This window comes from Mercenaria mercenaria, chromosome 2 (genome assembly GCF_021730395.1).
Source record: "Mercenaria mercenaria strain notata chromosome 2, MADL_Memer_1, whole genome shotgun sequence".
In the NCBI taxonomy this organism is placed as follows: Eukaryota; Metazoa; Mollusca; class Bivalvia; order Venerida; family Veneridae; genus Mercenaria; species Mercenaria mercenaria.
Window position 1 is genome coordinate 104957727 of NC_069362.1, and position 72089 is coordinate 105029815.

At 35.3% G+C, this 72089-nt stretch overlaps 1 protein-coding gene and 1 long non-coding RNA gene across 3 annotated transcripts; one reads left to right on the forward strand and one right to left on the reverse strand.

Annotated features, from left to right (window-relative positions):
• Window positions 1-1895: 1895 nt before the first annotated feature.
• Window positions 1896-23127, forward strand: LOC123564790 (uncharacterized). Its single transcript, XR_006689036.2, has 5 exons — window positions 1896-3636; window positions 4581-4740; window positions 16778-16898; window positions 18895-19096; window positions 22637-23127. It is a non-coding gene; the product is annotated as an uncharacterized LOC123564790 (long non-coding RNA).
• A 1844-nt stretch (window positions 23128-24971) lies between these two features.
• Window positions 24972-35418, reverse strand: LOC123564791 (zinc finger and SCAN domain-containing protein 2-like). Of its 2 annotated transcripts, XM_045358615.2 has the most exons (6): window positions 35310-35418; window positions 31104-31262; window positions 29448-29556; window positions 28627-28707; window positions 26349-27050; window positions 24972-26073 (listed from the first exon to the last, which is right to left on the reverse strand). In XM_045358615.2, exons 3-6 carry the CDS (start codon window positions 29551-29553, stop codon window positions 25232-25234), a joined length of 1731 nt encoding a protein of 576 aa, XP_045214550.2. In that variant the 5' UTR covers window positions 29554-29556; window positions 31104-31262; window positions 35310-35418; the 3' UTR covers window positions 24972-25231. The 2 variants fall into 2 exon arrangements, with proteins under 2 accessions (XP_045214550.2, XP_045214549.2); XM_045358614.2 differs by lacking the exon at window positions 31104-31262 and having other exon boundaries at window positions 35310-35416.
• Between the last annotated feature and the right edge of the window lie 36671 nt (window positions 35419-72089).

Sequence of the window (72089 nt, forward strand, 5' to 3'; positions counted from 1 at the left end):
TTTTTCTTACAGGCCTTATACCTTCCAGTTCTTCTTGACCTTAGTCTTTCAGTCTTTCAATATTTCTGATTTCAAAAATATTTAAACTAGAAGATCAATATATTAGCATGGAAATATGGGGCCAATTAATTAATGAGTGTAGCAATTGCAGTTTAACCTACCACAGAGAATAATTCAAATCAGTTAGGCTTGTATGTGTTTTCCCTGTTTGATAGAATCCTTTCTTAATAAATGTGAGAAAACAAAACTTGAAATTTTTGAACTCTGCATTATTACGGTTATTTTCAAAATATTGTAAAAGAGCATTATTTTCACTTAGTAAATTTATATTCTAGTCCGAAAACCGAAGTATATTCTTTGCACAGTACTTGACTAAATTTATTTTAAAGTGTGCATCTCTGTAACAATCTAGTCAAAGTTTGATAAGAAGAGAGTTTGTATCTCCACAGTTACTGCCCTTATCTGTCAAATAGAAAATGTTAATAGTGTCTGCTCAGAATTTACTTTTCTTTAACTTGACTATACTTAAACAAAATGTGTATTTTTATATAATCTAGGTCAAGTTTCATAATAATATATCACCAGAGTCATTGCCCTTGAATAAGTCAAAATTTCAAAACTGAAGGTGTATGCTCAGTGACAGTGTTTTTTCTGTGATTTAATAGAATTAATTCTACAGAATAGTCGTCAATAAACACCCAGTAAAGACAAAAATCTTTAGAGTAATAACCTTTGAATTAGTGAAAACTTGATAATAAGTAGAGTTTTGGTTCTTTGATCTCAATCATACACATTATTTCTGGGTCATGTTTGATATTTTGCTAGTCAAGACCATTTCTGCAGAGTAATGGCCCCTGAATTAGTCAAAATTGCAAAATTAAATCTCTTGTTAGAAGAGTATTACACAAACAGAAATTAATTTGATGGTTATTTATTGTGACTTCGGTACTGTTGGTATTTCTGGCACTGTTTGACAAGGAAGTGAAGGGTTGGTTGCTGTTTCTTAATATTTGTACTAAATTCACTGGCTCTGTTTGAATCAAATTCTGACAGTCAGTCCTTTTGAAAATGAATGAATTTTAAATGGTATATTTTGTTAAAACAAACATTTATAATACTGACTAGGTTGCTTGGTTACAAGGTAAAAAAAAAAGCGAAATATAAAGTAGGATTGCTAAGATAGAGAATTGCTGTATCAAGACTTCTGTGGGTACTAGTTCCAACCAGGTCTTTTGTAACAATATGTATTATTAAATTAGGTATTAATTTTGATGTTGCTGGCAATGTAACTGAAATGTGATACTTTTTAAAACATTGGCATTGTCTTTTAAGTCATGTTTTCTTTAAGAATTGATTTTTTTGAAATGAATTGTGTTTTTAAATAGATTGGTATCTAGGACAAGTCATTTGTAATGCTGTTTAAGGAATAATTTTGTACAATATAGTGACAAGGTCAGAAAGTTGATATATTTTTTAACCTTCAACTGGCATGAGTTGAATGAGTGCAGATCCTAACTTTCCTGAACACCCAATCCTAATGGCAACTTTTTTTTGAAACAGAACAAAATTGTAATTATGTAATAGAAGGTAATTTGTTCATTCAAGCTCAATAGTGAACAAAATTGTTCCAAAAATTACAAAGGTTACAGCGCTGGAATGAGCATAAATTAACATGGTCAAATTTCATATTGTTAAACAAAATTTCATATTCTAGAATGTATATGATTACAAGAGTTTGACCAAGTTTATTTTGTAAAATCAGAGTTATGGTATTTAGTTTCCATACTTCCATGTTGTTAAGACAATAGCAGCCACATTCCTTTAACAGTTTTCATGGCATGTAAAATAGAGAGTTCTGTAGTAAACCAATGGTTATTGTGCTTGAACAATCTTATAGAATATAATGTGGAATACTAATGGCTACAGGGCAATAATTGGCAAGATTGCTTCAGTTACACATGAGTTACAGCCCTTGAATATGTCTTAGTAGTGTTGCTTACCAATACAGAAGCAAAATTTTCTTGGTAAAATATTCAAGGTTGTTATAAATAGGAACTTGGTCATTTTGGATTTCAAGTAGGTTACTAGGTCAGTTTATAGAGAAACTTACCAATACAGAAGCTAAATTTTCTATGTAATTGAAATAAAACCATTCTGAATGTTTGCCTATGGAACTAAATTAAATTCAAGTTTAACTGGGTCATCTGATGTAAAAGGTCACCTGGTAATATCTAGTTGGAAACTGCATCATTTGAGGTCAAAAACTAGATCAAAGAAAAATCCTTAGTTACACTCTAGTTATATACATGTAAGAGATGTGAAACTTGGTTCAGTATCTAGCACTATTGTGACCCTTTTGATTTTTGTAAAGTTTTAAGTAATTTTTGTGTAAGTTTCAGTTTAAATCAGGTTTACACTTGATATTGCATAAAGTTATGGTTAGGTTAAGGGCTTTTTTCTTACTTTAAGAGGGTAGGAGTGAGCATTATTTTGTTTTGTTTTTCTGCCAATCTTTCAGACAACTAAGGATGAGATGCTGCTTCAAAAGATTGGCAGAATTGCTTTTTGTTACAGCTTCCAAGGCCTGACAGATCCCTTAACTATTGATCGAGACATGCTGCCGTAACCATCGAGGATAATCTGGTGTCTATATATCCGCAAGGTGGAGACGTGTGGGAGTGACTGGTTCTATAATTCTGTGCCAGCAGTGTTTAGATGAAGGTTGTTCCTTTTTGTTTTGAGAGATGGGAATCAGGGATTGTGAGGATTTTCATTTCTTTCAGGTACACAGTCTGCCAATGACAACTGACTGTATGTCCCGTCCATACGTACAGTCGGCAGGATTTTCTTTCAGCATCAAGACCTGCCTAGGGCAGTCTCTATGAGGTGGGCAGGATTTCTTCTTTTCCAGGTCCAAGGCCTGCCTAAGACAACTGAACATATAGATGTGGCAAAACTTTTCTTTCAGATTTCCAGGCCTTGCAGATTCCTTAACTGTTGATCAAGACTGCTATCGTGACTATCGAGGACCCGGTGCCTATATGTCCGCAAGATAGGAGCGTTTGGGGGCAACTTTTCTACAATTCTTTGCCGGCAGGTTGCTAGACGATAGTTGCTCCTTTGTTGAGTGAGATGGAAATCAGGAATTGCAAGGATTTCTTATTTATTTCAGGTCAATGCCCTGCCTATGTCTTCTAATGCATGTTTTACTTGGACGGAACATACATTGGGCAGGTTTTGTATTTCTTTCAGGTTCAAGGCCTGCCAGGAACGGGCAGGATTTTTTCTCTTTCAGATGAATGTTTGCCTTTCTTTAACCAGGACAGGCCAGTCTGTCGGAAGTTTTTTTCATGTAGCTCACTTCTGCAGTATTGAATTCTTGCCTTATTAAAGCAAACTTTCTTAACATAACATAATTTGGCAGGTTTTTTCCTGTTTTGGCTTATTTTTAATTACAGGCTTGAGAGCAGTCTTTTACTATTTCCATGCTTGGAAATGTTAAATGATGACAGTCCTTTTGTAGAAAGCCAGACACTTTGTACCCATGGAAATGTGAAATGATGCCAGGTGTTGTGTATGTCACCTGCCTGCAATCTACAAGACCTTGACTGCATGGATCTTCAGTATTTCCATTTAGTATGTATTATCTACTTTAACTTTTTACCCTGCTAAATTTCTTAAATGGACTGGTCCATCATTCGATTTGGGTAATACTATTTATTTATCAAAGTGGTGTTCACTGAAAATTTACCGACTGAATAGCAAACAGTGCAGACCATGATCAGACATGCAGGCTAATTTTGGTCTGCACTGGTTGCAAGGCTCTACCACTCGCCGCCATCAGGCTAAAGGTTAAGGTTCATATATGCATTTGTTCTTGGACTTTGCAATTAGATATAAGTCACTTGTATCTTAATGAACAATTAAAAAAAAACAACAGAATAAATCTGCCCGTTTCCAAATTTCAAAAAGGTCAAGGTCACAGAAGTCAAAGGTTAACAGGTTTCTGGTTCAAAACTCTGCCATTCATCAAGGGATTTTGAAATTACTTGGCATAAATGTAATTCCCCGTAATGAGACGATGTGTCAAGCAAAAGATTCAGATCCCTAGCTCTAAGGTCAAGGTCACACTTGGAGGTTAAAGGTTAACATGGGTTGTTTCTTGTCTGATCCATAACTCCTGAATGAAGGGATGTTAAAATTACTCGGCATAAATGTTCTCTATAACGAGATGACATGTCATGTGCAAGACCCAAGACCTCTGGCTCCAAGGTCAAGGTAACAGCCGTCAAAGGTTAATATGGTCTTTTTTTTGTCTGGTCCATAAATCTGTCATTTATCAAGGGATTTGAAAATAATTTCACACAAATGTTAACCAAAATTATTAAGAATGTGTGTTGTGCTTATGACCCCGGTCTCTCAGGTCAAGGTTACAAAATGATTCATACCTAAACTATTCAGGCATATTTTGCACAGACAAGTGTAGCATTCTTAGGCACGCTTCAGGTGCATTTGTCACCAATAGTGACAGCTCTTGTATGTGATGTTAAATAATTCCTCTTTTGTGATGTATCTTGTAGGAACTCTGATGACACGACAAAACAATTCTACAATCTTCACCATGATTATGGTCGAATTGCAATTCCAGCATAGCAAGTGCAGTATAGTGTAAAGCCAGCATGTATGTTTTTCTCACAAAGCAACAAGGTGTGTCAAGGCAGAAGCTGTGCATCTTGAGAGGTAAGGATTTTTTGAGAATATCAGGAGTTTGGCTTGAATTTTTTTGTTTACAATATAGATTCTCAAAAACAATTTTATACTTTTTATGCCCCCGAAGGGAGGCATATAGTTTTTGAACCGTCTGTCTGTCTGTCGGTCTGTCAGTCTGTCGGTCCGTCCGCAATTTTCGTGTCCGGTCCATATCTTTGTCATCGATGGATGGATTTTCAAATAACTTGGCATGAATGTGTACCACAGTAAGACGACGTGCAGTGTGCAAGACCCAGGTCCGTAGCTCAAAGGTCAAGGTCACACTTAGACATTAAAGGATAGTGCATTGATGGGCGTGTCCGGTCCATATCTTTGTCATCGATGGATGGATTTTCAAATTACTTGGCATGAATGTGTACCACAGTAAGACGACGTGCAGTGCGCAAGACCCAGGTCCGTAGCTCAAAGGTAAGGTCATACTTAGACGTTAAAGGATAGTGCATTGATGGGCGTGTCCGGTCCATATCTTTGTCATCGATGGATGGATTTTCAAATAACTTGGCATAAATGTGTACCACAGTAAGACAACGTGTCATGCGCATGACCCAGGTTCGTGGCTCAAAGGTCAAGGTCACACTTAGATGTTAAAGGATAGTGCATTGATGGGCGTGTCCGGTCCAAATCTTTGTCATCGATGGATGGATTTTCAAATAACTTGGCATGAATGTGTACCACAGTAAGACGACGTGTCACACGCAAGACCCAGGTCCGTAGCTCAAAGGTCAAGGTCACACTTAGACGTTAAAGATCATTTTTCATGATAGTGCATTGATGGGCATGTCCGGTCCATATCTTTGTCATTCATGCATGGATTTTAAAATAACTATGCATGAATGTGTGACACAGTAAGACGATGTGTCGCGCGCAAGACCCAGCTCCGTAGGTCAAAGGTCCTAAACTCTTAACATTGGCCATAACTATTCATTCAAAGTGCCATCGGGGGCATGTGTCATCCTACAGAGACAGCTCTTGTTTCTGCTTGAGTTGCAACCACTTAAAATTTAGAAATGGTGCCTTTGTTATGGCCATTCTTTACTTATCGCTAGTTTAACACTAGGTATCCTTTGACTTTATTACATTTAATGGTGTAGAATGTGTAGCAGCCTTTAGGAACTTTGGGTCAACTGCCAGCAAAATCTTGAACAAAAGTTTATCACTCTCAGGTATCATTGTGCTGAATTATGCCGTGGGAATTTGTAAAAAATTGAACGTGAGTAGGAGAAAGCAAAAGGATAGGTTTATTTATCTCGACTATGGCAATACAGGACACTACTCGCTATAAAATGCAAGGTTTCTGTTAACAGTCAGTTTTGACCAGTATTTTTAACTGCCCTTGAATTACTGAATGTTCAGAAAATTGTGTGTGCACTTTAAATTGGTCTTACTTATTTCCGCAAAATCTTGGTCAAGATTGATGAATAAGCCAGTTTAGATAAGTTACTTCAGAGTTATGTCCCTTGAAATTGTAAACAATACAAATCCAGACAAGATCTCTAAGAGCTACTGCATTGATTAGCAGTGTCAATAAACTAAATAAATACAATGTAGAATGTCCCAAATTAATGTGCTATATGTTGTGACTTGGTCACTATTTTAAATATACAGATATGATCTGGTTGGGTCTAGAGAATATCATGGAGGATTCCATCTTGGTAACTCCAGAATAGGTCTATTATATTTTACCATGTACTGAATCCAAGCTTGCTGTGCTAAATCTACAAACTTTTAACATTGTGCTTTTCTTTCATAAATGCTTTAAAAACTTTCTGCAATCCTCTATTTCTCTGATCTTTGACAAGGAACATTCAGTTGAGAAGGTGGCATGCGTTCCTCCCTTGCACATTACACCTACCTTGCACTGCACTGCACTTTGCATGTTTGCTGCTTTCTCAGTGGAAAGGTTTTGAGTTAAAGTATTGGAGAAATAAGTATGCCTAAATTGGGAGGGAAGATTTGTCTAGTTTCTCACATCTGCATTAAGTAAGCAAGCAATGTTTTAGTATGTGGTGGTCATCAGTCCATAATCTGCAGATTTGAAGTATATATTGGTGTTATTGGGCTCTAACCAGTAGTCCCTAACTTAAACTTAAGGGAAGTGTCACACACTTAACCACTAGTGACCACTAGGTCATTGCCCACCATATTTCTTGAGGGAAGTGTCACACACTTAACCACTAGTGACCACTAGGTCATCACCCACCATTCCTTGAGGGAAGCGTCACACACTTAACCACTAGTGACCACTAGGTCATCACCCACCATTCCTTGAGGGAAGCGTCACACACTTAACCACTAGTGACCACTAGGTCATCGCCCACCATATTTCTTGAGGGAAGCGTCACACACAACCACTAGTGACCACTAGGTCATCGCCCACCATTCCTTGAGGGAAGCGTCACACACTTAACCACTAGTGACCACTAGGTCATCGCCCACCATTCCTTGAGGGAAGCGTCACACACTAAACCACTAGTGACCACTAGGTCATCGCCCACCATTCCTTGAGGGAAGCGTCACACACTTAACCACTAGTGACCACTAGGTCATCGCCAACCATTCCTTGAGGAAAGCGTCACACACTTAACCACTAGTGACCACTAGGTCATCACCCACCATTCCTTAAGGGAAGTGTCACACATTTAACCACTAGTGACCACTAGGTCATCGCCCACCATTCCTTGAGGGAAGCATCAAGCACTTAACCACTAGGTCATCACCCATCATTTATTTCATTAAGGTAATCTTACTTTCATTAATACAATGCAGAATAGACATGGAAAGTTCTGTAAATTTCATATATTTACTGATCAAAACTGCTGTTCAGTGTTTTTAAGCTCACCTGTCACAAAGTGACAAGGTGAGCTTTTGTGATCGCGCGGCGTCCGGCGTCCGTGCGTCCGTGCGTAAACTTTTGCTTGTGACCACTCTAGAGGTCACAATTTTCATGGGATCTTTATGAAAGTTGGTCAGAATGTTTACCTTGATGATATCTAGGTCAAGTTCGAAACTGGGTCACGTGCCTTCAAAAACTAGGTCAGTAGGTCTAAAAATAGAAAAACCTTGTGATCTCTCTAGAGGCCATATATTTCACAAGATCTTCATGAAAATTGGTCAGAATGTTCACCTTGATGATATCTAGGTCAAGTTCGAAACTGGGTCACGTGCTTTCAAAAACTAGGTCAGTAGGTCTAAAAATAGAAAAACCTTGTGACCTCTCTAGAGGCCGTACTTTTCAATGGATCTTCATAAAATTGGTCAGAATGTTCACCTTGATGATATCTAGGTCAAGTTCGATACTGGGTCATGTGCCTTCAAAAACTAGGTCAGTAGGTCAAATAATAGAAAAACCTTGTGACCTCTCTAGAGGCCATATTTTTCATGGGATCTGTATGAAAGTTGGTCTGAATGTTCATCTTGATGATATCTAGGTCAAGTTTGAAACTGGGTCAACTGCGGTCTAAAACTAGGTCAGTAGGTCTAAAAATAGAAAAACCTTGTGACCTCTCTAGAGGCCATACTTTTCAACGAATGTTCATGAAAATTGGTCAGAATGTTCACCTTGATGATATCTAGGTCAAGTTCGAAACTGGGTCAGGTGCCGTCAAAAACTAGGTCAGTAGGTCAAATAATAGAAAAACATCGTGACCTCTCTAGAGGCCATATTTTTCATGGGATCTGTATGAAAGTTGGTTTGAATGTTCATCTTGATGATATCTAGGTCAAGTGCGAAACTGGGTCAACTGCGGTCAAAAACTAGGTCAGTAGGTCTAAAAATAGAAAAACCTTGTGACATCTCTAGAGGCCGTACTTTTAAATGGATCTTCATGAAAATTGGTCAGAATGTTCACCTTGATGATATCTAGGTCAGGTTTGAAACTGGGTCACGTATAATCATAAACTAGGTCAGTAGATCAAATAATAGAAAAACCTTGTGACCTCTCTAGAGGCCATATTTTTCATGGGATCTGTATGAAAGTTGGTCAGAATGTTCATCTTGATAATATCTAGGTCAAGTTCGAAACTGGGTCAACTGCAGTCAAAAACAAGGTCAGTAGGTCTAAAAATAGAAAAACCTTGTGACTTCTCTAGAGGCCATATTTTTCAATGAATCTTCATGAAAATTGGTCAGAATGTTCATCTTGATGATATCTAGGTCAAGTTTGAAACTGGGTCACGTGTAATCATAAACTAGGTCAGTAGGTCAAATAATAAAAAAACCTTGTGACCTCTCTAGAGGCCATATTTTTCATGGGATCTGTATGAAAGTTGGTCTTAATATTCATCTTGATAATATCTAGGTCAAGTTCGAAACTGGGTCAACTGCATTCAAAAACTAGGTCAGTAGGTCTAAAAATAGAAAAACCTTTTGACCACTTTAGAGGCCATATTTTTCAATGGATCTTCATGAAAATTTGTCTGAATGTTCACCTTGATGATATCTAGATAACATTCGAAACTGGGTCACGTGTGATCAAAACGAGGCCAGTAGGTATAAAAATAGAAAAACCTTGTGACCTCTCTAGAGGCCATACTCTTCATGAGATCTTCATGAAAGTTGGTGAGAATGTTCACCTTGATGATATCTAGGTGAAGTTCGAAACTGAGTCATGTGCCTTCAAAAACTAGGTCAGTAGGTCAAATAATAGAAAAACATTGTGACCTCTCTAGAGGCCATATTTTTCATGGGATCTGTATGAAAGTTGGTTTGAATGTTCATCTTGATGATATCTAGGTCAAGTTCGAAACTGGGTCAACTGCGGTCAAAAACTAGGTCAGTAGGTCTAAAAATAGAAAAACCTTGTGAAATCTCTAGAGGCCGTACTTTAAATGGATCTTCATGAAAATTGGTCAGAATGTTCACCTTGATGATATCTAGGTCAGGTTTGAAACTGGGTCACGTGTAATCATAAACTAGGTCAGTAGATCAAATAATAGAAAAACCTTGTGACCTCTCTAGAGGCCATACTTTTCATGGGATCTGTATGAAAGTTGGTCAGAATGTTCATCTTGATAATATCTAGGTCAAGTTCGAAACTGGGTCAACTGCAGTCAAAAACAAGGTCAGTAGGTCTAAAAATAGAAAAACCTTGTGACTTCTCTAGAGGCCATATTTTTCAATGAATCTTCATGAAAATTGGTCAGAATGTTCATCTTGATGATATCTAGGTAAAGTTTGAAACTGGGTCACGTGTAGTCATAAACTAGGTCAGTAGGTCAAATAATAAAAAAACCTTGTGACCTCTCTAGAGGCCATATTTTTCATGGGATCTGTATGAAAGTTGGTCTTAATATTCATCTTGATAATATCTAGGTCAAGTTCGAAACTGGGTCAACTGCATTCAAAAACTAGGTCAGTAGGTCTAAAAATAGAAAAACCTTTTGACCACTTTAGAGGCCATATTTTTCAGTGGATCTTCATGAGAATTTGTCTGAATGTTCACCTTGATGATATCTAGATAACTTTCGAAACTGGGTCACGTGTGGTCAAAACTAGGTCAGTAGGTATAAAAATAGAAAAACCTTGTGACCTCTCTAGAGGCCATACTCTTCATGAGATCTTCATGAAAATTGGTGAGAATGTTCACCTTGATAATATCTAGGTCAAGTTCAAAACTGGGTCATGTGCCTTCAAAAACTAGGTCATTAGGTCAAATAAAAGAAAAATCTTGTGACCTCTCTAGAAGCCATATTTTTCAATGGATCTTCATGAAAATTGGGTCATGTGGAGAAGGTGAGTGATTCAGGACCATCATGGTCCTCTTGTTTGTATAGTATATTCTAGCTCTAGGTTATTCAGATAATGACAGATTAAGGCAGAGATATAAATAAACTGACTCCTCCTTCATTGCAAAATACCCAACATATATTAAACTAAAACTGACAATTTCTGGGCATTGTGTTAAAAATCAGAATACTGGAATTACATTATTGTCCAAAATAGAAAAATTTAGCTTTTTTCATAATATTTTTGGCCAGAATTGATGGCTCCATTTTTTATATTGAATCAGTCTGATCCAAATATACTGGCTGCATGCTCTTTTTCAAATTCTTGAAAACAGATTAAGGGAGACTTTCTGGCTGTGCTGTATTGTTATATGTTTATATGACAAAGAGATGTAGGAATATTTCCAGTTAAGTGATAGAATAGAAATAATGCTTGCTTACTCTTTACTTGTCATTAGGTACTGGCTACATTTTATAAGTATTTACTTAAATATTACTGCAGAAATGTTTGGCTACTGGACTGCTATTTATTACAGCAGAAATGTTTGGCTACTGGACTGCTATTTATTACTGCAGAAATGTTTGGCTACTGAACTGCTATAATAGTATAATACAGGTTGAGTTTCATGTTCATATATTTAATAATGTTATTTCACGAAGTTAAGTTATTTTCACCAAAAAAAAAACCCAGTTGGGTTCAAAACTGGATGTAATTATACAATCAGTTTACATTGGTTCATTAACCTCATTAAAAGGAAAAAAAATATTTTAAGAAAGGTTTCAGGCACTGCAATGCTTTTACCAACTAAAATAACATTTTGAAGTATCAGTCACTGTAAAATAGAAGGAAGGTGCCAGCAACTGCTTTTGTAATAGGAAAGGTCAAAGTTGTAAGTCACTGTAACAATGTTGACTATAGTTGTTATATCATATCTCTACATTATTAAGTTAGAGCAAAATATTACATCTGGTTAGGTTCAATAAAGCATATAATGTTTATGAAGTGCAGACATTGATTCTGTTCTAAATTAAATGCAATAATCATACTAGTGTTTTAGGAAAGGTGTCTGCCAATATGCTTTATGCCCCACAATTAAGTACAGTTTAAGATACTACCTTATCATTTACTTTGTCAATTTTTATAGATAGCCAGGCCAGTTTATACCATCAAGCGGAGGCCAGGTTAAGATCTGAAAAGCTGTAACTTAATGCATTTAGAAATAATCTGATAGGGATATGGTAGGATTAGGCAAAAACATACTGGCTACAGGTTTCTAGAAATTACCATATCACCACATTTTGATGTTTCTGTTTTTGGACTAAATTTCAGTGGATAGGGATGATAAGGTAGAATAAGGTGTTTTTCTGCCACTGTTAGTGTGATAGAGTACTGTACGATAGTGTTTTAAGTCAGCCCTAAAAAATAACAAGGTAATAGTACTACCATATCAATAAAAGTTGTAGCCAGGCCATTTACCTGGTTTAGTGAAAATCCACACATCAAAATCTGAGGGTTGCTGGTCATAATGTTTTTTTTTTTGCATTTGTAGGACATTGATTTTTTTTTTGCCATAATTTTTTTTATTCCCATATGATTTCAGTGTTCTACTTGAACGTTTCTTTAAGTCATAGCTCACTGACCATAGTGTGTTTTTTGGAATTATTTAATGCCTTTGAAGGTGTATTAAGCATAAATTCAAAGTTAAGTTAGGGTTACTATTAAGACTTAGTTTATATTTCTGATCAACAGTATTAATAGTAATGGGAATCATCTCACTGGCCACTTTCAAAGTTCAGAATTTGCTGGGTAAATTTTTGAACACTTTCTGTTCAAAATTAAGGTAATCATTCATCACAGAACCTCATGGAGAACACTGAATATCATTGCTAGGTTTATAGTACTGGTGTTAAAAGCCAAATAAAAAATGGCTACTGGTTAAAATTGAAACTAAACTATGTCTTACCTATTTCATAATTTCTTAATGATTAAATCCTGTTTGGGATATGGTAGTATAAGGCAAAGGTTCAGTTCTGGCTACTGGGTTTATATGAAAACTACCATATCACCACATCTTAAGGGCAATGTTTGGCCATCATATATTTTTGGACTAAATTTCAGTAATAGGGATGATATGGTAGAATGTAGGAAGATCATCAACCATTCACTTTTGTATAAAGCTGTGTTTTTTCTTAACATTATACCTATATACTCAAATGGCTTTACCTACACATTTAAATAAAAGGTTGGGGACTTGTTCTAAAATTTGATGAAGGGTGCTTGACCTTAAATCTGCTACTGTCCATAGATTATCTCAATAGTATTAACTTGTACAGAAGTTAGGCATTGGGTTGCTGCATGGCTAGATTTATTTCTGAAATATTTGAAGGTTTTATTTACAATTATTAAGTTGATTAATTTTTCAAAGAGTTCTGCCATCAAGGAAATCTTGATGTTTTCTTTTGAGTTTGGTATTACTAACTGATTCATTGATTTATATTCTTGAAAGAACCAGCAGATGGAAGGTCTATTTTACAAAGAATAAATGTTAAAGACTCTCCTCTACTCACTTGCTTTATCTATCCTTATGGCCAGATGCCCAAAGCCAACTTCCAACTGTGCTGCCAGGGTGGATATTCAACCAAGCTAGCTGTCTTATACTTCTCCCAGGAATAGCTGTCCCAATCTCCTAAGAGTGGAAACTCAAACCTGTTAGCTGTGTCAAAAATGCTGATGTGTAGAATTCCACTAAGCCAGCTCTCTCTCAGCTGCCGAGGAGGATATTCCACAAGCCAGCAGACTTCCATTTACCTTTCCTATACGGTCCTATAATGTCCTGTACTTAATATGTCCAAATTCTAAGCCAGCTGTCCCAATCAGCTATCCAGGGGAGGAATTTAACCAAACCAGCTATCCCAATCAGCTGTTGTTGGGGAATTCCACCAAGCTACCTAATGCCCTATACTTATGTCCAAGTAAGCTGTAAAGGAGGAATTCCACCAAGCCACCAGTCCTGTATAACTGTTGGGAAGGAATTCCACCAAGACACCTGTCTTGTACAGCTATGGGGAAGAGTTCCACAAAGCCAATTGTCCCATACAGCTATTGGAGAAGGATTCCAGCAAACCATCTGTCGCATACAGCTTCTGAGGAGGAATTCCACCAAGCCAGCTTTCCATTACTGTTGCCATGAGGATAGGTAAACAGTGGTAGATGGGAGAAAAATATTTTCCTTATTAATACTTAATCAGTCAGCAAGAAGTTTATGCAGTTCTAAGCTTGAACAGTTTAAAGAAATTAAAACAATTACATGTTACTTTTCTTTCGATTTTGAGTCAGTTAGTAGATACACTGAACTACTGTCTAGTTGGACAAACACAAAAATAGAGTAATAGCATTTTTAGCAGCAGGTTGCTTTACAGTACATATTTAGTTCTGCATATTGATTGGCATATTAACTTAATTTAGTAATGTGTGTTTTGGAAAAACAGTCTTGTAGATACTAAATGAACATTTTATTGTTACAGAATCTTTAGTTGAAGCTAGTCCAGCAACCTGTACAAAAGCACCAAATTGGTTATACAATGTCTCCAATTATAATGTATACAACAGAATGCACTTAAGCTTTTGTTCAGTTCAAAATTCAGGTTAAAGTACAAATATGTTTGGTTGAGGTCTTCCTACATTTTTTTTTTTCAAGTATGTGTGTTTGAGCTGTGTGATTGTGTTGTTTGTCATTCTGACTGTTGACGAGACTGTTCTGTGAGGTTCTCTTATCTCCTTGACTCTACTGTTTTATAGCCACTGTGACACTTGACAGTCTGAAGACACTACAGTACCATATCATTATATTAGCTCAACTGTAACAGTAGCCAGTTCAGACAAAATCATCAGCTGACAAGCTTAATTGAATGCTTATTACTTCTGGTTATGAAATCTGCATTTTAAATGACATTTTCCAGTGGTACGGGAATATTTCCGCCAGACCATGAATACATAGTAAATTGTTGAATGATGGCTTTGCTTGCATGTATTTTTGGACAAAATTTCAAGAAATAAGAGATACGGTACAGTAATAGAAAAGGTCAGCTTTTGAATTTTTGTTAAAAAGGCAATTAAAAAAGAAAATCTACAGGAAATTTCAGGAAGTGAATGTTAAATGAAACTAGTTACTTAAATAAATAATGTTGTAAATGTAGTGTTTTTGTGCATTGAATGAATGTTAAATGAATTATCTCGTATAATGCAGTGAAAGAAAGTACATTGAATGAATGATGAATGAATTATTTTGTAAAATTGTGTGAGTGAATAAGAATTTTTTTAAGTAAATTGCTTTTTGAAAAAAAAAGACCGGACTGTAAAACTGAAGATTTTGTTAAACAGTGGCAGGGTTAGGTGAGTTACATCTAACTCTAATTGATATAATTTGAAGCAGTGGCAAGGTACTGTAGTGATTTTTATACGCCCGTTTGAAAAACGGGACGTATTATGGGAACGCCCCTGGCGGGCGGGCGGGCGGGCGGCGTCCACAGACCTTGTCCGGAGCATATCTTCTACATGCATGAAGGGATTTTGATGAAACTTGGCACTGTTGTTCACCATCATGAGACGGAGTGTCATGCGCAAGAACCAGGTTCCTAGGTCTAAGGTCAAGGTCACACTTAGAGGTCAAAGGTCAAATTCAAGAATGACTTTGTCCGGAGCATATCTTCTTCATCCATAGAGGGATTTTGATGAAAGTTGGCACAATTGTTCATCATCATGAGAAGGAGTGTCATGCGCAAGAACCAGGTCCCTAGGTCTAAGGTCAAGGTCACACTTGGAGGTCAAAGGATACAAGAATGAAAACTTTGTCCGGAGCATTTCTTCTTCATGCATAGAGGGATTTTGACATAACTTGGCACAAATGTTCACCACCATGAGGCGGAGTGTCATGCGCAAGAACCAGGTCTCTAGGTCTAAGGTCAAGGTCACACTTAGAGGTCAAAGGATACAAGAATGAAAACCTTGTCCGGAGCATTTCTTCTTCATGCTTAGAGGGATTTTGATATAACTTGGCACAAATGTATACCACCACGAGACGTAGTGTCATGCGCAAGAACCAGGTCCCTAGGTCTAAGGTCAAGGTCACACTTAGAGGCCAAAGGTCAGATACAAGAATGACTTTGTCCGAAGCATTTCTTCTTCATGCATGGAGGGATTTTGATGTTACTTGACACAATTATACACCATCATGAGACGAAGTGTCATGCGCAGTTCCCTTCTTTAAAATTACTTCCCTTTGTTGTTACTATAAATAGCTTATATTGTAAATTTTTTATAATTGACTGTAGGGAAAAACCAAGACCACTTTTCTGTGGTACAACATAGATGTTACTTTCCAATTTTAGGTGTATTTTAAGGTATCTCTACCTGGTAAGGAGTTTTTTTGTGGACTTAGAAAACAAAACACTTAGTTATTACTAAACAACCACAAAATTAAAATTCCATTTGCAAATACAGGTGCTAGAGTAAAGAAATTTGCTGTGACGGGCGTATATTGTGACATTCTTGCACTCTTGTTTTGTTATACTTTAAGTTTATTTAATTTTTAACATACAGTGGCAAGGTTAAATGTGATTTAATTTTTGTATCACACCATAGCAATGTCTTTTTTCATTGAATTTAATTTCTAATAGATAGTTTGAATAATACAGTGGTAAATTCACAAAACTGGAGGAAGTCTGCAATTTTTTCATTAAATAGAATAACGTTACGCACTTAAGTCAAATAGGATTTTGTTTAATTCAGGTAAACCAGTGGCAAAAATCTAATATTTGATTGTACAGTAGCCTTATTATTTCTGCATATGTAAAGTGAAAATTTCAGTTCCATAATCTGCCTTGTTGAATTTAAATCCATTTTAATTATTACTGGTATTGAGATACAAGTTAAAGCTTAGAAAAGTATATTTTGAAATAAATTACATGTGGCCAGTATAAGTTTAGGTTTCATTTTTGTTGAGCCCGCTGTCTTAGTCAAAATTGTAACATTTGATAACATTTGTTCAATAACTAAAAGAATTTTCTTTGAAGTAAGCCAGTATTGCACTAAATTTTATTTACAGTTTGGTAACATTATCAAATAGCCAGTTCCTAACAGTATCTTTCTCCAGAACATTTGCCAGTGCTCTGAAAATTGACAGTATCTCTTGATAACTTAATATCAACTAGATTTTAAATTTTAGCCATGTTTTTTACATTTTTTTTTGGCAGCTTTTTCTTTTCTTTTTATTTTAAATTACAGGCATGAGAATGTTTCTATTCCAATATGGCTGTGAGCATGAAATCACCTGACCATGTGCAGAAAACATCTTCTGTGAACCAATCAACTTTTTAACATAGTGACATGTTTTCCTCCCAATTTAGTAAGTATTGTGCTACAGTTATTCATTTAAACAGGGTTGGCTAAATCAGCTGTTAGACAAACAGATACTATGGCTTTCACCACATTTTACTATATAACTTGCACATACAAGTAGGAAATAGCTCTTTGTAAAACAGCTTACACAGCAGGCTAAATTCAGTAAATGGAAATAAACAGAATTTGTTTACTTGGGTCTCATATCTTAAAAAAAATATATATATAATTCAGTGTAGCTGATTCAATGCTGTATTACACTTTGGACTGCCTCTGTAGTAGACTTTGGATATGGTATAGGGTATAAAGTTTGTATTTAGCTTCAAGTTAAGCAGTATATCACAAAACCACTGAAATCTTTAGTAAACGAACGACATCTTTACAAACAACCTTCCTGTCATAGATTTTTAGCTCACCTGTCACATAGTGACAAGATGAGCTTTTGTGATCACCCGTCGTCCGTCCGTGCGTGCGTCCGTGCGTCAACAATTCCTTTTCTGCACGATAGTGGTTTCATTTATGATTTTATTTTAACCAAACTTGCACACAACTTGTATCACCAACATAAGGTCACGGTTCCTTTCTTGAACTGGCCAGATCCCATTATGGGTTCCAGAGTTATGGCCCCTGAAAGGGCCAGAATTAGCTATTTTGACCTTGTCTGCACAATAGCAGCTTTATTTATGATTTGATTTGTACCAAACTGGCACACAACTTGTATCACCACGAGATCTTGGTTCCTTTCTTGAACTGGCCGGATTCCTTTATTGGTTTCAGAGTTATGGCCCCTTAAAGGGCCAGAATTAGCTATTTTGACCTTGTCTGCACAATAGCAGCTTCATTTATGATTTGAATTTAACCAAACTTGCACACAACTTGTATCACCATAAAATCTTGGTTCCTTTCTTGAACTGGCAAGATTCCATTATGGGTTCCAGAGTGATGGCCCCTGAAAGGGCCAAAATTAGCTATTTTGACCTTGTATGCACAATAGCAGCTTCATTTATGATTTGAATTTAATCAAACTTGCACAAAACATGTGTTACCAGAAGATCTTGGTTCCTTTTTTGATCCGTCCATAACTAATGAAGATACCGATCTGAAATTTCATTTATGTCAACAGATTTATTTGGCAGATCCTTCTTTTGTTCACTTACAATATTTATTTTTTTAATTACTTTCCTTTTACGTTACTATAAATAGCTTATTTTTAGTAACTTTTTTATTATTGGCCATAGGGAAAAACCGAGACCACTTTACTGTGGTACAACATGGATGGTACGTCCCAATTTTTAGGTGTGTTTTGACATGTCTATACCTTGTAAGAATTTTTTTTTCTTTTTGGTTAAATTTCTTCCCTTTGTTGTTCCCATCCTTTGGACTTTGATATTTTACTGAGAACCTTCTTGTCCTCAAGTGCAATGATAACAGGTGAGCGATATAGGGCCATCATGGCCCTCTTGTTTTACCGTTCTGTCCCGTAGAATTGGATATTTAAAATATTCTAAAAGAGCTGTCCCTCTTCAATAAAGGATGCAATTTGTTAAGAAATAAAAGCAAACAATTGTCAAAAACGATGTTTAATCTAGTTTTGTTAAGTTTAAGCACTAACACATTGTTGCAAATGCATCAAAATGAAGACCTGTAACAGCTTTGTAAAAGTAATGAGATTTTAAAGGCATTGAACTGCCCAGAAGTGTGGCCACTTCATGCAATCCCTTTCCAGAATTCAATACAGATATGAGTAAATTGACAATTGTGTTGTAGAATAATATAAATGTTTTATATGCTGTTTAACTTTCATGTAAAACAATTATTTCTTTCTATGATTTGGTGATGTTCGAAGTTTTTTCTCTGAAACATGGACCTAACTCTTCAGTCATCTAAAATCCAGCTTGTTTCCACTGTTGCCAGCATCAGTTTAATTAAAGTCTATGTTTTACTTTTATTGAAATTTTTTTCATATTATGGAAATACCATGAACAATAAATGATTTGTTTCAGGATGTTCAGTGTATGATTGGTCATCTTAACCAAGAAACATTGCAAGCTCACTGAAATCTGCAATCACTTCAGCCGACTTGGTCATGATAGTGAAAATTAAAGTTCCTGAAAAATCGGCATGTTGATGACCAGTAGCAGTCAGAATGTGAGGCAAAAATGACTTTGGCAGTAACCCAGACATTCCTTATGTATCTTCATACATGTGAGTACTGTTATTATGAGAATATTAGGCAAATCTGTACGTCCCCAAGTATCTTATTAATTACATGTATACAAAAATCATGGCTGCAATGCATTTGCATGATATAAGTTTACAAACAAGCGTTATTATAATGCCTAGCATATTGGCTAACTAGACTGAAATCATACTCAGTTCAAAACTGGGTCATGTGGGGACAGGTGAGCGATTCAGGACCATCATGGTCCTCTTGTTTATGTAAGCTGGTATCTCAGTAACCACTTGTGGGAATGGATTGAAACTTCACACATTTATTCACTGTGATAAACTGACTTACATTGCACAGGTTTCATTACTCTATTTTGATTTTTGTCAAGCCCGCTTGCGGAAGCGAAGACATAGTTGTCCAAATGGCTGTTCGGTGTATGTGCGTCCGTCCAGATTCGTTTGTCCGGACCATAACTTTGACATGCATGGAGCAATCTTGTTTATATTTGGCGTGAATGTTAACCTCAGTGAGAGGGAGTGTCATGCGCAAACCCCTGTCTCAAAGGTCAAGGTCACACTTAGAGGTCAAAGATCAAAGTCAAGAATGACTTTGTCCGGAGCATTTCTTCTTCAAGCATGGAGGGATTTTGTTGTAACTTGGCACAAATGTTCACCACCGTGAGACAGAGTGTCGTGCGCAAGAACCAGGTCCTTAGGTCTAAGGTCAAGTTCATTCTTACTCTTAGAGGTCAAAGGTCAGATACAAGAATGACATTGTCCGGAGCATTTCTTTTTCATGCATAGAGGGATTTTGATGTAACTTGGCATGGTTGTTCACCATCATGAGACAGAGTGTCATGCGCAAGAACTTGGAATTACTTTCTTTTCTTTCTATAAATAGCTTATATTGTAACTTTTTTTATTACTGGACGTAGGGAAAAATCAAGACCACTTTTCTGTAGTACAATATGCATGTTACATCCAATTTTGAGGTGTATTTTGACCTATCTCTACTGGTAAGGATTTTTGTGTGGACTTATATTTTTTTTTCCCCTTTGTCGTTACTACAAATACCTTATATTGTAACTTTTTGCAATCTTTTTTTTTATTTGGCATAAATGTTTGCCTCAATGCGACAGAGTGTCGTGTGCAACTCCCAGTCAGTTTGACAGCTGAGGGGCTTGACATGTTGACCGGGGGCATCTAGTTTACAAAATTATGCCCCTTTTTAGACTTAGAAAGTTTTTATTAAGATTTTGTATGTAAGCTGGTATCTCAGTACCCACTAATGGGAATGGATTGAAACTTCACACACTTGTTCACTGTCATGATCTGACATGCACTAAGCAGGTCCCATAACTCTACTTTGTTTTGTTTTCATAATTATGTCCCTTTTTCCACTTAGCAGTTTTTGGTTAAGTTTTTGTATGTACCGGTAAACTGGTATCTCAGTATCCACTAATGGAAAAGGATTGAAACTTCACACACTTGTTCACTGTCATGATCTGACATGCACTAAGCAGGTCCCATAACTCTACTTTGTTTTGTTTTCATACTTATGTCCCTTTTTCCACTTAGCAGTTTTTGGTTAAGTTTTTGTATGTACCGGTAAGCTGGTATCTCAGTATCCACTAATGGAAAAGGATTGAAACTTCACACACTTGTTCACTTTCATGATATAACATGCAGTACAAAGGTCCAATAACTCTACTTCACATTTTTACAAAATTATACCCCTTTTAACTTAACAGTTTTTGGTTAAATTCTTATATGTAAACTGATATCTCACTACCCACTATTGGGAATGGATTGAACTTCACACACTTGTGCACTGTCATGAGCTGATAATCAGTGTGCAGGTTCCATAACGGGTACCCTGTTTTGCATTTTTACAAAATTTTGCCACAGTGGTTCTGGGACGATTTGTGTATGAAAAGAATTGGAACCACTGCCTCACCCTTGCATGATCGTAAGAGGTGACTAATCGGGTCTTAACGCTAGGTTTTGCAGTAACTCTGTGATTCCAGCAGATGTGCAGATTTTGATTCCATACCTCATGTTTTTATTTTGATGTAAATGAGATGTGGAACCAAAATAATAAGTTGTAGTCCTGTTTGGCGCCATATAACCTATACTGTGTTGGTGCACCGTAATATCCAAATAAATAAATTCAACTTGTATCAAGGCTGTTGAATAGTCGAGCATTGCTGTCCTCCCAACAGCTCGTTTTTAGCTCACCCGAACACAAAGTGCTCATGTTGCACTATTGTGACAATTCTGTGTCCGTTGTCTGTCATGCAGCATCCGTCCGTCAAGTCGTCCGTCCGTCGTCAACATTTGTTTAAACAACATATCTTCCAAAACCAATGAATGGATTTTGATGAAACTTGGCCAAGATTTTCCTTTGGTGGTCCTCTACCAAATTTGTTCAAATGGTTCTGCTTGGTTGCACATAGGGGCACATAATTAAAATATGGCTAATTAAGTACCATTTAACCGAACAGATTCAACTTGTTTGATTTTTTTTTCACCGCATTCGCCTATTATCTTCAGACCCAAAGAATAAGATAGAGTTTCCCATGTCCCTCCATCTACGATTCATGTCGGCTCCATATCTTGCTAGCTGCTAGGATGATTTTCATAAAACTAAGAGTTGGTTGTTAACCTCATCAGGATGACATGCGGAGAACACAACCCATTTAACTATGTCCAAGATCAAGGTCATACTTAAGAGGTAAAAGGTCAAACAGCTAACTTTACTTCTGTTCCATATCTTCTAAACTGTTTGGAAGATTTTCAATTATAGCTCCAGTTACTTATCTCATGAAGACATCTTGCAGAGCACATAACTAAGATCACTAGTTCTGTGGTCAAGGTCACAAAGCTCAAAGATCTTAAATTTGTGTCCACTCAGTATTTTCTAATCACTAGAAGGAATTTAATAAAAGTAGCATCAATTGTTAACATCATCCAGATGACATGCAGAGTTCATAACCAAGGTAACTAGATCCAAGGTTAAGGTCACAACTTTACTTCCTCTGTATCTATATATAGCTGCATTTGAGGGTATGTCATTTGTGATAGCTCCAGTTTAAATTCTTGTTAGTCTAGAAATGTTGTTTCCTCAGATTAAGAACTATTTTGGGTATATTGCTTACTCCTGTGATAGCTCAAGTGTCTTTATATAGGTCTTATTTCACTGACCTATAACCGCCTGCTTAGCTCAATAGGGAAGATGCCAATCTATGAATCGCGGGGTAGTGAGTTCGATCCTCCGACGGGCCATATGTTCTCCTTGACAATAAGACATCGTGTCTGAAATCATTTGTTCATGATCTCTGATTCATATGGAGAAGTTGGCAGTTACTTGGGGAGAACAGGTTTGTACTGGTACATAATCCAGGAACACTGGTTAGGTCAACTGCTTGCCGTTACATAACTGAAATACTGTCGAAAAATGGTGATAACCCAACACTATTTCAACAACATTTCACTTTCCAGTTATAAAAGTGAAGAGCAATTTGTCTCCTCTGTTAGCTATTGTTTTGCTTATTGAGTAATGTTGTATTATTTCAGCTGTGTCTTAGTCAAGAAGTTAACTTGGACCTGTCCCACAGGGAGTCATTGATTACCAACTAGGTAGCAGGACACACTTCACAGATGGAACCACAAAAAATGTTTATCTGTAACAGACCTGATACTGAAGGCTATAACCAAAGCCTAAGCTGGAATCTGCTGAGGTGAAATAAACATAAGACTCATCGAGTGTGACTTTAGAGCAAAATTTATTCAAATGTGACGAAAGATAAACATTAAAATTCACTTAAGTAACAATTTAAGTAATGTTTAAAGGTGATAGTGAAAACTATGAATTTGACATTAAAGTTCAGATGACAGTGAAAAAGAGACAGTAATACTTACTTGTAAAATTCAGGTGTGACCATGTTAGATTAGATATTTGAACCACTGCATGTTCTATTAAAATTATGTTTAAATGTGACAGTAGACATAGTAAAATGAGGATATGTGAATTGGTATAAATGTCATATAATAAAGTGAAACTGATATTTCCAGTGTACATGTATTTATATTATTTGGTTAATACAATGACCTAAAGAAACAAACTTTGGAAAAAATGTGTAGTAGCTGTGTACATTTCCCACAAAACGCAAAATAATTCCCCTTTTGGAAGTCTACAATCTCCAAGTCCTATTCACACGATTGTATGCTGATATTTAGCCTGTACAATATTGTGCTGTCCACCATCAGAACTGTTAGGGTATACATTTTTAGCTTGACATTTCAAAGAAAATGTAGAACTGTTGCACTCACCCTGGAGTCGCCATCGCTGTTGGTTAAGTTTTTGATAGTCAAATACCTCTGTTACTGTCAGAGCTTGTTATTTTCAAAGATGTTGACTTGGAACTCTACTCGGATTTGAATTTTGACAGAGTTATACCCCTTTTACTGGCAAAGCTCTAATTTAAGAGTCAAGCACTGAGAAAAGTCGAGCATGCTGTCTTACAGACAGCTCTTGTTTTGCTTCCCAAAGGGTGAGCATATAGTTGCCTTTTGTCTATCCATCTGTCCATCGCACTTTTTGTCCAGAGTATAACTTGAAAAGTATTAATGGCATTTGATTGAAACTTAACATAATCATAGAGGCCATTGAAACAAACTGCAATGTCAAATAATCATAACTCTACCTTACCTAGTTTTTGAATTGTCTCCCTTTATTATACAAAATAAGTCTTGTCTGGAGCATTATTTGAAAAGAATAAATGGCATTTCATTGAAACATTACAAAATGATAGAGGCCATTGATGGAAGTGCAGTGTAAGAACCACAACTTTACCTTACTTAGTTTTTGAATTATCTCCCTTTATTATACAAAATAAGGCTATACTACTATATGGATTTGATTCAAATTTAAAGTAGTTGTTCCACATCATCACCCACATCATATGACATAAGGTCCATCACTCTTGCACCTATATAGTTGCTAATAAACAGATAGAACTGGTGCTGTTAACTGAATTTGAGGGACACTTATATAGCAGTTGATCTAGACCTATAAACAAATTGAATCGTGATCAAAATTCATCCTTCATCCCTTTGTTTATTTTTAGGTTATTGCCTTTTTTCAACAGTATTTCAGTTATGTAACATCTGGCAGTTAACCTAACTGGTTTTCCTGGATTCTGTACCAGTACTTACCTGTCCTCTGCAAGTAACTGCCAACTTCCCCACATGAATTAGAGGTGGAGCACAAATCATTTCAAAAACAATGTTTTTTTTATCAATCATAAGTGAACATACGCCTAATCTGGGGAACAAACTTGTAACCATGTGATCCATAGATCTGCACTCTCCCTATTGAGCTAAGCGGACGTTTCTTTATCCCTGGTTCATGTGGAGAAATGTCAATTACTTGTTGAGATTAAGACAAGCTCGAAAGTTCATTGGTCCAATGTTAAGTAACTAAAACACTGTAAATGGTGTTACACCCATTTCAGACAAAAGAATGTTCATCCTACCTCATCAGTTTGTTTTATTTTTGTTGGGTATAATGTCAGTTATGTCACACCAGAACAATTTCCAACTTTTGATAATGGAACATTATTTCAAGACCGGGTAAGTACCTGGGTAGAACCATTGACATTCTGTACGTCAGCTGGATGACTTTCTAACGCGGCAGGATTACCTCATCATTTTAGTGACAGTATGAACAGTTTGGTAGGCTTAGATAAAACAGTAGTTGTTAATGTCACGGGCTGACCTGCAGCCCTGACCGGGAATCGAACCCATAACCTCTCACACCTATGGCGGACAATCTACCACGTCGCTATAAAAGCTAACTCTATAGCAAGGACGTATAAGTGCACCCTTATACTCTACCCTACTACATTTATTATTAACTAAAACAATTTAAAGTTCTATAAGGCTTTTATTTTTATGTTAAAACATGAAAAATGGTGTCTAAATAGAAAATAGGCATATTAAACAGTTAGAAAAGCGCCAAAAATAAATAAAAAAATATACAATGCAATTTGAAAACACTAAATATTCAATATCATGATTTAATATATATTATATTCGTTCCCAGTATCAAGAAAACAAACTATTCAATACACCTTTCAACACTTGTTAGTCTATGTCCTATTTGTTCATTCAAATGAGATTTTCTAACTGTGTGTCAGAAGTAAATTGTTCACCACGAGAATCTACGTCTATCAAAGTCACGGCACTGGATGTAATATTTTTTCTTAAATTGTCACCAAAATATTTACTATTACTAATACTGTTCATTGTTTCCGAGTTTAGTTTATTTCCATAACAATTTTTGTCATTTTCAAGATGTCCAACATTTACATATGACACAGACGAAGAGGGTGTTATTATATTTGGAGTTTTAATGTTGCTACTGAGAATGGAATTTACTTTCACTGGGTCAGACTTGCTTTGCTTCCCTTTGTTTCCTTCTTCTAAGCTAATGCTCGCAGTGTTTTTACTGTTTGCTCTTTGCAGATCAGATATACACATCTCATTTTCATGTCGAATATTTATATGTTTTGTAAGATTGCCCTTTAATGCACAAGCATATGGACAATATGGACATTTATTTGGCTTTTCACCTGAATGCAAAATAACATGTCTCTTAAGATCTTGTTTTTCGTAAAATTTCTTCCCGCACTTGTCACAATTAAACTTCTTTTCACTTGTATGTCGCTTCATGTGCGTTGACAAATGACCCTTCCTCAATGTTTTCCCACAAACTGTGCAAGTTTCAACATAATCTGGATCATGACGGCGCATGTGCGTTTTTAAGTGCTGGTGCAGTTTAAACGTACTCCCACATACATCACACCTGTGTGGACGAGTATCACTATGTAAAGACTTCTTGTGTTGCACAAGGTTACCCATATGTTTTAACACAGCTCCACAGAGGTCACACTGATAACCAGATTTCAGTTCACTATGCATGTTGAGGTGATGGGTATTTAGCGCATGTTCTGTAAAGATGAAAGTACATGTACAGTTAAACTAGTTAAAAGCTTAATGTTTGTCCTATATCCCAGCAAAACAAAAATCCTGCATGAAATGTATTATTTGCATTTAAACTGCTGACAGTGATTAAAACAACAGTCATGATACTCAATCAAATGTCAATGTCAACAGTTCATGAAAACAAAATTTAAAATACTTAAGGATACTTAATTCCAATAACAATAAATAGATGACTGAGGGAATGGACATATCTTGACTTACTCAAGGAAAATAAACTTACTGTCAGCAAACTGTTTTCTACATATATGACAAGCAATGACTTCCAGTTGTTGTTTCCTCTTTTTTTCCTCTTTCTTCTTCTTCAATGCTTCCTCCGAATGAATTCTAGCAGTGTGCCGTTTTAAGTGTTGCTCACTTGCTGCCACTTTCCCACATATTCTACAACTGAAATTAGTCCGCCTCTCAGCCATATTAGCAAGCTGCTTCAGCTTGTATCTATCCAAGTTCTTACTCTGTGTTATACTGTTGGCAGATCTTAATCTTCGATTGGTTCTTTCATTTGTTTTAATACATATATCACTATCAACACTTTGTTCTATTTTTCCATTTATATTTCCTTCCAATGACTCTTTCTGTAGGTTTTCTCTTGGCTGCTTGTCCTGCATGTTTTCCTTGTGCAATGTCTCTACCGTGTTCACCTTTGTGTTTCTTATGGACGAGTCTTCATCTATTATATCCTCTATCTTTTCGCTGCTACTTTGTACAACCGTTCCAATCATAGTTTTAGATACACTGTTTTGTTCCAATTGGTCTAGACTGCAGTTAGAATTGTTCCCATTTTCACTGGCCGTAAGGTCTCTGTATTCACTTGTATCTGCATGCTGGTTTTTGTTCTTTCTGCAAAACTTTTTTCCTCCAAACTTTGTGCCATTGTTTACATACTGTCTTTTCCTTGCCTGCCTTTTTCCTTTACTATGCAGTTCTGAAAAATACTGTGGCAATGTCAAAAATAGCAAATAAAAGCTTTCATCCCATATCTGTTTCCATAGAATCACAAGCAATTGGAGACCTCAAACGGTGCACAGTTATCATCAATGACTGTATGAATAGAAACAAACTTAAAGTAAACACTTCAAAAACTGAATTTATTATGTGTGGTAGCAAACCTCAAATGAACAAATGTTTTACAAATTTGATTAACATTGCTGGTGATGATATCAAAAGTGAAAGCACAATTAGATATCTTGTTGCATTTCTGGAAAATGCATTTCTTGACAAAACCTTTGACTTTAAAATCATGTAAATCGCAAATGTTGCACAGCCATGTTGAACTACCTACGAATTAAGAACATCTGAAATTTTAGTTTTGTCTCTAGTAAGGATTTAGTTTAAGATACTTTTTTTTCATGTATAGCTGTCACACTGGCAGAGCACCAATGTATTTAACAGAACTGATTACAGAGTATGTTCCTAGTAGACAAGGTTTGAGATCATCAGAAAATTCTGAATGTTGTATAATGTTGTTCTATTCAACAAGTGCAAAACGTTTAATGATCAAATTTTCTATATTATTGGTCCAAAAGAACTGCCGTTAGAACTACCCAAAAATAAATCACTCGATACGTTAAAAAATCTTAAGACATTGTATTTCAGACTTCATGGAATTGTTTTAAATTTTTTGATAATTGTTTTATACAGGATAACAGCAGGTGATAGTTTTTAGATTTTTGTAAGAACTTGGCAGAGGACTTGTGATCAAACATATTTTGTTCAATTTTGATGAAGATCAGATGAGAAATGTACGACTTAGAGCGCGGACAAGAGTAAAAAGGCCAATTTTCAGTAATTCAACGGCCATAATTCTGAAGTGCCTTGGTGAAGTTTGGTGTAATTTGGATGAGAAATGTTCAACTTAGAGTGCGGACAAGAGTAAAAAGGCCGATTTTCGGTAATTCAAGGGCCATAACTCCGAAATGCCCGGGCTGATTTGGCTAGTTATCGAACATGGCCGAGGTCTTATGGTCAAACACATTTTGTTAAAGTTAGGTGAAGATCAGATGAGAAATGTTCGACAAGATTTGTGACAGACAGACACACACACAGAGTGGGGTAAATCAATGTCTCCCACACCACTGTGTGGTGGGAGACATAATGATAAATGATGGCACCATCAATCCGGGAGTTTGAATCTCTATATGCAGCCCATCTGGGTGTAACATGCAGGCTTTAAGCACTGGTAATTGGCAGTAAGGGTAAAATGACCTATAGGGGCAGGGGGTCATGACTGTTTGTTTAAATAAAGTAATTATCATTATTATTATTATACATAATATCATTATTATTATTATTATGTACAATGCCACTGAATATGTCATTGTATTGAAATACATGTAGGCATTTAATCAAATTATGCAGCGTCAGTTTCAGTCAATTGTGAAAACTGATTTATAACAAATATTGTCAACACTTACGTGAAATCAGACTGAAAACTGAAATATATAGTTGCTTTTCTGACATAATCATTAGCTAATTAATATAACAGAAAGCACAAAACTTACTACATTTCTTTAAAGTATCCAATGCTAATTTTTCATCATGTATCATCAAATCAACCAAAAACTGTAAGTCTTGATGTACACCTGAAAAAGTATGAAACAGTCATGTTCTATTTTTCAACATAAACATTATCAATTTAACAAGAGCTGTCAGTGGACAGCGCGCTCGACTATTCTCAGTCCTTGATAGTATAATATAAGTTGAGTAAAACTTTAACATTACAGTAAGCATATTCTAAGTCGAAAAGGGGCCATAATTCGATCAATATGCTTGATAGAGTTGCCTCCTCCTTTTAACAGACAGACTGGGGTCATGATGTTAAACAAGTATGCAAAATATGAAAGCAATATCTCAATGGACTTTGAAAATATTTGGGGTGGTACGCAAACTTTAACATTTGTGTGATGCTCACGCTAACGCTGACGCCGAATAGTCGAGCTAAAAAACAGAGGGTAAACTTTTCTTTTCAAACATATCAATCTTGTATGCCTAATATTTTTTCATCGCAAGTACATTCAACTATTATCAAGTGGCAAGTTTTAGATATTCTAAACAAGGAACCAAGGTAAGAAGAAGACAAATTCATGACTTTTCATATATATGAAGTTTCTGACAGCAGCTGCTAAAATCTGGTGTGCTGTTAATATAAAGACAATCAACTGTATATAAAACATTACAAACATATTTGCCGCAAACTTACAAATGCATGTGCTTAACACATGACATTACCGATAATTATATTTTGGAATTTTCATGATCCTAGTTGATGTACAGTGTTCTAGATTTTCAGCATTTTCATAATCAATCAAACTGCACTACTCACATTTGAAAATTCCAATTTGCCAACAAGATTGTCTAAAATATTGCCAAAGCTCTTGTTCTTGCCTTGATGTCAGGTATAAGATGAATGGCTTGTGTATATCTTCCATTTCCTGTGAGAAAAGAGACACATATGTGTTAAGTTTCAAATATGTACAACCAACAAAGCACTGAGCAAAGATTTCAATATCTCTAGGTCAATCACCATGACACTTTGTGAAAATGCATTAAAACTATAAAAAATAATTTGGTTTGGTTATGAGAGATACAGAGGGGTTCTGCATGTTGGAATAAAAATGTTTTCTACAACATAGAATTTGATTAATTTCTATTACATCAGAACTTCAAAATGTAATCAGAAAAATAGGCAAATAAAAAAGATATGGGTGTGTGTCTGATTTTTTGCTAGACTGATTTGAAAAATTTGGACCCTACAATTTTCTTATAATGGAAGTATATGGGAAAATCACAATTTTGATGACATTTTTGCAAGAATTTTTCTACAATGTAGATTTTACTGACACCTCTCATGATTATAAGCTAACATACAATCTATGATATAGTGAAATAGTATGTATAGGTTTGTGTGCTTGTTTTTAGGAAATCTGACCATGATAAAAGAGACATGCACATTTCAAGCTGATTTTGAACCATTATTTGGTTTTATTAAACATATCAAACTTTTTAAAATCATGTTATCTCTAGGAAGATAGTAGCATTGCTATATTAATAATTTTGCCTACAGGTTGCCATTTATTCATAAAAAGATTTTCGTTCCATATACCAAGTCCAGGCTTTATTCTACGTTATCCGGATAATTGACATAACATCTTTACTTCCGGTTTATCAGATGTGCACAACTACTTGAAAGTGACTTATTTTGACTTAATTACAAGATATTACCGGGTATACAAATATTACTAAATTTAAGTTTAAACTGATATGTATCCCTACACTTAATCATATATAGGAAAGTCTAACCAGATTTTCTGTTTTGACATTACAGAATAAATCCTGTGACCTGGTATTTCCAGAAAAGGGATTGGGGCTGGCGAGATTAACCGATTTAGCGACAGTGTAAAATACTAACGATTACTTTTTGCAGAAGATAACCACTTAGGATAACTCTTACTTTCTCACAATAAAAATACTATTTTACGAACTTGACAAAAAATCTTACATATTATTTGTTTACCATGAAAAATGCAAATATGTCACAACACACCGAAATACAGTGAAACACCACTCCCTCGAGCATCGATGACTCGAGTACCCGGGCTGGCTCAAGCAATTTATGTGGTCCCAGCTGATTTCCTTCTATTTTCCATTTGAAATTACCATGGCTGGGTAGTTTTACTGATCAAATATCCATCAATTACTGATTACTTAAAACATCTTTTTAGCTGGATCGAGAAGATAGTTATGAGATCTTAGTACCTTAATCAGCAGTTGTTTACATTCAAAAGAAGGAAATAATATAGCCAGTTTTCATAAAATTGAGACGAAAATTTTGTTATGCACTTGTTGATAAAAAATAATAATAATAAAGTCTTAGTTGTTTCTTCACATGTGCCATTTACAAATTACATATTGAAACGTCAATCATAGATAACGCTTGTAATACTTTTTTTTTTAAATGTCATAAGTATGTTATTATTACCTATCACTGTTTAGTCTGCAAAAGGTCCTGATGACAATTGAAACTGGTAAAACAAACTTCTATTTCTTCGTATGCTGGTCAATGTTTAGGTCGCTCGAAACCATGGATAACTTGAGCAGTTTGCTCATCCCCTTGTGACCTAGAACAAGCCGTGTTTTACTGTATAAAATAAGTAAATTTAGTCAAAACATGAAATAAAAAGAAAATTTGTTTTACATGTAAGGTCAAACTATCTTTTACTAGTAAACACCATGTCTTACTTTTTCACTTTTGGCTATGCCAATTGAGAAAATATTGCAGTGCTAACTTGTGAAAGGTATTTCAATTTTACTGTGACAGAAATAATTATCCTCTACATATCACACTTTCCAGTTTTTTTATTATCAGTTAGACTTGATCCATAAGGTTTTTAAATACCAAACAGACAGTCACTGTCTTAGATCCTATTGAAACAGTATCTGAATACAAAGAGCTATAGATATAAATAGATCGGCAACTTGAAAGTCATTCAGAGCAAATCTCGCCAACTTCACATGGCAACTGAATGAGATCTTATTTTACCGGTGTAAGAAACAGACAGCAGAAGGAAAAAAATCTGTATTGTGAAAAACTTCCTATCAGATCCTTTGTTTTACTTAATAATGATAATGGTGTTTTTGTGCCCCCCGCCCCCATGAGTGGTGGGGGCATATAGATTTGGTCTTGTCCGTGCGTCCGTCTGTCTGTGCATCCGTCCGTCCGTCTGAAGTTCGTGACGCGCCTAGCTCGAAAAGTATTTGATATAAATTGATGAAACCTTGCATGAGTCTTTATCATGATATGAACTTGCGCACCTCCTATTTTTCGTCTGGCTCCGCCCCCTATTTTTAGAGTTATGGCCCCTGAAATAGTCAAAAATGCACATTTTTACCTTATGACACGCCTAGCTCAAAAAGTATTTGATATAGATTCATGAAACCTTGCATGAGTCTTAATCATGATATGAATTTGCGCACCTCTTATTTTTCATTTGGCTCCGCCCCCTATTTTCAGAGTTATGGCCCCTGAAATAGTCAAAAATGCACATTTTTAGCTTGTGACATGCCTAGCTCAAAAAGTATTTGATATAGATTCATGAAACCTTGCATGAGTCTTAATCATGATATGAACTTGCGCACCTCCTATTTTTCATCTGGCTCCGCCCCCTATTTTCAGAGTTATGGCCCCTGAAATAGTCAAAAATGCACATTTTCACCTTGTGACATGCCTAGCTCAAAAAGTATTTGATATAAATTCATGAAACCTTGCATGAGTCTTAATCATGATATGAATTTGCGAACCTCCTATTTTTCATTTGGGTCCGCCCCCTATTTTTAGAGTTATGGCCCCTGAAATAGTCAAAAATGTACATTTTCACTTTGTGACGCACCTAGCTCAAAAAGTATTTAATATAAATGGTTGAAAACTTGCATAAGTCTTAATCATGATATAAACTTGCACACCTCTAATTTTTTGGCTGGCTCCACCCCCTGTTTTTAAAGTTATGGCCCCTGAAATAGCAAAAAAATGCACTTTTTCACCTAATTATGTGCCTAGCTCAAAAAGTATTTGATGTAAATTCAGAAAACCTTGCTGGAGTCTTTATCGTGATGTGACCTTGCACACTTGGCATTCTTCTTAAGAATCTTAGCTCTTATTACAGAGTTATGGCCCTTGAAATAGCCAAAATAGTGGATTCTTTGTGATGCACATAGCTCAAAAAGTATATGGCCTAGAATAATGAATCCTTTTCATAAAATGTTTGTTGAGGCTATACCCTCAAACTGAGACTACAAACATTTGAATTATTGACCCTTATTTGTGACAAATGTACCAGTGGGGGGCACACCCTGTGTCCTACAGACACATTCTAGTTTAATGTTATCGCTGTTTTCTACATGGGAAAGGAATGAATATATAATTGAAGTCTGAGAAATCAGCAGTTGTTTGAAAATTGGACCCGATTTGCTTTATTACGTACCGTCCATATTGCCAGTGTAATACTTTAATATTAAAGTGTCTGTTGATTTAACACAGTGATACAAGCTAACATGAGATTATCTCTTGTTGCCATTCTGTGTATTTTATATTTATGAAAGGCATAGGCTGGGGCTACCTAGACCAAAGGTCTACGTAGCTGGTTCTGGCTACCTAGACTAAAGGTCTAGGTAGCCGGCTATATATATATATATATATACATATTGTATATGAATATACATGTAAGGCACTAAGGTAACCGGTCTTAATAAACTATTATAAAGGATCATTGTTAGTTCAATAAATTACATTTCTTGTGATTTATTATTTACTACATGTATTTGTGATTTACTTGTTAAATATTTCACTGCTACCTAGCCACTGCCTTTATGAAAATGACCTTTTTCAGCCTTTTTGAGAGAAAAACAATGTTTTTAAAACACTGGATTTGTTAATATTTAATTATTTAACTTTTTAGTCCAGTCACTGAAAGTAGTTGAACTAATCCGACGCCTACAGTTTGTTTTATATTGTGACGGTCAAACGGTGTCAGCAAGTGTCAGAAATTAAAAAGAAGCCACTCAGCGACAGTCTAGTGCCCTACATATGTGTCCCAAAAAAGGTTTGTAACCTTAAAAAAATATTGACATATTGAAACAGCAATATAAATTGTCATCAAGCATGTCATTTGACATTGTTCTTAACTTTGGACGACTGACTTCTTTGGCTAGCCTAGGAGGTTATAATGCAGTTATTCGGTCAAAAATGTGCTTCAGTGGTGTAGTCAAAAGAAGTACCTTATAAATAAATTCTAATTTTTCCATTTTTTGCTCACTTGCACGTAAATCTGGGGTCAAATGGGCATTATTTCACTCATGGAATGATTTTTACAGGCTAATATTCACAAGTTTACGAGTTGTTTACTTGAAAACGAAAGTAGGGTGTTTATTCTGTGGACCACTTTCTGAAATGTGGCAATACAAGAGTACCCGACTTCAGCTGACTTGCATTTCACTGCATACATTTCAACACCCCTTTTTCTTTTCGTTTTTTTTAAGCAAATGTATAGATACATCTATCTATTAAATTTATACTGCCTCACACCTCTCACGAGTATTATGGGCAGGGTCACAGACACTTGGGGGTCAGAACCTGTCCCTCACTCCCAATCCGCCCCTGCCAACATTCAACCAATATATTTTCGCTTTTAAATCAAACTGAGCACATGTCTCGATCATACAACAACTTCTGTTACCATTTCGATATGTTTAAAAAATCTCCCATATGCTATCAATGCTCAGAAAAACTAAAGACAACTTACTCCGAGCGTTTTCAACACAAACTAGCTTGTCCAAGGAATAGGAGAATAGATCCCAGCTTGATGTCAAATTAACTACACAGAGCCGGGACACAGACAATATCGTTAGTGGTTAAAATAAAAATACTCGCCCATGACGTCAACTGCCGCAGTGGCCGAGAGAGTACAGACGCTGGTTCTGTTAGCTTACTTTTGGGCAGGGCCACGGGTTCGCTCCGAGCTATGGGCGATCTTTTTTTTCCTTTTTTAGGTATTTTTTTTTATATCTTGAGAATATATTGTTTAAAAAGAAAATGAAAATATTATATTAGAAAAAGAAAAAAAGAATGCCCGAAGCGCGGAGCGAACCCGTGGCCCTGCCCAAAAATATTCTTTCAAACCCAGCGTCTGTACTATCTCGACCATCGCGGCTGTTGACTTTTTAAGCAAGTATTTTTATTTTAACCGCTAACGATATTGTCTGTGTCCCGGCTCTGCATAGTAAATTTGACTGCGCAACATCAAGCTGGGATCTATTCTCCTATTCCTTGGACAAGAAAATCGTGTTTACATTGCGAAGTAAGTTGTCTTTAGTTTTTTTTAGCATTGATAGAGTATGGGAATTTTTCAAACATGTTGAAATGGTAACAGAAGTCGTTGGATGATCAAGACATGCGTGCTCAGTTTGTTTTAAAAAAACAAAAATGTATTGACTGAAGGTTGTCAGGGGCGGCATGGGAGGAGGGGTGCTGACCCCCAAGTGTCTGTGGGCAGGGTGCGTGTTGCTGATTAGTACAGAATAAAAGAATAAAAACTGAAAAACAGTTCTTTCAGCAATAATAAGAAAGTGAGTGACGAATGTTGTTAAAATGTTTAAAGAATAGAGTAAAAGGATAAAAACAATTGCAGTTTACTTAATAACTGAGCTGGGCCACTGCCTGCTTGAAGGACTCAAGGTCAGGCAGGGTTGCAATGTATATTGGTATATAGCCTAGGAAAATCTGCAAATGGCGTAGGCTTAATAAGGGGACGTAATTCTTTGAAATGAGAAAAATAAATAAAATCCGTTTATCTCGTCATTATTCCGGATTATTCCGTACCAACCACTTTTCCAACAAAAATCATAAATTCTAACACGATCCGATTCATTTTCCTATTAAACAAAGAAGGCTGGAAACAGTGAATTATTAAACAACAATTCACTGCTCTGACGTCACAATTATTACGTCATAGCGTCAAGCGGCGTAGCGGCCCCGACTGAAAACGGGCAAATATTTAATGCATGCCGACAAGGATGTACTTTAAAGTCCTTAATAACGTGTTAGAATCGAAATAATATATCTCATTTAGTGATTTGCTCTTGAATAAATCATTGTTTGTCGTTCAGATGCGTAACATTATATCACTCGGGCTGCGCCCTCGTGATATAATTCCTTCGCATCTGAACTCCGAACAGTGATTTATTCAGCGACAAATCACCGATGAGATATATTATTTCTTAAATATTTCATTCGTTTAATATCTGTTATGAATATGTGTTTATTTATTATGGTTGCATATTTCTGCCACGAGATAGTTAGGTAGCTATCGCGATACTTTTTAAAAATTATATTGATAAAGCGTAGTTTTCTGAAAAGATTATCTCAATAGTGTAAGGTTTCATGGAAATATTATTGCGATACTTTGCATTATTTTCTCGATACTTTTTGTTTAAGTGCCCACAACTGCCATTTATTAGTTAGATTACCTTTCTCGATACTTTCAGAAGTTATCTTGATACTAGACCTTTCTAACGTAAACGTAAATCGGAAACGGATTACTGAATTCGTAAATGTTATTTGCAAATAATGGTCTAAGGGAGATACTATTGCATTACTATTGGATGACATTGTCTCCGCTAGACCACAAATTAGCCTAAAATTTTACGAATTCAGTATTCCGTTTCGTAATTACGTTTACGTTAGAAAGGTCTATTTCGAACTTTTCTGAAAAGTTTATTGTAATAACCTAAGGTTTCATGGAAAGAAAAGGCATATCGAGAATAAATAATTTATTGCGATAATGTTTTCAAAAAAATGTACAACTTTGTTGGAAAGTTTAAAATATTATCGTGATAGTTACTGAACATCTTGCGGCAGCTGCAAGCATTAACGCGAAATTTTGCGCAAAAACATTTTCAGGAAATGAATGAAAATATCTAGAAAATATTATTCATTGCTGAAAATCAAATGTTTTCAGAAAAAAAATGCACATATTTCCTGGAAAGTTTACAAATTATCGTGATAGCTACCTAGCAATCTCGTGGCAGAAATATGCCACCATAATTTATGCTTATTAAAGTGTCTTTTTTTACAAACAAATATGCGCTTATTTATGTAGTTTAATACATGTTCGAAGACGGCCTTATTAGGTGTACAGCACATCTACATCTACATCTACATTACGTGTTAATATAACAAAACAAGATTGTACCACGACCAGGTTGCAAAATATCTCTTGATAATATTGTGAATGATTATACTAATTTGTTTTGTCAGCGGAAGAACATTAACTTTATTTTGTGTTTTATTTCCTTTAGATCGTACTCTTGGCAAAAATCTTTTCCTCGCTGAATCTTTTCTTTTGTCGTTCTGTCGTATAAATAGCAAAACTGTTTCCAAGTTCAATCTACGAAATGACATGGACTCTTCCATTTCAATTTTGTCATTACTTTCACAAAAGCGCGCACCGATGTAAGGCTCATCGCGGAAATAGCTTAGTGACAGCACTTTCGTTTTCGTCGGGTAAATTTTATTGAGTTTTACTAATTGAAGGCTCCTTTCAATCAAAAGCAAAAGAACAAGGTAAAACTCATTAAAAAGATAACCGATGACAACGAAAATACCGTCACTCGTCACTGTTTATTAACATTTTCGGCGATGAATGCTCCGCCGACACGATATCTTGAAAAACATCTCTTTTGTGAAAGCTTTGACCACTGTGCATTTCTTATTTTCATACATTCGTCAAACATATGACTGCTTATTACGTACACAATAGAAGAGCCCAAACTAAGACCAATATGCTATAAATACCACTTTAAAAAGAACGGATTCTTCTTCTATATTTCAATAGCCGCAAACACCGCAGGGCCAGTCCGCTATTCCCCTTTTAGGAGTCGCCACAGCTAAGAAAAACAACAACACTAAAACAACATATTTTTATGTACAATTTAAGATGATGGATGTTGATCAAACTTGGTATGTAGCATCATTGAACTGGCCTTTCTTAATGAAATATGTGTCTTTGAAAATATCTAGTTGGGAAGCATAGAAAGCAACTAAGCAAAATAATAACAGACTCGGTTTGATTGTGTCAGTTCTTGCGAGGTGATGAATTGTGCAACAACCCCACGTCCACTAGCAAAGGCTTAAGCGGAATTCTATTACATTAAACTTGAACGTTCTCCATGATCCTAAAAGATCAGAAAATACAAAAATCGTGGAGACTTTTCACAGCCGCCGAGTTTGTTCTACCACTTATGCTTGGTCCCTTTTATGTGCTGCCAGAGCTAAAAATGAAGAAAAGAAAACTTCTCCTTATGAACCACTATATGGATTTTGACCAAACTAGATCTGTCCCATTCTTGTATGACCCACCCTCCGGTTTGTTTAGAATATTCTGCTTCAGCCCTATTAGGAGTCAAAAGATCGAAAGATCTTGAACAATTTCGTCTTATAACACACTAAATGGATCTAAACCACACTTGATCAGAAGCATTCTGGTATTGTCCTCTCTAAAGTTTGTTCAAAAGGTTATGCCTCAAGATGAACGTGACCGTGACCATGACATACTGACCTTCATTATAACATCATCTACGTTCAAAACGCAAGCATTCTATGACGTCTGAAGGTTGTAAACCGAGGAGTGCTCAAGGTATCGACTGGACACTGTTCTTAGATTCAAGGTCTTAGCGACCTTGGCCTTTGACACAAAAATCAAATTGCACAGGAAATCATCACACGAAGTTCAGCGGCTATATGACTAAGTGTTCTCTAGTTACTGACCGGAGACACTTCCCAGTCAGTGTGACCTTGAGTTTTGACGTATTGGACCCCAAAAACATAAGTCATATTAATCTGCTGATTACAGGCAATCTGCCAACGAAGTTTCAATGCAGCATGCCATGTTTGACCTTGGCTCTTGACTTATTGACCATAAAACGATAGGGTCATAGACTGATCACAGTCCACGACTCTGTGAAGTTTTATGTGAATTTAAGTTACACTATTCTTCAGTTACTAAAAAGAAGTACGTGTAAAATGGATAAGACGGATTGACGAACGGACTAACCGATATGAGCAAAACAAAATGCCCTTTTTCTTTTGAAAGGGGGCATAAACAGAATCCAAGTGAAATCACCGGAACCTACGACGATGAAAGTCGAAACATCGACGGCAAAAGTCGAAACCACCACAAGTATGAAAATTGAATGCTCGAAATGAGGATGATGAAAATATATGATTTCGCGTTTTCACGATCGAGATTTCGTGTTTTTTTTTGTTGTTGTTGTTTTTTAATCGACTTTCCTCTTCATAGTCGTGGTTTCGACTTAATCGTTTTTGTTTCGACATTTACTATATCGGTTTTGACTTTCGACTTCCTGTTGCGCCTGTCATTTACTTCAAATCAACACCTTTTGTTACATTAACCGTCATAGCTTCTATGTACCTTTCAAAAATATTGAGATACTGTTTTGACTTTGGTGAAACTTCAGAATGTTATTAGATCTAATTATATATTTCCTTGCTGTATGAGACATTTCATTAATGTACTGATAGTGTTATAACAGCGCTAGAATTAGCAAAGGGTACATTACAAATTTAAGTTTCTGATGATTTGGGTTCCACAGAATTTTTTTTTAAGAATTATCATAAGATTGTGTGCGTAACTGTGCATAATTTCTACAGTTCCATAGCATTTACCTTGATGTGCCCCTGCCTAGCTACGGATGACACAGAAACATGCCAGAGGATGCGTATGTATTTATAGCGCCAAGAAAGTGTGTGCACACCGGTCATTTAAAGTGGTTCGGATTTTTTGTCGCCACCTAGTGTGGCTAAAGGAAAACTAAGGTGCACAGAATGCAATCAAGCAAAATAATTGCAGATCCGACTTGACTGTATCTGTTCAGGTGAGCTAATGAGAAATAATGGTTAACATGTTACAATACAAAGGAATTAATGAGACGCATAATTGGAAACCAGTTCCCAAAGTGGATTACAGAAAAGAAAAGACGTTGAGCATTACAATATATATATGTAATGGTTAAAACATTTCCAAAATAAGTTTTTTTCCAAATGGCAGCACTTCCGCTAATTAACGTTAACGACCCTATATATTGTTTAAAATTGCAGTAAAGTTTTTGACATAACTGTCAAAATTTACTATCTATCTATCTATCTATCTATCTATCTATCTATTTATACTGCAGCGCTCCTCTCTGCGAGTATTATGTGCAGCTTTACTGTCAGAGATTCCAACTTTAAGTACAAAGATGGCCAATATATGATTTTATACGCGCATTTATGACACGAGTCTTACATGTGTAAATCGCATGAAAATAGGGGAGCACAGCGAATAATTAGTCGTTTAGTTTTTGGGGGACATTAATTTAAATCATAATTTTACAAAATGTGAAAGATACCATAACTTACGACTGAGCAAGGTGTACACGAAATTCCGAGTTACAAAGTCGAAATTTCGAGTTATTTAACTAGGAATTTCTAGTTACATATATCACGAAATTTCGACTTAGCAGCTCCAAAATTTCAAGTTGCTGACTACTATATAAAGGTCCTGGCCACGGTTCGGTACTATGTGTAGCCTTCATATAACCTTAATTATAATGTCATGAAACATTAACGTGCAGCGTTCACTCTTTTAACCACGTTAAATTTTGGAAGGTTTTCAACCCAGTTTGAGTCACATGAAAATAAATATACACATACCCTGCATGAGTCAGGCGGGTACCTGGGTAGCTCTAAATTTTGAGGACATGTCATAAAAGGTGTAGTGTTCGAACTCTAAAAGACTAAATATTTCAATGTTTTTCAGCAAATTTTACTACATAAGAATACATAAAAGTAACCTATTTCGACAGTCGGACGTACAAATTTTAAGGATAAAAGCAAGTTCTATGTCGAAATTTCAAGATACGTAACTTAGTCAAAATTTTAGTATCTAAAAAATTCAAGTTAATAAATTAAGACGTCTCGCACTAATGCTCTTCCGCAGAAATATGTTAATGATCATATTAAACTGGGCGTGGCAATACGTGTATTTAAAGATAATATTTACTTGATTATTTTTCTTTTTGCATAAAACGACAGAAAAACATACAAAACAAAGTCATTCACTTAAAAGTGATTCTGAAACGCGACGCTATATATTTTGCACAATGTAACAGTTTAATAATTGTGTCAATTTAATCTTACTTGTAGACGCTAAGGCAAGGTAAATGTATGTATGGCATATAATCCATTGAATTCGTGATTATCGTTCACCCGAACAATCTATCTCGTCACGTGACATTATTATACTTGTCTTTCACGAGATACCCGCCATTTTAGAGAAAACGTTGAAAAAAGAAATGAAGGTTTCGATGGAGGCCTTGAGAAACAAAAATCAAACAACACCAAATCATAGAAAGAAAGAGTTGTTTGACATGAAAATTGAACAGCATGTAAAACATGTATATTACTTTACGAAACAAGTGTCAGTATACTGATATAAACATTGAATTCCGGAAAAGGGCTGCCTAAAGGGGCTCCACTTCCGGACAGTTAAACGCCTTTAAAAACTCACCATTTTCAAAGAACAGTTACACATGTCCGTTTTGATGCATTTGCAATAGCGTGCGAGTGGTGAAATTTCGCATAACAAGGTGGAACACAGTTTTCAGCAATTGTTTATCTTTATTTCTTTACAAATGGCATTCATTTTCAAAGGGAGACAACTGTTCCCGATTATTTTAAGTACAAATGGCATTCATTTTCAAAGGGAAACAACTTTTTCCGATTATTTTAAGTAATCTTTGAGAATATGTTGTCTCCCTTTGAAAATGAATGCCATTTGTAAAGAAAAAAAGATAAACAATTGCTGAAAACTATGTTCCACCTTGCTACGTGAAATTTCACCACTCGCACGCTATTGTAAATGCATCAAAACAAACATGTGTAACTGTTCTTTGAAAATGGTGAGTTTTTAAAGGCGTTTAACTGTCCGGAAGTGGAGCCCCTTTAGGCAGCCCTTTTCCGGAATTCAATGTTTATATCAGTGTACTGACACTTGTTTCATAAAGTAATATACATGTTTTACATGCTGTTCAATTTTCATGTCAAACAACTCTTTCTTTCTATGATTTGGTGTTGTTTGATTTTTGTTTCTCAAGGCCTCCATCGAAACCTGAAAACACACATGCAAGAAGATAATGCAATATATGGCCGTGAGAAGACAGTATAACACCGAGGTAAAGAAATATATCTTTTATTCAATTTCAGCTCTCACAAAGTTGATGTTTTTCGCGTGCAGTGTCATATATACAAAAAGATGGACAACTCCTGCAGGTAATATACTGAATGTCAACAAAATTTCAAGCTGTTAAGTTTAAACTTATTTACTGATAAGTTACTCAAACAGCATTTGAAAAACTATCTGATCTTGTGCACGGTCTTTTCACTGTTAATATATTACTAGTCTTTCTTTTTAGAATAGTCTCCATCCCGAACACAACATGTATTACTTGATATTGAACAATGTATATCATTATTTGCTTAGACATGTACATTTATGCACTTTCAAACAATTCTGGTTTATGTAGGTAGATTTATTTCTTTATTTGCTTAGACATGTACATTTATGCACTTTCAAAAAATTCTTGTTTATGTAGGTAGATTTATTTCTCAAACTAGCTTGATATTATATATGTAAATATCTCTTCTGGCACACAAAATCAGTGTTTGTGATGAATGTATGATACTTTGATGTGGAAATGGAAATAAATTTAAAAAAAAAATTCAAGATGTACCCTGATAATGGTTCGACGCAAGTCTTGAACATTTACACTAAGTTTAGCACTAAGTGTATTTTCATGTGGTCTGTAACACACAGGTCTAAGGAAGCAGTATATTTACAGATTGTCCTTATATTTACAGGTCTAGGAAAGTGGTATATTTACAGATTGTCCTTATATTTAGGAGCCACGTAAGATAGATTTTATTTTGCAACATAAAGTCTTATGAGAAACATGCTAATCCTACCATCTTTGGTTTAAAACTGCTTAAAAGATGAATTAGTTACAGGTTTACCAGGAATATGGGGAGAAGTGCCATAGTTAAAAATATAAACACTATCATTAGGTTTTCCAACAGATAGGAAGGGTAGTCGAACTTATCCAACGTATACAGTTTGTTTTATATTATAACGGTCAAACTGTAATGGTGGCTGCAAAAGTCAGAAATTAAAAAGCAGCCACTCAGCGACAGTAAGCTTGTCTAATAGGAAGGGTTGCAAGCAACAAGGTACTTCACATTCAAGTTTAAATGGTACACAGCATGCCAAGGATATATGTTTTCTAATGAAAAAAATACCAAAAAGCCTTCTTTGAAATTTTTTGCTAATGCTAATTTTTAATCCGCCGCCACAAGTGGTGGGGGGTTATAGGAATGGTCTCCGTCCGTCCGTAACACTTTCGTGTCCGCTCCATATTTCCTAAACCCCTTGAAGGATTTTCATGAAACTTGGGTCAAATGATCACCTCATCAAGACGATGTGCAGAACCCATGAGTCAGCCACACCGGCTCAAGGTCAAGGTCACAACTCAAAGTCAAAGGTTTGAGCCTTCCATTTTGTGTCCGCTCTATATCTCCTAAACCCCTTCAAGGAATTTTATAAAACTTGGGTCAAATAATCACCTCATCAAGACGATGTGCAGAACCCATGAGTCAGTCATGTCGGCTTAAGGTCAAGGTCACAACTGAAGGTCAAAGGTTTTAGCCTTCCATTTCGTGTCCGCTCTATATCTCCTAAACCCCTTGAAGGCTTTTCATCAAACTTGGGTCAAATGATCACCTCATCAAGACAATGTTCAGAACCCACAAGTCAGCCATGCTGGCTCAAGGTCAAGGTCACAACTGAGGGTCAAAGGTTAGAGCCTTCCATTTTGTGTTCGCTCTATATCTCCTAAATCCCAGGAAGGATTTTCATCAAACTTGGGTCAAATGATCACCTCATCAAGGCGATGTGCAGAACCTATGAGTCAGCCATACCTGCTCAAGGGCAAGGTCACAACTCAAGGTCAAACGTTTTAGCCTTCCATTTCGTGTCCGCTCTATATCTCCTAAACCCTTCAAGGAATTTTATAAAACTTGGGTCAAATGATCACCTTATCAAAACAATGTGCAGAACTTACGAGTCATGCTGGCTCAAGGTCAAGGTCACAGCTTAGGGTCAAAGGTTCGAGCCTTCCATTTTGTGTCCACTCTGTATCTCCTAAACCCCTTGAAGGATTTTCATCAAACTTGGGTCAAATGATCACCTCATCAAGAGCTCATGAGTCAGCCATATAAACTCAAGGTCAAGGTCACAACTCAAGGTCAAAGGTTTGAGCTCTGTATCTCCTAAACCCCTTGAAGGATTTTCATGAAACTTTGGTCAAATGATCACCTCATCAAGATGTTGTGCAGAATTCATGAGTCAGCCATATCAGTTCAAGGTCAAGGTCACAGCTAAAGGTCAAAGGTTTACCCTTTCACTATCCATAACAGGGGCGGGGGATTTAGCTGTCATTCAGACTGCCTTGTTATATCTAATGGCTCATTGTCACTTAGGCAAAAAAAATCATAATATGACTTTTTGGCATTTTTTTTCTTAGAAAACATAAAAATTGTAATATATTTAAGTGTATATGGCTCATGGACCCATACTGTATCCTAGGTACGCTACTGCCATCTGTTCGCCCGCTTAGCTCAATTGGAAGAGTGCAGATCTCTGGGTCGCGAGTTCGATCCCCAGGTGGGGCGTATATTCTCTGTGATGATTTGATAAAAGACATTGTGTCTGACATCATTCGACCTCCACCTCTGATTCATGTGGGGAAGTTGGCAGTTAATTGCGGAGAACAGGTTTGTACGGTACAGAATCCAGGAACACTGGTTAGGTTAACTGCCTGCCATTACATAACTGAAATACTGTTGAAAAATGAAATTAACCCAAAACAAACAAACAAACAAACATGCTCTAACACACCATATGTAATGGTTGTAAATAAATATTGCTTTAATTATGTCTGAATGAAAATATAACTTGGATTTTTTTTATGTTTTCAGGTTTGAAAATTAAAGAAGGTGTCAACTGTGTTTGAGGTAGAGATGATGCTTTAACAGAGGGGGAGATGTTTGTGTAATTGAGTGTTATGGTAAAGGCACTTACAGCAGTTCAAAATGGTGAGCAGATTCCATAGAGCTCTATAGTGTGTTAAAAATTGTATACCTCGTCTGTTAAGAAGTGATTATAAAAGACAAGAGTAAGATGGGCATTTGTTAATTGTGTTTCTTAAATTACTTTACTCACTGTAATGCGTTCAACACGCTGTGTATAACAGTTCATTATTCAAGTTATCGCAATATTTTACTCTCAGTATATTATTACAAATATAGTATAGATCATTTATTGACCGTTTGATAAAATCAAATTTCGCTATATATCGAGTTAAGGGAATGCAAATACATGTACATTATTATTAGGTCAATAAGTGTTCTAAGTTATTTATATCTAAACTATTAAGATTAGTAAATAGACTGTAGGTAACCATTAGCAACCTCTAATCAGCGCTACAATGGATTTCAGTTCCAAGTATTGTTAAATGTTTATCACCTGGCATAATATACAGGTAAATGGGAACTTGAAATTTTTCAAAATCGCTGGATGCTGATTGAATGTTAACAATACCCTACTAAGTTTCTATAAATGAACTTGTCCATTTTTCGGTATGGACTGTACCATTAACTGTTAACGGGGTGCATACCAAAAAGATACTGACTGAATGGCGAACAGTGCAGGTCATGATCAGATGTGCAGGCTGATCATGATCTGCACTGGCCGCAAAGGTAGAATCAATCGTGTCCAACATAAGGGTTAAGACAAGTTACTTAATATAGTTGTGATAGAAAAAATCATAATATATCCTTATAAATCATTTTCAGGTATAGACAACTGTATACAGAGAAGCTGGTTCTGATAGTCTGGTCCATGTTATATACCCATTGAGGTCGTCTCGACTGCTACAAAAGCAGAAAGAATGTGTGTGTGTCATGTTAGAGCCTGATAGATACAGTAATGATAACATTGAGGTAGGTTACTAAGTAGTCATGACACTATAATGTCAGGGACTTTAACGAGGGACATTATGGTGTGGTTAAAACCTTACGACTTGCTGTTGGTTTGGGGTCTAGCATGGGGCCAGAGTATTATGGAAAAATAATTTAAGAAATATTGAAGATAGAATTAAAACCCTTGTGCTCTTAACTTTCACACAGACAAGCACATTCCTGTATTCTGACAAGTTTCTTCGAATTCCTTTCAATAAACTGCAAAGTTGTTGCCAAGACAAATTTTAAAAAAGATCAAAACAAAGGGAGATAATTTGAAAACTCCAAGATGAGAGTTCTTGGTTTGCCTTTATTAAGACTCTGTATTTCTTGAATTACACCGGAATATCAAATTGAATGAAAACAAAGTGACAACTATATGCCCATCCTTTCATAGAGCAAAGTTATCAGATGATGTGCATTTATCAAAAAGACTATTCAAAGAATAATGAGAGTTGTTTTAATTACCTAGATGTTGGCATTACTTGCCGTCAGTGTCACATAGTTATTGGTTAAAGGTTCGCATGATGTTCATATCTCAGTAACTTTTGCATGCATTTGATTGAAATTACATATATATATTAAAAACAGCGAAATTTTGTAAAATGATTTTAAACTCATCACATAAATTCTTTCATATCGTGAGATTATTTCATAACTTTGGCTTACAATTTGTCAAAACTGTGCTCCTTGTTTAAGCATACAAGAAATTTTATGAGTTTTGCAAATCATTCAACCTTTGCGACCAGTGCAGACAAAGATCAGCCTGCAAAACTGTGCAGTCTGATCATGGTCACTCTGCACAGTTTGCTATTCTGTCAGTACATTTTCATTGAACACCCCTTGAAATAATAAATGATTCTGCCCAAATTGAAAGATGGGCACATTCATTTTAGAAATTTAGCAGGATAAAGGCTTAACTGGTTCCATATTTCTGACTAATGGTTTATAAGATTATTTATGCCTTTTTTTCAACTTGGAAAATTTTGTTAAAGCTTTTGTATGTAATTCAGTATTATATGGAAGGTTCTCATAGTTGAGTTTGCTGTCATTTGACAACTTTTGTTCAATAGAAAGGTTGATGGTATGAAAAATAAATGGCAGACATAGATGATAATCAGGCAATTTGTTACAGCCTATTCAAATGTAAGAAGTAGAGATGATCTAGCATTGCATTTTTTCAGACCAAACAAAGGCAAAAGTATACATAAAAGAAAACGAAGGACAGAGGCAGGCAAAGTTTCAGACTGAATATAAGTCCACACACAGTAAACCAAAGATCAGAACCCTGCGCAAAGTTTCAGAACAAATACAGACAAAAATGCATCAAATGTAATGCGAAGGGTAGAGGCAGACAAACTTTCAGACCAGACAGAAGCTTATGTACATACAGCTTTAAGCAAAGGGCAGGGACAGGCAAAGATCCATAAATGGTAATTTTTCTTGAAATTCCACAATTTAAATAAGATAATTCTGAAGTCTACAGTAATTATTTTACACTTTGAAAAATACTGTCTTAGATGGTTGTTTGGCAACAGTTACTCAATAGTGCAACTTTTGTAAGCAAAGAAAAATTAAAATAATCTTATTAGATAGTAAATGTTGATCAATTTAATAAGTTTCATAATTAAATTGTTATGGCCATTTGCTGAGTAAGGTTTTACCCTGATTAAAAAACGTTTAATGTTATTTAGGAATGCAGTAAAAAAGTATATTACTTGTTTAATAGATAAAAAAAATGTATCCACATTTTCTCAATGCATATTTTTGTAGCTTCTCTGAAGTTCTGGAAATTTTGGTAAATTTGAAGACTGTAAATCTAACGGAACTGGGCATTTCCTCTTGGGTTTATTTTTTAACACTGTATATCTATTTTTGGGTTAGGATATTATTATTAGTTTGTTCTTTAATTAACAGTTAACAAAATTAAATGCCAGTGTGAGCAAGTAAGAAAGATACATTCTTAATAATATCACTCAAAATTATTTATATTTCATATAAGCAGATTAGTTAAAAACTTTATAACTTGATTAATGAAAACTTATCTGAATATTTCAAAACTTGAAAAAGAAAAATATGAAAAATATCGACTGATGTCATGTAATAAAACATTTATCGAATGGCTTTCTGGTCAATAATAGAAATGTTTGACTAGCAAGCTATTCAGTAAGGCTTAGTGTATTCTAATAATTGTTGCAAGCATGTGATCTACAATTACCAGGACCTGTGCTAAAAATTTTACTGTTTTGCAATCAGATGTTGTATTATTAAATTAAAATAATTTTAGCTCATTAAAATTTGTGGTCTGTATCATGGAATATCTGTATTTTCTCCATGTTTAAAATGTATCTGTATTTATTTTGAAGATTTGTTACAGATTATAACATTTCTGTTTAAATATCTTTGTTTCTATTTAAAAGATTAAGTTAAGTCAGTGACAGAAGGACTTTTGAAATCTTTGAATTTTAACAGTCACTTCTTAAGTGGTTATTCAACTACATAAAAGTCAAAAGTTTTTTACTTGAAATATTCAAATGGGAAATCTACTCTTGTATTTCATATTTCTCTTTCACGTTTTCACTGCACGGTTTAACTAACTTTTCTTTTTTTCCTATTTGAAAATTTCCCAAGTCAAAGACTTATAATTTTGTTGAAGCTATTCTCTAATGATATTGTTATTACAAGTCAAAACATTCCATTATCTTTATTAAAATGTAGCAAAGACATCTATGTTTATTTAATAATTATTTACAGATTGCAGGTTTTAACTTTGGAGAAAATGCAGATAAAAACAATTTTGTAATTATTCTAAGTATAAAAATTAGGTTTTCATTATCTGGCCCCTCACATATTTGGACCAATTTGGGATTGTGCCTTGCCTGGGTCATCATTTGGAAAGTCAGACGGTCTACTCTAATGCCAACCCATACATGATATAATGCTTAGAGTGGCACCTTTGATCTTTCTACATTATTAAAAGAATAATCTGAAATGTGTAATTATAATTTAAAACCCTATAAACTAGCAGAGCATATATTATGTCTTGTTATGGAGGATTATGAAGAGTCTATCTAAGTATATGATAAAAATTCTTTGTAGATGATGTCAGTTTAAATAAATTTATTAATAAATTGATTTTATAGGAATTAGAGAAGCTTGGATGATTTATATGACTTTGTAGTTAGGAAAATATAAGTACTTCTTTAAATGCACCGCAAATGCTTATTATGTCCATGAAAATTGAGACTGTCCACTTTATTACATAAGCAGATCTTATCAATGTGGACCAAACTTAGTCAGGATGTCTTTGGCCAAGTTTGATAACCAGCTGGATAGTCTTATGTTGCTTTTAAGTAACAATCCTCAAAATAACCCTAGGAAAATCTTAAAAGACCTCTATTGATCTGGGGGTCAGGAGGTCTAAGGTCAATGTCATAGTGACCAAGAGAATGGTTTCTGCTCACAAAATAGAGAAGCCTTACACATATTGCCTTCAGACTTCAAAGGATGATTGTCTGTGGTCAGTAGGTAATCCCTCTTGTGTTTTGGATTAATAAGTCAAAGGTCAAGGCCATAATGATATTGAGAGTGAAAATCGGTTTCAGGGTAACAACCACCTCTGGCAGATTATAAAGATAATCTTATAGAATACAAATACTATATAAAATGACAGACAGGTTATAAAGATAATCGTAAATTATATTACATATGCTAGAACACCTCTGTAGGTTATCAAAATACCATTAAAATAGCGTCAACATTGGGAGATCTCAAGCAGATATTACAATACCCTTAAAAAACCAACAATTTTAGAAAAGTCTTACAGATTAATTAGACAACATTAAACACCAAATGAAAACCAGAGATCTCTAGCAGATTAAGATGCCCTTACAAATTATCACTGATGCCAGAAGATGTTATACCATCACTAGAAGACTTGAATGATAGTCAAGATTTCCATCATTTAAAGACTTCCCTTTTGACTTCAAAGACTGCAAAATATCTTCACCTCTTAAAGACCTTGGAAAACATTGTAAAATATCTTCACCTCTTAAAGGTCTTGGCAAACACTGTAAAATATCTTCACCTCTTAAAGACCTTGGCAAACACTGTAAAATATCTTCACCTCTTAAAGACCTTGGCAAACACTGTAAAATATCTTCACCTTTTAAAGATCTTGGCAAACACTGTAAAATATCTTCACCTAAGCAGTACTGGCAATTTCTAAAAAAATTAAAACCTAAGGATAAAACAAACGATTCTCGTAGCATAAGAGAATTTTACAATCACTTTAAACGTATAAATATGCACCCAAACGAAAATCCTGACGAGAACCGTGCGTTTAATAACCAACATTTTATTGATGATTCAAATGCGTTTTTGAATATGCCCATAACCGATCGTGAAATTATAAAGTGTATTGATAAATTAAACAACGGGAAAGCCTCTAGCCCAACTGACAACATTTTAAATGAATACATTAAGAGTACAAAAACATTACTCCTCCCAGTTTATAAGCGTCTATTTAACAATATCCTAGATACAGGCATTATTCCAAAATCTTGGCTGGAAGGTACTATTATCCCTATTTTTAAAAACAAAGGCAACTCTATGGATTGTGGGCGTACAGGCCCATTACGATACTGTCATGTTTAGGAAAATTGTTTTACAGCTATACTAAATCTTAGATTAACGAGCTATATAGAGGAATTCAATCTACTTAATGAAAACCAAGGCGGCTTTAGGAATGGATATTCTTGTTCTGATCATATTTTTACTTTGCATGCACTTATAGAGATTCTAAAGAAACGTAAACAAAAACTTTTTTGCAGCTTTATCGATTTTTCACAGTGTTTCGATAAAATCTGGAGATTCGGTCTATGGCATAAATTACTTCAGACCTCCGTAAATGGTAAATTTTTCCAAGTGATTTTTAATATGTATCAAAACATTAAGTCTTGCGTTTTGCACAATGGTGAGCAGTCTCCTTTCTTCCTTTCCGAAATTGGGGTGCGTCAAGGGGAAAATTTAAGTCCCATTTTATTTTCAATCTATCTTAATGATTTACAAGCATATCTAGAAACATACGGTGTCACAGGCATATTGCTAAATGATCCAATCACTGACGAAGCATGGCTTAAACTGTTGCTTCTGCTTTACGCAGACGACACTGTTATATCGCAAGTAACCAGTCTGACTTTCATAATAGTCTGAATTTATTTTATAACTACTGTGAACACTGGAAACTAAGTGTTGATAGAAATAAAACTAAAGTAATTGTATTCGGTTTCTAGAAATATTGCAAACTTTCATTTTCATTTAGGAGATGAACGCATCGAAATTACTGACAGTTACCACTACTTAGGTGTTACATTCTCAAGCAACGGGTCCTTTTTAAAAGCTAGAAAACACGTAGCCCAACAGGCTAGCAAGCTATGTACCTTTGTTTACCAAATCTCAGAATGCAGATTTACCAATCGACCTAACTATTAAACTTTATCAACATACTGTATTACCTATTTTAACCTATGGGTCTGAAATATATGGATTTGAAAACCTGGATTTACTCGAAAAAGTAAACAACGAATTTCTCCGGAGAATAACTAATGCTCGTAAAAGTACACCCCTCTATATGCTTTATGGTGAAACAGGAACAATGCTGTATCAATCATCGTGAAAACAAATATGCTATCGTTTTGGACAAGGGTTATTACTAGGAAAAGAAAGTAAGATCTCCTTTTTATTATACCACTATATGTTGCGCAATACAATGTAATTTTAAATGGGTCTCAAAAATCAAGGAAATTCTTAATTCTGTAGGACGGCCAGATCTATGGCTAAACCAGCACGTTGCCGTTAAAAAAGCACACACAAATTAATAAAACAAACGTTAATCGACCAGTTCAAGCAAAACTGGCATGGTCAAATGCAGCTTTCAAACAAAGGACTTTTTTATAACAGCTTTAAATATAACTTAGAATACGAAAAATACTTTAATATCCTTTCAACAACAGACTACAAAACGTTCTTCAAATTCCGTACTAGTAATCATAGACTACCAGTAGAAACTGGTCGCTACGACGGAACACCTTACCAAGAACGTATCTGCACGCTATGCATAACGATTGTATCGGTAATGAACAGCATTATTTATTTAAGTGCGATTATTTCAGTAGTAAGAGAAATATTTACTTAAAAACTGTATTTCACCGATAATGATCACTCTTTGCGAGCATTTATGCAGACCGTCGATGAATCTAAATTAGCTGACTTTTGTAAATTGATAGAGTAATATTAGCTAAGTTTTAAGAAATACCACCCAAATCATACAAAACTCAGAAAGTAGAACGCTAGTATTTATAGAGAAAGAACATTGCCTACCTTAAGAAGTTAATCCAGTTGTTGACATTCTCAGCACTACTTTTACCTGTTTTAACTCTACAGTCTAAATATAGCAACGTAAAAATCACTTTTTCTGTTTTTTGCGTGCATATGTAAATGTGTCCTCATTCACAGACATAATTACATTTGTCATTCGTCTACTCCGCGAAGAAATAGTTACCCATATTATAGTAAAATAACTTTGCTTATTAGTGCATTGTATACATGTGTTTATAATTAAATATGTATGTTAATGAACCAGAAATAATCAGATATAATCTTGAATAGAAAGATTACAAGTAATTTGCACCTATGTAAATGAGTTATGAGATACAATTCTGTGAGTTCCCCCTTGACACTTATGTATACTGCTAATTTAATAGTTCATATTTTATATTCTGTTGACTGCGACCGGAACAAACAATACATTGTTAAAAAAAAACCAAAAAAAACCAAACATATTGCATATCCTCATGTTGTATATCATATACCTTGGGTGAATAAAGTATCTGTCTGTGTTTTAAAGATCTTGGCAAACACTGTAAAATATCTTCACCTCTTAAGGTAACTTGACAGGGAAAACCAAGATGCGTCACGAAATTAGGGTTGGTCACATTATTTACTCTTATAGACTATATGCTGCTACAGAGGTCTAAAGATGCATCTTAATCATTTAACTAACACATAAACACTTGTAAAAATGCATTTAATTTATAAAAATATATAATCAAATGTTCTGAAACTCACCATGAAATCTAGTAAATTTTGGTGCGTATTTTGCGGAAAAGTTTATGTATCCAAACTGAAAATAATTTTATCCTCATATGTTTGCATGTGTCCTTCAGGTGCTCCACCTATGAACAAAATAACTTATCCACTGAGTTTTATGCTATCTGCTCTGGAATTTCATCAGTAAATTATAAATTTCTATATTTTACACCCTAAAATGTTGAAACCTGCTGGCAGTATGAGGGTCGTTAAAAAATTCAAAGTACATGTAAGTTTACTTTGTCCTTATTTCTGAGACTTTACATCCTCACATATTAAGAGTTTTTGAGTGATGTTTTTCATTTCTTAGTAATTCTACATTGTTTCTATTTAAATTTTATAAAACATTTACAATCTTTTCAATCTGTGTCCTAGTTCAAATGTGTTTGCTACTGTTTGAAAACCCTCAATGTCAAACTTACTGACTTGCATGGAAATCTCATGGAAAGCATGGATCTTAGGCCATACTAAATTAATATATGTTTAATGTAATTGATAAAGTACATATTCTTGATTTTCTGTTGCTTCCCAAAAAATAAAGAGACAGTTTAGATAAGGATTTTTTCATTTGAACATGAAGAGTCATAAAAAAATAATGTTTAATTTACCCAAAATCAGCTATGTTTTGGTTTATTTTCCCTTCATAGGACTGGGTGAGTTTTACATAAACTATTTTTGAAATTGCATAGCCCCTTGTTACTGAATTTATTTGCAACAAAATATTGAAATTTATAATTTACTGATGAAAATTTCCCGAGCAAATAGCATAAAACTCAGAGGATAAAATTTTTTTGTTCATAGGTGGAGCATCTGAAGGACATATTCAAACATATGATGATATAAATTATTTTCAGTTTGGATACATAACTTTTCTGCAAAATACGCACAAAAATTGACTTTTCATGGTGAGTTTCAGAACATTTGATTTTATAATTTTAAAAATTAAATGCATTTTTACAATTGTTATGTGTGTGTTAAATGATTAAAATGCATCTTTAGACCTCTGTAGCAGCATATTGTCTATAGAGGTAAACAATGTGACCAACCCTAATTTCGTGACGCCATCTGGTTGTTCATGTCAAGTTACCTTAAAGACCTTGGCAAACACTGTAAAATATCTTCACCTCTTAAAGATCTTGGCAAACACTGTAAAATATCTTCACCTCTTAAAGATCTTGGCAAACACTGTAAAGTGTTTGTAAATATCTTCACCTTTTAAAGATCTTGGCAAACACTGTAAAATATCTTCACCTTTTAAAGATCTTGGCAAACACTGTAAAATATATTCACTCTTAAAGATCTTGGAAAACATTGTAAAATATCTTCATTCTTAAAGACCTTGGCAAACACTGTAAAATATCTTCACTTTTAAGATCTTGGCAAACACTGTAAAATATATTCACCTCTTAAAGATCTTGGAAAACACTGTAAAATATCTTCACCTCTTAAAGACCTTGGAAAACACTGTAAAATATCTTCACCTCTTAAAGACCTTGGCAAACACTGTAAAATATCTTCACCTTTTAAAGATCTTGGCAAACACTGTAAAATATATTCACCTCTTAAAGATCTTGGAAAACATTGTAAAATATCTTCATCTCTTAAAGACCTTGGCAAACATTGTAAAATATCTTCACCTCTTAAAGACCTTGGCAAACACTGTAAAATATCTTCACCTTTTAAAGATCTTGGCAAACACTGTAAAATATCTTCACCTAAGCAGTACTGGCAATTTCTAAAAAAATTAAAACCTAAGGATAAAACAAACGATTCTCGTAGCATAAGAGAATTTTACAATCACTTTAAACGTATAAATATGCACCCAAACGAAAATCCTGACGAGAACCGTGCGTTTAATAACCAACATTTTATTGATGATTCAAATGCGTTTTTGAATATGCCCATAACCGATCGTGAAATTATAAAGTGTATTGATAATTAAACAACGGGAAAGCCCCTAGCCCAACTGACAACATTTTAAATGAATACATTAAGAGTACAAAAACATTACTCCTCCCAGTTTATAAGCGTCTATTTTAACAATATCCTAGATACAGGCATTATTCCAAAATCTTGGCTGGAAGGTACTATTATCCCTATTTTTAAAAACAAAGGCAACTCTATGGATTGTGGGGCGTACAGGCCCATTACGATACTGTCATGTTTAGGAAAATTGTTTACGCTATACTAAATCTTAGATTAACGACTATATAGAGGAATTCAATCTACTAATGAAAACCAAGGCGGCTTTAGGAATGGATATTCTTGTTCTGATCATATTTTTACTTTGCATGCACTTTATAGAGATTCTAAAGAAACGTAAACAAAACTTTTTGCAGCTTTATCGATTTTTCACAGTGTTTCGATAAAATCTGGAGATTCGGTCTATGGCATAAATTACTTCAGACCTCCGTAAATGGTAAATTTTTCCAAGTGATTTTTAATATGTATCAAAACATTAAGTCTTGCGTTTTGCACAATGGTGAGCAGTCTCCTTTCTTCCTTTCCGAAATTGGGTGCGTCAAGGGGAAAATTTAAGTCCCATTTTATTTTCAATCTATCTTAATGATTTACAAGCATATCTAGAAACATACGGTGTCACAGGCATATTGCTAAATGATCCAATCACTGACGAAGCATGGCTTAAACTGTTGCTTCTGCTTTACGCAGACGACACTGTTATAATCGCAAGTAACCAGTCTGACTTTCATAATAGTCTGAATTTATTTTATAACTACTGTGAACACTGGAAACTAAGTGTTGATAGAAATAAAACTAAAGTAATTGTATTCGGTGCTAGAAATATTGCAAACTTTCATTTTCATTTAGGAGATGAACGCATCGAAATTACTGACAGTTACCACTACTTAGGTGTTACATTCTCAAGCAACGGTCCTTTTTAAAAGCTAGAAACACGTAGCCCAACAGGCTAGCAAAGCTATGTACCTTTTGTTTACCAAATCTCAGAATCAGATTTACCAATCGACCTAACTATTAAACTTTATCAACATACTGTATTACCTATTTTAACCTATGGGTCTGAAATATATGGATTTGAAAACCTGGATTTAACTCGAAAAAGTAAACAACGAATTTTTCCGGAGAATAACTAATGCTCGTAAAAGTACACCGCTCTATATGCTTTATGGTGAAACAGGAACAATGCCTGTATCAATCATCGTGAAAACAAATATGCTAAACGTTTTGGACAAGGTTATTACTAGGAAAAGAAAGTAAGATCTCCTTTTTATTATACCACTATATGTTGCGCAATAACAATGTAAATTTTAAATGGGTCTCAAAAATCAAGGAAATTCTTAATTCTGTAGGACGGCCAGATCTATGGCTAAACCAGCACGTTGCCGTTAAAAAAAGCACACACAAATTAATAAAACAAACGTTAATCGACCAGTTCAAGCAAAACTGGCATGGTCAAATGCAGCTTTCAAACAAAGGACTTTTTTATAACAGCTTTAAATATAACTTAGAATTACGAAAAATACTTTTAATATCCTTTCAACAACAGACTACAAAACGTTCTTCAAATTCCGTACTAGTAATCATAGACTACCAGTAGAAACTGGGCGCTACGACGGAACACCTTACCAAGAACGTATCTGCACGCTATGCAATAACGATTGTATCGGTAATGAACAGCATTATTTATTTAAGTGCGATTATTTCAGTAGTAAGAGAAATATTTACTTAAAAACTGTAATTTCACCGATAATGATCACTCTTTGCGAGCATTTATGCAGACCGTCGATGAATCTAAATTAGCTGACTTTTGTAAATTGATAAGAGTAATATTAGCTAAGTTTTAAGAAGTACCACCCAATCATACAAAACTCAGAAAGTAGACGCTAGTATTTATAGAAAGAACATTGCCTACCTTAAGAAGTTAATCCAGTTGTTGACATTCTCAGCACTACTTTTACCTGTTTTAACTCTACAGTCTAAATATAGCAACGTAAAAATCACTTTTTCTGTTTTTTGCGTGCATATGTAAATGTGTCCTCATTCACAGACATAATTACATTTGTCATTCGTCTACTCCGCGCAAGAAATAGTTACCCATATTATAGTAAAATAACTTTGCTTATTAGTGCATTGTATACATGTGTTTATAATTAAATATGTATGTTAATGAACCAGAAATAATCAGATATAATCTTGAATAGAAAGATTACAAGTAATTTGCACCTATGTAAATGAGTTATGAGATACAATTCTGTGAGTTCCCCCTTGACACTTATGTATACTGCTAATTTAATAGTTCATATTTTATATTCTGTTGACTGCGACCGGAACAAACAATACATTGTTAAAAAAAAACCAAAAAAAACCAAACATATTGCATATCCTCATGTTGTATATCATATACCTTGGGTGAATAAAGTATCTGTCTGTGTTTTAAAGATCTTGGCAAACACTGTAAAATATCTTCACCTCTTAAGGTAACTTGACAGGGAAAACCAAGATGGCGTCACGAAATTAGGGTTGGTCACATTATTTACTCTTATAGACTATATGCTGCTACAGAGGTCTAAAGATGCATCTTAATCATTTAACACACACATAAACACTTGTAAAAATGCATTTAATTTATAAAAATATATAATCAAATGTTCTGAAACTCACCATGAAATCTAGTAAATTTTGGTGCGTATTTTGCGGAAAAGTTATGTATCCAAACTGAAAATAATTTATATCCTTATATGTTTGCATGTGTCCTTCAGGTGCTCCACCTATGAACAAAATAACTTATCCACTGAGTTTTATGCTATCTGCTCTGGAATTTCATCAGTAAATTATAAATTTCTATATTTTACACCCTAAAATGTTGAAACCTGCTGGCAGTATGAGGGTCGTTAAAAAAATTCAAAGTACATGTAAGTTTACTTTGTCCTTATTTCTGAGACTTTACATCCTCACATATTAAGAGTTTTGAGTGATGTGTTCATTTCTTAGTAATTCTACATTGTTTCTATTTAAATTTTATAAAACATTTACAATCTTTTCAATCTGTGTCCTAGTTCAAATGTGTTTGCTACTGTTTGAATAACCCTCAATGTCAAAACTTTACTGACTTGCATGGAAATCTCATGGAAAGCATGGATCTTAGGCCATACTAAATTAATATATGTTTAATGTAATTGATAAAGTACATATTCTTGATTTTCTGTTGCTTCCCAAAAAATAAAGAGACAGTTTAGATAAGGATTTTTTCATTTGAACATGAAGAGTCATAAAAAAATAATGTAATTTACCCAAAATCAGCTATGTTTTGGTTTATTTTCCATTCATAGGACTGGGTGAGTTTTACAATAAACATATTTTTGAAATTGCATAGCCCCTTGTTACTGAATTTATTTGCAACAAAATATTGAAATTTATAATTTACTGATGAAATTCCAGAGCAAATAGCATAAAACTCAGAGGATAAATTCTTTTGTTCATAGGTGGAGCATCTGAAGGACATATTCAAACATATGATGATATAAATTATTTTCAGTTTGGATACATAACTTTTCTGCAAAATACGCACAAAAATTGACTTTTCATGGTGAGTTTCAGAACATTTGATTTTATAATTTTAAAAATTAAATGCATTTTTACAATTGTTTATGTGTGTGTTAAATGATTAAAATGCATCTTTAGACCTCTGTAGCAGCATATTGTCTATAGAGGTAAACAATGTGACCAACCCTAATTTCGTGACGCCATCTTGGTTGTTCATGTCAAGTTACCTTAAAGACCTTGGCAAACACTGTAAAATATCTTCACCTCTTAAAGATCTTGGCAAACACTGTAAAATATCTTCACCTCTTAAAGATCTTGGCAAACACTGTAAAGTGTTTGTAAAATATCTTCACCTTTTAAAGATCTTGGCAAACACTGTAAAATATCTTCACCTTTTAAAGATCTTGGCAAACACTGTAAAATATATTCACCTCTTAAAGATCTTGGAAAACATTGTAAAATATCTTCATCTCTTAAAGACCTTGGCAAACACTGTAAAATATCTTCACCTTTTAAAGATCTTGGCAAACACTGTAAAATATATTCACCTCTTAAAGATCTTGGAAAACACTGTAAAATATCTTCACCTCTTAAAGACCTTGGAAAACACTGTAAAATATCTTCACCTCTTAAAGACCTTGGCAAACACTGTAAAATATCTTCACCTTTTAAAGATCTTGGCAAACACTGTAAAATATATTCACCTCTTAAAGATCTTGGAAAACATTGTAAAATATCTTCATCTCTTAAAGACCTTGGCAAACATTGTAAAATATCTTCACCTCTTAAAGACCCTGGCAAACATTGGAAACTATCTTCATCTTTTAAAGACCCTGACATAGCTTGAAAAATATCTACATATCTTAAAGGGTCTGGTAGATCTTGTTCAATTTAACAGTTTATCTCCTAAAGATGCTGGCAGACCTTATAAAATATTCCCACTACTTAAAGACCCTGACAGATCTTGAAAAATATCAACACCTGTTAAAGACCATGCCAGACCTTGTAAAATAGCTTCACCACTTAAAGACCCTGATAGAACTTGTAAAATATCCCCATTGCTCAATAAAACTGGCAGATCTTGTAAACTTTCTTCACCTCTTAAACCCTGCCAGACATTGGAAAATAACTTCATATTTTGAAGTCCCTGCCAGACCTTGTAAAATATCCTCATCACTGAAAGACCCAGGCAGACCTTGTAAAATATATCCACCTCTTAAAAACCCTGGCTTACAATGGAAAAAATCTTCATCTGTAATAGACCCTGGCAAACATTATGAAGATATTGTAAAATATCTTCAACTCCTAAAGAACTTGCCAGACATTGGAAATTATCTTCATCTCTTAAAGACCCAGGCAGACCTTGTAAATAACTTCACCTCTTAAAACTGCAGGCAGGCTTTGTAAAACTGGCAGATCATGTAAACTTTCTTCACCTCTTAAACTATGCCAGACATTGGATAATAACTTCATATTTTAAAGACCCTGGCAGACCTAATAAAATATCTTCATCACTTAAAGACCAGGCAGACCTTGCAAAATATCTTCACGTCTTGAAGGTCCTGGCAAACATTGTAAAATATCTTCACCTCTTAAAGAACATGTCAGACATTGAAAAATATCTTTATCTCTTAAAGACCCTGGCAGACATTGTAAAATATCTTCACCTCTTAAAGAACCTGACAGACATTTTAAACTATTTTCATACCTTAAAATGCCTCACAGACCTTGTAAAACATCTTCATATCTTAAAGGGCCAGGCAGACCTTATAAAATATCTTCTCATTTTAAAGAATCTGGTAGATATTGTAAAATATCTTCTTCTCTTAAAGGCCCTGATAGACCTTATAAAATATCTTTACCTCTTAAAGGCCCTGGCAGACCTTGTTAAATATGTACATCTCTTAAAGACCATGCCAGACGTTGTTGAATATATTCACCTCTTAAACCCTGGCAGACATTTTAAAATATCTATATATTTTAAAGACCTTGTCAGACCTTATAAAATATCTTTATCTCTTAAAGCCCTAGGGAGATGTTGTAAAATATCTTTACCTAAAGACACCAGAAGATGTTATACCATCACTAGAAGACCTGGAATGATTGTCAAGATTTCCATCATTTAAAGACTTAAAATTTCCTTTGACTTCAAAGACACTGGCTGACCTTACAAAATACCTCATCATTTAAAAATTCTGAGAGACCTTGCAAAATATCTTTGTTGCTCAGAGATCCTGGCAGACATTGTAAAGATACCTTCATCCCTTAAAAATGTTTCGGAGTTTTATATAATATCCCCATTACTTAGGACCATGGGGGAATCTGTGTAGAATTTCTATTTCTTAAAGATCCTGACAGACCTTGAGAAATATCTGTCCCATAAGTCCCTTTGATGACTTGTGAAATATCTATTGCTTGAAGACCCAAGAAGACCTTGAAAATATCTGTATATTTTAAAGACCTGTCAGATCTTATATAAAATGTCTTTATCTCTTAAAGCCCTAGGGAGACGTTGTAAAATATCTTCACCTCTTAAAGACCCTGGCAGAGAGTGGGAAATATCTTCATCTCTTAAAGATCCTGGCATATCTTGTAAAATATCTTCACATGTTAAAGACCTTGATAGACATTATAAAATATCTTCATCTATGAAAGACCCTGGCAGACCTTGTAAAATATCTTCATATCTTAAAGGGCCTGGCAGACCTTATAAAATATCTTCATCTTTTAAAGACCCTGATAGACCTTGTAAAATATCTTTACTTCTTAAAGACCCTGATAGGCCTTGTAAAATATCTTTACTTCTTAAAGACCCTGGTAGACCTTGTTAAATATTTACATGTCTTAAAAACCATGGCAGACCTTGTTAGATATATTCACCTATTAAATCCTGGCAGACGTTGGAAAATATCTACATATTTTAAAGACCCTGGCAGATCTTGTAAAATATCTTCATCTCTTAAAGACCCAGGCAGATGTTGTAAAATATCTTCATCTCTTAAAGACCAAGGCAGACCTAATGAAATATATCCATCACTTAAAAATCCTGACAAACCTTGCGAAATGTCTGATCTACTTAAAGACCATGGGAGAAGTTACAAAAACATCAAATCAAATAGCCTGAATCCTTATCAGTAATGTTTCTGGCAGGCTTACAATATATCTTCATCAGTAAAAGATACTAGGAACCATACTTGATACCTTTATAAAAGATTACATTTAAAAAAAAGAACACAGCATATTACTCAGATATTCATACAAGATATCATCATCATTTTAAGACCCTGACAGACCTTGTAGAATATAAACATTGCTTGAATAGTCTATCCAACCTGAAAAAAAGATTCCTATTGCTTACATACACTTGCAGATATCTTCATCTCATGAAGACCCTGGCATACCTTGTGAAAAATTTCATCTCTTACAGACCCTGGCAGACTTTGTAAGATATCTTCATCTCCTATAGACCCTGGCAGACCTTGTAAGATATCTTTATCTGCTATAGACACTGGCAGACCTTGTAAGATATCTTCATCTGTAATAGACCCTGGCAGACCTTGTAAGATATCTTCATCTCCTATAGACACTGGCAGACCTTGTAAGATATCTTCATCTCCTATAGACACTGGCAGACCTTGTAAGATATCATCATCTGCAGTAGACCCTTGCAGACATTGTGAGATATCTTCATCTCCTATAGACACTGGCAGACCTTGTAAGATATCTTCATCTCCTATAGACCCTGGCAGACCTTGTAAGATATCTTTATCTGCTATAGACACTGGAGACCTTGTAAGATATCTTCCTCTCCTACAGACCCTTGCAGACCTTGTAAGATATCTTCATCTCCTACAGACACTGGCAGACCTTGTAAGATATCTTTATCTGCTACAGAACGTTGCAGACCTTGTAAGATATCTTCATCTCCTATAGACCCTGGCGGACCTTGTAAGATATCTTTATCTGCTATAGACACTGGCAGACCTTGTTAGATATCTTCATCTGCTATTGACACTGGCAGACCTTGTAAGATATCTTCATCTGCTATAGACACTGGCAGACCTTGTAAAATATCTTCATCTGCTATAAACAATGGCAGACCTTGTAAGATATCTTCATCTCCTACAGACACTGGCAGACCTTGTAAGATATCTTCATCTCCTACAGACACTGGCAGACCTTGTAAGATATCTTTAACTGCTACAGACACTGACAGACCTTGTAAAGTATCTTACTCTCCTACAGACCCTGGCAGACCTTGTAAGATATCTTAATCTCCTACAGACACTGGCAGACCTTGTAAGATATCTTTATCTCCTACAGACCCTGGCAGACCTTGTAAGGTATCTTACTCTCCTACAGACCCTGGCAGACCTTGTAAGGTATCTTCATCTCCTATAGACACTGGCAGACCTTGTAAGATATCTTCATCTCCTATAGACACTGGCAGACCTTGTAAGATATCTTCATCTCCTACAGACACTGGCAGACCTTGTAAGATATCTTTATCTGCTATAGACACTGGCAGACCTTGTAAGGTATCTTACTCTCCTACAGACCCTGGCAGACCTTGTGAGATATCTTCATCTCCTATAGACACTGGCAGACCTTGTAAGATATCTTCATCTCCTACAGATGCTGGCAGACCTTGTAAGATATCTTTATCTGCTATAGACACTGGCAGACCTTGTAAGATATCTTCATCTCCTATAGACACTGGCAGACCTTGTAAGATATCTGACTCTCCTACAGACACTGGCGGACCTTGTAAGATATCTTTATCTGCTATAGACACTGGCATACCTTTTAAGGTATCTTACTCTCCTACAGACACTGGCAGACCTTGTAAGATATCTTTATCTCCTACAGACACTGGCAGACCTTGTAAGATATCTTACTCTCCTACAGACACTGGCAGACCTTGTAAGATATCTTCATCTCCTATAGACACTGGCAGACCTTGTAAGGTATCTTACTCTCCTACAGACACTGGCAGACCTTGTAAGATATCTTTATCTGCTATAGACATTGGCAGACCTTTTAAGGTATCTTACTCTCCTACAGACACTGGCAGACCTTGTAAGATATCTTTATCTGCTATAGACACTGGCAGACCTTTTAAGGTATCTTACTTTCCTACAGACCCTGGCAGACCTTGTAAGATATCTTTATCTGCTATAGACACTGGCAGACCTTGTAAGATATCTTCATCTCCTATAGACACAGGCAGACCTTGTAAGATATCATCATCTGCAGTAGACCCTTGCAGACATTGTGAGATATCTTCATCTCCTATAGACACTGGCAGACCTTGTAAGATATCTTCATCTCCTACAGACACTGGCAGACCTTGTAAGATATCCTTATCTGCTATAGACACTGGCAGACCTTTTAAGATATCTTACTCTCCTACAGACCCTGGCAGACCTTGTAAGATATCTTTATCTGCTATAGACCCTGGCAGACCTTGTAAGATACCTTCATCTCCTATAGACACTGACAGACCTTGTAAGATATCTTTATCTGCTATAGACCCTGGCAGACCTTGTAAGATATCTTCATCTCCTATAGACACTGGCAGACCTTGTAAGATATCTTCATCTGCTATAGACACTGGCAGACCTTGTAAGATATCTTCATCTCCTATAGACACTGGCAGACCTTGTAAGATATCTTTATCTGCTATAGACACTGGCAGACCTTGTAAGGTATCTTACTCTCCTACAGACCCTGGCAGACCTTGTAAGATATCTTTATCTGCTATAGACCCTGGCAGACCTTGTAAGATACCTTCATCTCCTATAGACACTGGCAGACCTTGTAAGATATCTTTATCTGCTATAGACCCTGGCAGACCTTGTAAGATACCTTCATCTCCTATAGACACTGGCAGACCTTGTAAGATACCTTCATCTCCTATAGACACTGGCAGACCTTGTAAGATATCTTTATCTGCTATAGACCCTGGCAGACCTTGTAAGATACCTTCATCTCCTATAGACACTGGCAGACCTTGTAAGATATCTTTATCTGCTATAGACCCTGGCAGACCTTGTAAGATACCTTCATCTCCTATAGACACTGGCAGACCTTGTAAGATATCTTTATCTGCTATAGACCCTGGCAGACCTTGTAAGATATCTTCATCTCCTATAGACCCTGGCAGACCTTGTAAGATATCTTCATCTCCTATAGACCCTGGCAGACCTTGTAAGATATCTTCATCTCCTATAGACCCTGGCAGACCTTGTAAGATATCTTTATCTGCTATAGACCCTGGCAGACCTTGTAAGATATCTTCATCTCCTATAGACCCTGGCAGACCTTGTAAGATATCTTTATCTGCTATAGACCCTGGCAGACCTTGTAAGATATCTTCATCTCCTATAGACCCTGGCAGACCTTGTAAGATATCTTTATCTGCTATAGACACTGGCAGACCTTGTAAGATATCTTCATCTCCTATAGACCCTGGCAGACCTTGTAAGATATCTTTATCTGCTATAGACACTGGCAGACCTTGTAAGGTATCTTACTCTCCTACAGACCCTGGCAGACCTTGTAAGATATCTTCATCTCCTATAGACATTGGCAGACCAGCTTGAAATAATCCTTGCAAACCTTGTAAAATATCTTTATTTCCTACAGAACCTAGCAGACTTTGTCAAATATATTCAGCTCCTAAGGGCCCTGGCAGACCTTGTTAAATATATTCATGTCCTATGCATGTATAGAACCTGACAGACATTGTTAATTATCCCTATTGCTCAAAGATCCTAGCAAAAACACCTCTTACAGGTCCTCTCAGACACTAAGATATCTTCATCTCTTAGAACCCTGATTGACCCTTTAAAATATCTTCATCTCTTAAAGACCCTGATAGACCTTGTAAAATATTTTCACCTCGTAAAGGCCCAGGCAGACTTTGTTAAATATTTACATCGATGAAAGACCATGGCAGACCTTATTAATATATATTTACCTCTAAAAGCCCCTAGAAGACATTGTAAAATATCTACCTATCTAAAGCCCCAAGCAGTCCTTGTAAAATATCTTTAACTATTAAAGACCCTTACAGACGTTGTAAAATATCTTCATCTGTTAAAGACCCAGGCAGATGTTATAAGATACTTTCACCTCTTAAAGACCCTGGTAGACATTGGAAAATATCATCATCTGTTATAGACCCTGACAGACCTTGTAAAATATCTTCTCCTCTTTGAAGACCCTGGCAGGCATTGGAAGATATCTTTACCTCTTAAAGACCCTGGCAGACCTTGTAAAATATCTTCATCTCTTAAAGACCCTGGCAGACATTGGAAAATATCTTCACCTCTTAAAGACCCTAGCAGACCTTATAAAATATCTTCATGTCTTAAAGACCCTGGCAGATGGAAAATATCTTCATCTCTTCAAGACCCTGGCAGACCTTGTAAAATATCTTCATCTCTTAAAGACCCTGGCAGATCTAATCCCTAAACACTCTGGCAGACCTAATGAAATATACCCATTACTTAAAGATCCTTTGCAAAATGTCTGGTCCACTGAAAGACCATGGGAAAAGTTACAAAATATTTACATCAAATCAAATAGCCTGAAAAGACTTATCCATATCCTTATCAATAATGTTACTGGCAGACTTACAAAATATTTTCAACGGTAAAAGATGCTAGGAACCATACCTGATACCTTTATAAAAGATTATCTTGACAAAAAGACCCCAGCAAATTACTTAGATATTCATATAATATATCATCATCATTTAATGACCCTGGCAGACCTTGTAGAATATATACATTTCTTTTAAATAGTTTGTCCAACCTGAAAAACTATCCCTATTGCTTACACACACTGACAGACCTTGTATTAGATATCTTTTGAAGACCCTGGCATACCTTGTGAAAAATTTCTTCTCAGATCCTGGCAGACCTTGTAAGATATCTTCATCTCCTATAGACACTGGCAGACCTTGTAAGATAATTTTATCTCCTCTAGACACCTGCAGACCTTGTAAGATATCTTAATTTCCTACAGAATCTGGCAGACCTTGTAAGATATCTTCATCTAACTCCTATAGACACTGGCAGACCATGTAAGATATCTTCATCTCCTATAGACACCGGCAGACCTTGTAAGATATCTTCATATGTTATAGACACTGGCAGACCAGCTTGAAATAATCCTGGCAGACCTTGTAAAATATCTTCATCTAACTCCTATAGACACTGGCAGACCATGTAAGATATCTTCATCTCCTATAGACACCGGCAGACCTTGTAAGATATCTTCATATGTTATAGACACTGGCAGACCAGCTTGAAATAATCCTGGCAGACCTTGTAAAATATTTTCAGCTCCTTGCAGACCTTGTAAATTATATTCATGTTCTATACATGTATAGAACCTGACAGACCTTATAATTTATCCCTATTGCTCAAAGACCATAGCAAAAATTGTGAAGTATCTTTACCTCTTTCAAGTCCTCTCAGACACTGTAAAATATCTTCATCTCTTAGAACCCTAATTGACCTTGTAAAATATCTTCATCTCGGAAAGACCCTGGCATACCTTGTAAAATATCCCCTTTGCATAAAGACACCGACAGGGTTTGTAATTTATATGTATTGCTTATCAACTATGACAACCTTGGCTTACCATAAAAAATATCTCCCATCACTTTAGATGCTGGCATATATTCCAAAGTATCAGTATCATTTAATGACCATAGCATATCTTATGAACCCCCCCCCCCCCCCCCCCCCCCCACATCATCATGCTGTTCTGGCATCTCCATCATTTAAAGACCATGACACACCTTATAACATATATCCCCAACACTTGAAGACCCTGGCAGACCTAATGAAATATACCTATCATTTTAAGGCCCATACCTTGTAAAATATTTCATTCACTTATGAGAGAAGTTACAAAGTATCTATATCAAATTGAATTCATTGAGAGAACTTGTGTTTCCTTATCAATAAAGTTTCTAGCAAACCTTACAAAAATTGCCATCAGTAAAAGATACCGAAAAACCTTAACTTTGATACCTCCCTGACACATTACATACATATTCTTACAAAATGTCATCATTTATAGAATATTTTCTTTTTCTGAATTACCTTTCCAGCCTGAAAAATTATCCCCATTTTCTAAAGAAACTGACAGACCTTGTCAAATTTCTTCAGCTCTTGAAGACCCTGTAAGACCTTGTAAAATAACTTCACCTCGTAAAGCCCTTGACACACCTGTGTAAAATATCTTCATCTCTGAAAAACCCTGTCATACATTTGAAATATCCCCTCTCCTTAAAGACCCTGGCAGACCTTTTGAAATATCTTCAAGGCTTAAAGACCTTTGCAGACCTTGTAGAATATCTATTTTTGTTAAAATCCCTACAGACCTTTTAAAATATTCTCTTGTCTTAAAGACCTGGGCATACCTTGTAAAATATTTTCATTAATGAAAGACCCGCATAGACCTTTTAAAATATCTTTATATCTTAAAGATCCTAGCAGACCGTGTAAAATATCTTAATCTCGTAAATACCCTGGCAAACCATGTAAAATATCCCCTTTGCTTGAAGACCCTGAACACCGAAAAAGCCTTATGAATTATCTGTATGGCTCAAAGACCCTGACACAGTGTCCAAAATATCTCCATAACAGAAAGCCTGGCAGCCTGACAAATAGCCCCATGACTAGAATACCTGGATAGATCCTATAAAATATACATACACTAGTGACATTTAGGCCTGACATAATACATGTATCTCAAATTTTTGAAGATTCTGACAAATTTTACAAAATATCACCATTTCTTAAAGACCCTGTCTGATAAAAAAATACCATGATTATGTGAAGACCATGGCTGACATGACAGAATGTTTCCATCATTTAAAGACCCTGGCGATCTTAAAAATATCTTTACCTGGCAGACCTTGTAAAATATTTTTATCTCTTAAAGACACTGGCAGGACCTGTAAAATATGCTGATTAATTGCTAAAGGAAACTTGCATACCTTGTAAATTTTCTTCTCCTCTTGTATATAGACTGTGGCAGACATTGAATAATGTCTTCACTTCTTAAAGACTCCAACAGACCTTGTAAAATGTCTTTATCTCCTAAAGACCCTAATAGAACTTGTAAAATATCCTTTTTGCTTAAGGACCCTGGTAAGCTTTACAAAATATTTTTATATCATAAAGACCCTGGTATACCTTGTAAAATATCTGCTTTGTTTGAAGACACTGACAGACCTTGTACACATCTTACAAAAGTCCCTGGCTTACCTAATACAAAGTATCTCCCATCACTTTGATATGTATCATTTAATGGCCTTTGCAGATCTTATGAAAACTCTCCGTTATGATATGCTGGCATCTCCATCATTAAAGACCCTAGAGGACCTTATGAAATATCTATACTGCTTAAAGACCCTGGCAGACCTATTGAAATATACAAATCACTTCAACCTTTAGCCTGCTGGAGGCAAGTGATTCTGCCTTTGAGACCAGTGCAGACCAAAATCAGCCTGCACATTCGTTACCGGTATTCAGTCAGTAAATTTTCAGTGAACACCATGTCAAACATAAATGTATGCCAATTGATGATGTGCCCAGTCCTTGAGAATTAGAGGCTAAAGGTTTAAGATACTGACACTTAAAGATTCAAGGGAGAGTTTAAATTGTTACTCAACATTTCCTAAGAAGAACGTAAAATTCTTTCTGATATCTTTGGTTTAGGTTAGGATACTTTAACTTTTATGATTCTATTACAAAAGATTTCATGTGCAGAAACCAGCACATTACTCAATGATTCATATAAATACATCACAATTAAGAAAGAATTGTTATATTATTAAAGATTATAGAATGTCTGCATAGCATAAAGATGCTGTCCAACTGAATACCCCATGCTTTCCAGTAAAATATCTTCATCTCTTAAAGACCCTGGCAGATGTTGTAAAATGTTTTCATCTACTATAGACCTTTGCAAACCTTGTGAAATATCTTCATTTTTGAAAGACCCTGGCAGACCTTGGAAAATATCTTCACCTATTCAAGACGCTGACAAACTGCAGATATTCCTCTTGCATAAAGGCCCTTACACGACACAAACTATTCATCTTAAAGACCAAGCATATCTGGTAAAATATCAATTGTTAAAGACATGAAGGCCTTGTAAACTTTTTCGTATGTAAAAACCCTGACACACCTTACAAATGTCTCTATCACTTAAAAGACCCTAGCTTAACCTAACAAAGTATCTCCAATCACTTAAATATGCTGGCATATGTTCCATAGTACCCATTTCATTTAATGGCCTTCGCAGATCTTATGAAAACTCCCCATCATGATGCTTAGGCATCTGCATCATAAATTACCCAGGCAGTCCACAGGTGGCAGTAACGTACCTAGGATACAGTATGGGTCCATGAGCCATATGCACTTAAATTCATTACAATTATAATGTTTTCTTAGGAAAAAAATGACAAAAAGTCATTTTGAAAAAAACTTCGCTCCTGTGACAATGAGCCATAATAAAGGTAGATATGAACAGTTTGACACATGCACTGCTTCCAGGTCTGTATTTTTTTTCAAAACAATATTTCCTTTTCAATGATTGGTCGCCTTTTTGGCAAAAGATTAATCTTTCAGAAAAACCTTACTTCAAAACCCAGTTCCAAACCGTTTGTAACGCATCACGAGCCAGCAACGGCTTACGAAACGATAGTGATTTCTCCACCCAAATAAATCCCACACATTTTTCGCACTGAAGTCTTCTTCTTGAAAACCACTGGACAGAATTGCATAAAACTTCACAGGAATGATCCCTTTCAAAATTGCTCAAAGATTTGAATTCCATGAAGAACTCTGGTTGCCATAGCAACCAAAAGAAAACACCTTAAAAATCTTCTTGTCCAAAACTGTAAGGTATAGAGCCTTGATATTTTTATGTGACATTTAATGGTCCTCTCTGAAGATTGTTCAAATTGTGCCCTTGGTGAAAAGAGACCCTGCCTAAAGGGATCATAAGTTTTACATAGACCTATATAGGAAAAAACTTTAAAAATCTTCTTTTCTAAAATCACAAGACCTAGGATTTTGATATTTGGTTTGTAGCATTACCTTGAGGTCCTCTACCAAAATTGTTCAAATTAAAACCATGGGTTGAAAAGAGGCCCTGGCCAGGGGGTCTCTAGTTTTACATAGACTTATATAGGAAAAAACTTTAAAAATCTTCTTGCCTGAAACTGCAAGGCCTAGGCTTTCGATATTTGATATGTTGCATTGTCATGTGGTCCTCTACCAAAATTGTTCAAATTATGCCCCTGGGGTGAAGAGGCCCTGCCCTGGGGGTCCCAAATTCAACATAGACTTATATAAGGAAAAAAATCTTCTTGTCTCAAAGTTCAAGGCCTAGGCCATTGATATATGGTATGTAGCATTGCCTAGTGGATGTCTGACAAGATTGTTCAAATTATTCCCCTGGGGTAAAAAAGACCCCCCCTAGGGTCACTTGCTATATGAGTTGTATATGAATAAATACTTGAAAAAATATCAGATCATATCTCCTAGACTTTTTAATTATAATTACCTGATGATCCCAAGTCTTTAGGGGTCATCTGACTGTGACCTTGACCTACTGACCTAATTTTTTTTGTTTTTTAAGATTGTATACAGCATTGAAATTTAGATGTACAGTTTTGCACACCAATCTTAAAACTGACTTTCATTGACAATGAATATGACCTACTTTGTAATATTTTAGCATCAGTTTGCCATTTTAAACATGTGGCTCATATTACTCAGGTGAGGGATTCAGGGTCATCATGACCCTCTTGTTTACTTTGAGGCATGTGCAGTTCTCATAAATTTACTAGTCTAATCCTCATATGCCAGGCTGGGATAACACATAAACATTGCTATTAACTTGCACTTTCCATTTTAGGTATTTTTAATTACCATGGACAAAGTAAGGTAGAGTTTTATGGTCCAAGTCTTGGTTTGAGGATTTGTCATATATTTTCATGACTTCACATTATAGTCATACAGTTATTATCACAGCAGGATTTATTTTGATAAAATGGTATCTTTCTTATTACTTTTATTTACCGAGTATTAGATCTAAAACTGATATAAATAAATATGAATCTTTTTGAAAGAATTTTTATAACAAAATAAAAAAAAAAAAACTATTGTACTTACTTCCATGTGGAGAGGTTCTTGGTTGTTTCTGTGGAACAGTTGAGAAACTTAGTTTTATAAATAAATGTTATGTAATGACTTACTGTTACAGCCTAGAAAAATAAAATTTAAGATAGATAGACTCTTTTAATCCTCCATAGAAGACAACAAAACATTTTCTAGAATCAAAATGTTGCATTCATCTAAGGAAGGCAATATATACTTTTATAAAGGTGAAATGTTTTAATTAATAGGGGCCACATTAGTAAAAATGGTACATAAGATTTAAGGTGTTTAATAAAATAAAATGTGAAAGCTAGTCATTGAGGCATTATGGAACAACTTGCATAGTACAATTTCAGAATTTCAGAAAGATTCTTATTTGTGAACAGTTAAAGGCCTGTCTGAAGGATGGCATCAGACA

What these genes read in the sequence shown, in the direction of transcription:
- LOC123564791 (XM_045358615.2), bottom strand. Translation starts at nt 29,553, where the DNA reads ATGGAAGATATACACAAGCCATTCATCTTATACCTGACATCAAGGCAA. An exon ending in GCAAATTGGAATTTTCAAAT is followed by an intron (nt 28,708 to 29,447) that starts GTGAGTAGTGCA and finishes ATACTTTTTCAG; the next exon opens with GTGTACATCAAGACTTACAG. An exon ending in GGATACTTTAAAGAAATGTA is followed by an intron (nt 27,051 to 28,626) that starts GTAAGTTTTGTG and finishes AGTATTTTTCAG; the next exon opens with AACTGCATAGTAAAGGAAAA.